The sequence below is a fragment of the Pipistrellus hanaki genome (assembly GCF_964339955.1).
Source record: "Pipistrellus hanaki genome assembly, chromosome: 21".
NCBI classification, from domain to species: Eukaryota; Metazoa; Chordata; class Mammalia; order Chiroptera; family Vespertilionidae; genus Pipistrellus; species Pipistrellus hanaki.
Window position 1 is genome coordinate 4,145,221 of NC_140523.1, and position 72,089 is coordinate 4,217,309.

The following is a 72,089-nucleotide window of genomic DNA, read 5'->3' on the forward strand; positions in this document are numbered from 1 at the left end:
TGGCGCCCACCTACCTTGGCCCAACAAGCCACGTGTCCGTCCATCCCAGGCAGAGGGTTGATCTTCCCTTGCAAGAGCCGGTCCGCCCCGGTTGCATCCGGCGAGATTGAGACGTCCCGGTCTGCCCGTGACATGTGGGGAGCCTAGCAGGCGGGAAAGAAGTCATTTCGTTCCCAGCTCACCTGCAAAGGGGATGTCAGCGCAAGAGGCAGCGGGATGATACCCTGTCACGTGGGGAGGGCCCCGCGGGGCGACCCCGCCGTCGGAGATGGAGCCGGGGAGCGGGCCGCGGTCCCGTCAGCGCTGACGTGCGGCCGCCGCCCGTGTCAGAGGTGCGCTCCGCAGGAAGAGTTCAGGTGTTGCTAAATTCATTAACGTGTCACTTGGAGGAGACGCGGCGTCACTCGCGCTGTCTGCGGGGATGCAAACTGGCTGCTGTCAACGCGCTATCATCTTAATTCCGTTTGCTCTGCACCTGCCTCCGCCATCTGCGGGGGTTAGGGGCCGTGGCCGCGGCTTCTTAAGAGGTTACTAATATCTGACATATATCATTTTAATCGGCCCTTCTCAGCACTGCTCCCTACCACCAAAAATAGAATAGAATAGAATAGAATAGAATAGAATAGAATAGAATAGAATAAATAAAATAAAATAAAATAAAATAAAATAAAATAAAATAAAACAAAACAGGATAGGATAGGATAGGATAGGATAGAATAAAATAAAATAAAATAAGATAAGATAAAATAAAATAAAACAGAATAGAATAGAATAGGATAGAATAGGATAGATAGAATAAAATAAAATAAAATAAAATAAGATAAAATAATAAAATAAAACAGAATAGAATAGAATAGGATAGAATAGGATAGAATAAAATAAAATAAAATAAGATAAAACAGAATAGAATAGGATAGAATAGGATAGATAGAATAAAATAAAATAAGATAAAATAAAATAAAATAAGATAAAAATAAATAAAAATGAAATGAAATGAAATGAAATACAATGAAATAAAAGTAAGTCAACACTCCTCGTGTTTCTTTGCTTGCCTGATTTCTGCAAAGGAGAGGAGTCCAGAGGAGCGGGGATCTATTTTGCTCTTGTTTTTGTTTTTATTATTAAAGATAAAGGTACTTACTTTTCTTTATCAGATGCCGTGCCTCTGTGGGTCCAGGATACTTTCAGACAGGAATCTGAGTTTTAAAATGACAGACATTGGGCAGCTCTCTCCTTCTTTGTTTAAGAATATTTTCTTCCAATTTTATTTCCATCATTTTTTTCTTTTTTAAATGCCAGGGACTTTGTAAGCGGTGTCTTGATAAACGGGATGCAAATGATTGCCCTGTATTTGACATGACAAATAATATTTATTTAGCCATTTGTACCCGGAAGGATGAAGGTGGTTATAATAGAGAAAGCAAAAATATAAAATGAAATACATTATTTTTTGCATAAAACAAATCACATTTTATAGTAACACATCATCAGAAGTCAAACATTATTTTCCTAAAGATATGGGTAAGAGATGATGGTTTTAAAGACAGATCACATTGTCATAATTCATTCTTTTATTCAGTTTCAGGTAGCAAACCGGTCTAAGCAAATGTCAATCCAATATGGATTATTTTACAAAAGTGGAATCGGCAGTTTTCACACCCTGGTCCAAGGCAATAATTATTTGCTTAATTTGGTTTTTAAAGGGCCAGGTGGCTTTTTTTTTTTGCAATATTTTCCCTAGAACAACACATTTATAGTCACGCGAGAGGCTGGGTGAACGAAATTCCTTCCCCCAGCTGCTGGCACCTGCTTCCCTCTGGCACCCGGGACCTGGGACCCCAGCTCCGCTCCCAGCCCCGGCTTCACCAGGAAGGTCGTCCAGAAGGGCGTCCAGAAGGATGTCCGGTCTCTTTGCATATTACGCCTTTATTATTATAGATGATGATGAGAAAATGACAAACACCCTTTCTAGCTAAGACCACGGTGTAATTTTTGTGAGAGAATATGTGTGCCTTTCCCGTTGGGGTTCTTCCAATCATCACTGCTTGTTTTGTTTGTACAGAGAGAGCGCTGAGGAGTCAACCCATGGTTCCACTCCTACTGACGATGCTCAAACAACATGCCATTAGTTCACGCATGCAAATAGAATGTGCTCGCTCCTCACGTGAGTTCATGTGTCCACATTACTGGTACGTGTGGAATCTGACTGTTTTCTTCTTCTTCTTCTTCTTCTTCTTCTTTTTTTTTTTTTAAGGAAACAAGTTGTTTTTTAAAACATATATTTTATTGATTTTTACACAGGAAGAGAGAGGGATAGAGAGTTAGAAACATCGATGAGAGAGAATCATCGATCAGTTGCCTCTTGCACACCCCCTACTGGGGATGTGCCCGAAACCAAGGTACATGCCCTTGACCAGAATCGAACCTGGACCCTTCAGTCCACAGGCCGACGCTCTATCCACTGAGCCGAACCGGTTTCGGCTAGCTGTTCTTCTTCATGTGTGTTCAGAGTCTACATTTTGCATAAAAACAGAAAACCACTTCCTTAAAGCACAGGAAAGAATCCACCTGCGAACAGATGTTCACTGCAGGCTGCCTTGCCTGTTCCCAACAGAGAGTCCAAACATTGTCCCAAGACTGCTGAGCCTGTCTCTCTCTCTCTCTCTCTCTCTCTCTCTCTCTCTCTCTCTCTCTCTCTCTCCCTCTCTCTCTCTCTCACTCTCACACACACACACACACACACACACACACCCACTGATGGGTTCTATCCCCCGTGTGGTGTACAGGAGGCAGCCATTCAATGATTCTCTCTCATCATTGATGTTTCTATCTCTTTTTCCCTCTCCTTTCCTTTCTGCAATCAATAAAAATATATTTAACACCCCCCCCCGAAAAAAAAAATCCCTTTTCCTTACCCAATGGCTTTGCATTAGGAAGGGCAGCAATAAAAGAACTCACAACTAACAAACAAACAAAAAACAACAACAAAATAAACCAACAGGAACCAAACCAAACAAAAAATCCCACCACTGAGCAAAACCAGCTAGGGCCTAGGTAATATTGACTATTGTCAGGGTATTCTCTGATTACCCTCGACCCCCTTTCTCTCTCCTAAGTCTCCTCTCAGACTTAGTCCAGGAAGGGAGCAATTCTCTGGAAAGCTATGGCGGGTAACCAGGGACCCTCACCCCATTTTCTAAAATAGGGGTGTCGAACTCAATCAGAGAAGGGGCCAAAATCTAAAATCCAGCCTAAATCGCGGGCCGAATGGTTTACTGAACAGTCATAAACTGACAATGTCATAAACTGACAGCGGAGTGCAGTGATGACAGCGCGGTGCGGGCCACATTGCAAGGCCTGGCGGGCTGGATTTGGCCCGCGGGCCTTGTGTTTGACACGTGTTCTAAAAGAACGCTCACATGGGATCGAATGCAAGTCCTATGTACCCCACACTCTATAATAGTGAGTTTCCATTCTTTTAAAAAAAATACATATATTTTTATTGATTTCCGAGAGGAAGGGAGAAGAGATAGAAACATCCACGATGAGAGAGAATCATGTATCAGCTGCCTCCTGCACGCCCCACGCTAGAGATCAAGCCAGCAACCTGGGCATGTGCCCTGACCGGGAATCAAACCCTGACCTCCTGGTTCATAGGTTGATGCTCAACCACTGAGCCACACCAGCCGGCCCCTTTCCATTCTTAGTTAATGGGCGAAGGCGACCAGTTTCTGTGGACATGTTTCTATAACATGCCGCCACATGGCAGGATGTAGTTGGGTCGGTCAAGGGGTGTTTTGGGGGAGCAGTGGCAGGACCCCACAGAGTACCCGCTGTCCTGATGGCGAAGGGAGCTGTGCTGCTGACCCAGGCTTTGAGGAGGAACCTGACATTTAAGAGAATCTCCCCGGCTCCATGAAACACACGTGGAAGTCTATAAATATTGATCCAACACGAGGGCCATGAATAATTTATCGTGAAATATACTTTCTTTGTCTTTCTGTCTTTTAAGCAGCTTGGAATTTTTTCCCCCCACCCCACTCTAAAAATGTATGTTTAGACAAGCATCTTTTCCCCCTCTCATTTAGAGTCTCTTCTTACTTTTAGAGAAAAAGTGATATTTCCAAAAGATGTTTGAAGTGGGAGATGGAGGGGGAGGACCAAGAACAAGAACAGACACATTACCAAAATGGAAATACACTGCAGGTGATCTAATTTGGGGGAAACATATATCTTTGTAAAAAATATATATTTTATTGATTTTTTTTCAGAGAGGAAGGGAGAGGGATAGAGAGTTAGACACATTTTACATTAAGTGCCTCTGTTACTTGGATGCACTCGTGACAGAATGAAAACACGACCATCGGGCCCAGCCAGTGTGGCTCAGTGGTTGAGCATCCACCTACAAACAAGAAAGTCAGGGTTCGATTCCCGGTCAGGGCACATGCCCAGGTTGGGGGCTCCATCCCCAGTGTGGGGCGTGCAGGAGGCAGCCGATCCATGGTTCTCTCTCATCACTGATGCTTCTATCTCTCTCTCCCTCTTCCTTCCTCTCTGAAGTCAATAAAATATGTTATAAAAATATGGCCATCGGGCAATATTACTTGCATCCTGTTTATGCCATGTGTGTTTATAGGGAAAGTCTGGACAGCAAACACCAGCCCCATTTTCCTCTGAGCTGTCCGCTCCAACAGAGGGACAGGACAGCCAGTGTTCACAAAGGGCTCGTCTCCCTTTAAGAGGGTTAAAGGTCAGGCTGGCGGACTTTATTGCCGCCCTCCTTCAGTCCTCACGGGCGGGATCACTAATGGGTGACCTTGGGGTTCCACCTCCCAGGCCCCGAAGGAGATCAAGTCTCACGCCCTCCTGCTGGGGCAATGACCCTCCATTCACCCTCTCCCGGCCTCACCTCTCACTCACGGATCTTTGACCGAAACAGGAAGCCAGCACCTGCTGGGGGCTGTGGGCAGAGGCTGTGGGCGTGGGATCTACCACGATTTCATGTGAGCAAACTGTGGGATCATAATGACACACAGCGCAAGTCTGTGAGCGTGTGTGCAGGAAGTTATGGTATCGTTACAGACCGCACGGAGCACAGATTCTGTAACAGCCTGTGAACGCGGTGAATCAATCGTAATCGGGTTGACCATATATTAGGCCCTTCAGGGGTCTTCAAACTACGGCCCTTGGGCCACATGCGGCCCGCAGAGGAGTCTGATCCGGCCCGCCAGGTTTTTTGGGCAGTGAGCGCAGCCGAGGTGTTACAGTAGGAATTAGTAGTTCATATAGTCCGGCCCTCCAGCTCTCTGAGGGACCGTGATCTGGCCCCCACTTTAAAAAGTTTGAGGACCCCTGTTTAGGGAATTGTTTGTGGGGCCATAACGGCTCCTGCTATTGGCATTAACCCTGACAATAGCGCCATGGTGTTGATTCCCTCACAAGACTTTAGCGCAGTGGTCGGCAAACTCATGAGTCCACAGAGCCAAATATCAACAGCACAACGATTGACATTTCTCTGGAGAACCACATTTTTCCAACTTAAACTTCTTCTAATGCCACTTCTTCAGAATAGACTCGCCCAGGCCATGGTGTTTTGTGGAAGAGCCACACTCAAGGGGCCCAAGAGCCGCATGTGGCTCGCGAGCCGCAGTTTGCCAACCGCTGGGCTAGGACAAGATGGCTACTCTTTGTTTTGCAGGAGGAGTGAGGGGGAAAGAGCAGGGCGAGCTATAATCTATATTTCCTCCAACTACAAAGAGTCAGTGTCACTCCCCTTTCTCTTCACAGCCCGCTCCGCTGCCCCTTTTTCCTCTTCTGCTTTTTAAGGAAAACACACTGACACGGTGAGAGAAATGACCGCCCCAGAGTCAAGGGCAGAAAAATAAAAACCAAAACAGGAGACAGCCCGAGGGTCCAGCTGACTCGGGAAAGCGGATCCCTGCGCCCTCCCAGCCCGGACTCGGCTGACACTGACCTTCGGGGCCTCGGGCTTCGTCTCGCCATCTGCTCAGACGTGAGCTCTGCCTCCCCAACTCGGCTTCCCCGTGACCGGTTCCCGGCCAGCACATGTGTGCTCGGACCCAGGGCTTTGCCTGGACACGTGTGTTTTGACCGCAGATCCTGGGCGGCAGGTGAGGGCGGGCGGAATGTAATCGGAACAGGTGACCCCGATTAGGCGCTGATTGGAGCGCCGTGCGTCCTCCCATCCGAGACCTTGGCGCCGGCAGAGCTGGCCGGCACGTGCAGGATTGGACTCCCCCACGTGACAGACGTAGATCACGTGATGCCATGCTTCGGTGCAAATAAATGCATAGTTCAGAGTGACCCTTCTTTGAATGTGTCCTTACGGGTCCCCGACCCGGCACGTGGCCCCCCCCGCCCCCCCCCCCCCCCCCGAGGTGTTGGTCAAGGTGTGGCGTCTGCCTTAGCTGGTGTGGCTCAGTGGATAGAGAGTTGGTCTGCGGACTGAAGGATCCCGGGTTCGATTCCTGGTCAGGGGCATATGTCCGGGTGGCGGGCTCCATCCCTAGTAGGGGGGCGTGCAGGTCTTGGGCTACACAAAGGCAGTGTTTCAGCGGAGAGTGTGGAGCCTAAGATAGGTTGATTGGCCAGTGAAATTGTTAGCCAGAGATCTGGACATCCGGTGGGACTCAGTAGGTAAGAAACCTGGGCAAGCGGGCTCTGTGGGTGAGTGAGGTCAGGAGGGAAGCCATGTATAGGCAGCCCCGATGGGAGGTGGCCAGCTAGTTACTGACCAGGGCCGTGGCTGGAGATAAGTGACTCCTGGAAAGTTATTCAGCTTGAATTCAAGCCCGCCTGCCTCCCAAACAGATCACCAGGGATATACATAATAATAAACCCAAACTAAGATCTGGAGCAGGCAAGAAATAGATAGATATATAGATAGATAAATGGATGAGTGACGGTGGATGGATGAGTGGATAGACAGATGATAGATGTATGGATAAACAGATAATAGATGAATGGATGGATGGATGGATGAATGGGTTAATGGATAGATGATAGACAGATGAATGGATGGCCTGATGGATAGATGATCAATAGATGAATGGATGGATGCATAGATAGCAGGTGTATCATCTCGTGCTTTTCCATTATGCCCTGCCTTCCTGGCTGGCGTGTGCACCCCCGCTCTCTCCGCACACGGAGTGTGGCTTTGCCTCCATGTGCCATTCAGCATTCTGTGTACTCGGCTGGGTGAGCCACGCACGCACACGGAGTTTCACTGCACAATGGCCGCTAATGATCCCTAATCAAGACACAATCTCCAAGGTAAACACACCACCAGCTCCTTTGTTTCTGTGGAGGGAGAGCTAAGGGTTATTGATTCTTCCTCTGACCCAGGACAGATCTGTATGGATCTGGAGAAGATTGATGGCTCTTTTGATCCGAGGCTCAGCCAAGCCTGACAACGCAAGGCCACGTGAGAACTGGACTGTCACGGAGGCACCTGGTGCCACTCCGCCAGCTGCCGCCTCCTCCTCCGCCTCTTCTGCCTTCTCCTCCTCCTCCTCCTTCTCCTCCTCCTCCTCCCTATCCTCTTCCTCCTCTTCCCCCTCCCCCTCCTCCTTCTCTTCTTCCTCCTCCTTCTCTTCTTCCTCCTCTATCTTCTCCTCCTCCTCCCCCCCTCTTCCTCTTCATCACCTTCCTCCTCCTCCTCTTCCTCCTCCTCCTCCTCTTCTTCCTCCTCCTTCTCTTCTTCCTCCTCTATCTTCTCCTCCTCCTCCTCCTTCCTTCCTTTCTCCTCCTCCTCCCCCTCCTCCCCCTCCCCCTCCTCTTCCTCCTCCTCCTCCTCCTTCTCCTCCTCCTCCTCCTTTTCCTCCTCCTCCATCCCTTTGAAAAACACAGTCAGTTCTGCTCACCTGGTCACAGGCACATCCCAATGGAGAACTCCGCCTTGGTTCCTGGCTCTCAGTGGGCGTGTCTGACCCTAAGGGATTAGAAAAAAAACAAAACACACAACACTTTTCAAAAAGACTTTTTTCAATTGCATCACTCATATTTCCAAAGCCTCAGAGAAGCCGCACATGTATTCACACGCATGTGGTCCAGGCTATTGCTTCATGGCGGTCGTTCTGTCTGTAAACCATGGGAACAGCGAGAACAGACAGGCTGATGCGGGAGACTCTGTGTTTCCTCCCCTCAGCTGCTGGGAGCGTTCCTGCGGGGTGACAAGGCTGGTGGCTGTCATCGGGGGTAACGATGACCCGCCGGGTCTCAGGGGCGCTGAGGGTCTGCAGGAGGCCTGCTGATCGCCGCGGAGGATCTGGGGTTCACTGACCACTCTGAGGTGTGAAACAGCCCGTCTGCAGCCAAACAAGGGAGTCTTTTCGACCCCAAACTTCTGCACGGATCTGTCTGGTCTGAGAAGCAGTGCTTTGAGAAGGGAAAGAGACCATTACAAAAGTGCAGTGTCAGGGCCCAGCCGGTGTGGCTCAGCGGTTGAGCGCCGACCTATGAACCAGGAGGTCACCATTCGATTCCTGGTCAAGGGCACATGGCCAGGTTTTGGGCTCCATCCCCAGTGGGGTGCCTGCAGGAGGCAGCCGATCGATGATTCTCTCTCATCATTGATGTTTCTATCTCTCTCCCCCTCTCCCTTCTACTCTGAAATAAAAATATATTTTAAAAAAGTTCCGGGTCACATTTTAAACATTTACCTAGAGTAATTGGAGATATTAGAAGTTAAACCCAGTAGCCATCTATGTGTTTGTATAAGAAATTAGACATAATACATAGATTGATGTGCCGGTATTAGTAAATACATATATTTACTGCTGTTATTTCTATCCAACAATGTGGTTGTACGTATTTAAAGGGAAACATTAGCCCTAGCCAGTTTGGCTCAGTGGATAGAGCGCCGGCCTGTGGACTGAAGGGTCCTGGGTTTGATTCTGGTCAAGGGCACATGTTTCTAAGAAACACTCTTAGAAATACATTATGCTAAGTGAAATAAGCCAGTTGGAGAAAGATAAATATCATATGATCTCACTCATATGTGGGATATAATGATCAACATAATTTGATGAACAAGAATAGATCCAGAGACAAATGGTGGAGGGAGGAGGCGGTTAGAGAGCAGCCAAAGGACTTGTACGCATGCACATTAGCATAACCAATGGACACAGACAGTGGGGCGGTGGGGGCTTGCCTGGGGTGGGAATGGCTGGGGGAGGGTGGTCAATAGGGGGAAAAGGAGACATATGCAAAACTTTAGACAATAAAAAAACAAACAAACGAGTATTATATTTCTCCAAAATGTTTTATTAATGAAGACAATTGGGAAATATGGTAAGTCAAAATACAGATTATTCTTTTGTGTGTTCAATTTTTAAACGGAAGATGACGCCCGGCCAGCGTGGCTCAGTGGTTGAGCGGTGACCTATGAACCTCCACTCTCTCGTAAGAAGGTTGAGAGATATTGTTTGGAAGGGGTAGCATGGATTATGCTTGTGAGCAACAGGAAATTGATGAGCTGAACTGGGAAAGTATCTCTATATATAAAAGCCTAATCGACTGTTATGACCAGATGAACGGCTGGTAGCTATGATGTGCACTAACCACCAGGGGGCAGATGCTCAATGCAGGAACTGTCCCCTTGTGGTCAGTGGGCTCCCACAGAAAACCTCCCACTGCCTGCCAACCTCCTGCCACCCCTCCCCCCTACCGGCCGGGCACCACTGGCCCTGATCACCAGCCAGTCCAAGGGGTCCCACCTGTGCATGAATTCGTGCACTGGGCCTCTAGTGAATTATAAGATGCCATGCATGGAATGAATGGAGAGCAGAGCCCCCAGCTGAGTGTAGTCTCCTTCCCTGCCTCCCCCCTGCTAACTGACAGGGTTCCTTTGCTTCTTCTGTACACCTTGGAGGTCTAAAGACACAGAAGTCACTCATGCATAGCAACCGTCACTAGGGAAGAAAGAACTAGAAGAGCAACTTAGAAAGAAGTCCACACGTTACTTGTAACATTTATGATTCCATTTCTAGAAGTGCGTGTCTTTAAAAAATGCAGAAACTCACTTTTCTTTGTTTCAGAGCTACAGAAACCAAAAACTCCATGGCTAGGAGTATTTTTCTCAGCAGAAGACAACAAACTCCCAAATGTGTCAACGTGAAGGACTTTTATTTTATGAAAAGGAAAAAAAAAAAAAAGCACAAAACTAGGCTGCAAAATAGTCGTATCAATTGGGCGCAGTACAAGCTGCCTATTATATCACAAATATTCCACCACTCTTCCCATTTTCAAAATAAAAAGATCCACTACCCACAATTCCCTAACTCCCAGAACGAGGTCTTATCCTCATTAAGCCCTTGTTACTGTCTAAAGCAATAGCTTCTCTCTGTAAGGTTCTCTCTCTAAGGCTTTCCCGTCTTAAATAAAGAGTCCTGTGAATGCTTCCAAACAAGAAAACTTCCAATGAATGTGTCACAAATGTCTGGCCGTTTTGGAAATTTGCTGACAAAAGAGGCTGTCACTTAAAATGTATCTGCAGCCCTAACCGGTTTGGCTCAGTGGATAGAGCGTAATTTGAAGACTGAAGGGTCCCAGGTTTGATTCCGGTAAGGGGCACTTACCTTGGTTGGGGGCACATCCCCAGTAGAGGGTGTGCAGGAGACAGCCTATCAATGTTTCTAAATCTCTATCCCTTTCCCTTCCTCTCTGTAAAAAATAAAATAAAATAAAATAAAAAATCAGCCGAAACTGGTTTGGCTAAGTGGATAGAGATTTAGAAACATTGATCGGCTCCAGTTCCAGTCAGGGGCACTTACCTTGGTTGGGGGCACATCCCCAGTAGGGGGGTGCAGGAGGCAGCTGATCAATGTCTCTCTCTCATTGATGTTTCTAACTATCCTCCCTTCCTCTCTGTAAAAAATAAAATAAAATAAAATAAATTTTAAAAAATGTAGCTCCATTTGGGTATGCAAAGAGTGATGCCCAGCATGGTGTCCGTGACCGTGGGAAGAAGTCAGAAGCAGGGAGAAGGTGCGTATCAGCCGCCCGCCCCCTTCCCATTCCCCGCGCACGACTCATTTCATGCATTCTGCAAGGCGGGCCCCGAAGTTGGGCTTCAAAAGCAATTTCAGCAGCAAAATAAGGTGCTTTTCTCCAATTTTCCAGCCATTTGTACGGGGTGAGCGTTGTTTACCCACCGCGCATGATGGTATTTACATACCCCTCGGAAGAAAATTGCTGGCTATGATTTATGGACTACTGTAAGCGCACAATTTTCCGTGGAGTGAACCTCATCCGAAGGCTCACTCGCAAAGGTCGCTCTGGCCACACAAATACCAAGTCCCCTCTTTGGAATAAGTTAGGATATTCATTTTTCTTGGGAAAATGTCAGCGGCGCCCCGGTCCGGGGGTTAGTGTATGCAGATAAATGCGTAAAGCTTTAATCTGAGCGCAAAAACACTCCGCGCGACGCGAGCGGCAGTCCATCGATCACTGTTAAGACCTGTAATTTGTTTTTATTGAAATCTCCAGCCAGGCGGAGTGGGCACCGGGGCCCTTCACACGGCACCTCCCGCCCGAGCCGGGATCAAGGCGCAGAAACACGCGGGGACTCCCGGCCCGGGGCTCGCCCCGCCAGGGATGCTGGCATTTTGTTCCTTTTGCAGCCAGAAACTTCCTGTCCAGCTCAGTTCTGGGGAAATCACCGGGTAAGGTTCCTCTCTCAGCCCTAACTTGGGTTCTAACATTAAGAGTTACAGATACCCTGTTTCCCCGAAAGTAAGACAGTGTCTTCTATTAATGTTTGCTCCCAAAAATGCGCTAGGTCTTATTTTCAGGGGACGTCTTATGTTTCCATGAAGAAGAATACGGTACACATTTATTGTTAAATGAAAATAAAGGAAATTTATTACCTGGATACGGTACGGTCATTGTCAACACAAACCAGACAAACTGTGAATCCTACAGTATCAAGAATTTACTCATTTATTCAATGACAAACATGTCATCATCTTCTGGAACATCATCCTAACAATCCAATTCCTGAATTTCCTGGTGAATTTCTTGTGACTCCATTTCTTTCAGAATCAGTGGACCAAATCTCTCATGTTTAGCCTGGGGGGGCCTTATTTTCGGGGGATGCCTTATATTTCACTCAGAAGGAAACCTGTATGTAGGTCTTATTTTCGGAGGATGCCTTATTTTGGGGGAAACACGGCAGGTTCTGTGGGGTGCCGATAAAGTTATAGTTGTCACCTTCTATTCACGAGGTTTCCCCCAGAACGCAAGGGCCTCGGGCCCACACAGTCGCCTGTACACATGCATGTTTCTTCAACGAAACACGTGACATGCATGAACGATGAGAGACCGGAAGCAGCCTCCTCCCATGAGGCCAGGCTGAGTCGGGTCTCGATCATGGCTGAATCCAGGTCTTGGCCTTGAGTGTGGAAAGGGGTGAGGCCCTCACACAGAGCGAACGGAAGAGTTCGGGTTCGAATCCCGGCCGGCCATGTTACACACCATCTGAGGATTCTATGTAAATAAAAGGACCAGGAGAGTCATATTTTGTGACACATAAAAACGTCACCATGTCAGTGTCGGTTAAGAAAGCATTGCTAGACGCACCAGTGCATTGTCTCTGCTACTTCTGTAAAGCGAAGACAGGAATGCGTGGCCCGCAGAATGGAAACTTATATATTTTTAAACATATTTTATTGATTTTTCACAGAGAGGAAGGAAGAGGGATAGAGTTAGAAACATCAGTGAGAGTGAATCATCTTGCACACCCCCCACTGGGGATGTGCCCGCAACCAAGGTACATGCCGGAATCGAACCTGGGACCCCACAGTCCGCAGGCCGACGCTCTATCCACTGAGCCACACCGGTCTGGGCCGGGAAACGTCTGCTGAGCCCGGTCTCACGGAGATGCCTCCATAAAGCAGCCCGCTGGTGCTCCTGTCGCTTTAAGTGGGAGAGTCCCAGGACAGCCTTTCTGGGGAGCACTGTCGAGCAGGCCCAGGCTACACGCGACTCCCACAAACGCGGCTCATGTCATTTCTCTCTCGGATGCCTTCACCCGCTTATCTCAGGACCTACACGTAGAACCCCTTTTCTGCTTTGGCTTAGAAGGCCCAAAGCGGGCCGAACCCTGTACTCGTTAACGCTGCCTTCCAGGGTATTGCGAAAATCTGGCTTCCAATCTCATTTGCCATAAGAATTATTTGAGTCGGGTTTCCTGGCTTTGGCATTTTGCCTTCTGTCCTCCTAGGAGTCAAGTTTACTGCGTTCTCGGGGAAGCAGGTTGCCTGATCTTGAAAACTTTTAAAATGCTTTCTAATGCCAAGTCCGCACGTCTCTGCTCCTCTGGCCTCAAAGCGCATGTGTGGGTAAGTCACTAGAATAGAAGGCACAAGGTTTTTGTGTGTGCCAAGGGTGCGGGTGGGGGACAGTTCATTTTGGGGTGAGGGCTCGGGAACCTAGAGCCCCGACTGCACAGAGTTCATTCCCTTCCCTGCTGGCGGGCCATCCCCAGGGTCATGGCCACCAGCTACAGGCCCAGGCCCAGCCCCGCTCCCGGCTGCCGGGCCCTTGATGGGGAGCCACTGCAGAGTCCGAGCCCCTGGAGCTCGCTGCCCCCGTTCTGAGCTGCGTGACAGCCAGGAAAAGCCCGCCTCCTCTCCCGGCTTCCCCTGCGAAGGGCCCTTGCAGCCCGAGGGCTGACATTTCCCCGCGTTTCTGCTTTAATTAACGTCGTGGAGACGAACTCCGCTTCCACCCGCAGCCGCATTAATTAGACGGATTTGCAGCCGGGACTTCTTTCCAGTTCTGTTTGCACCAGAGTTTCATCCAAGATACAGTGCAACCCTTCCAGGCACCAGCCCGCCAAGAAACTGCCAGCCACACGCGTCTGGTGGTGAATCCAGTGCCCAGAAACCCTCGCCACAACATCCTGGCTGCAGGCCTTGGCGATGCTGGGATGGCCATCGCGGCCGGGGTGGGGCCTGTAGCCAAGGGAAGGCGGCGGCTCCAGGTCTGGGAGGCAGGGTTCTCCCGTGCTCCCGGCTGGGCTGTTCAAGTTCACGGAGCCCTGATATGCCCCCGGATGTGGCCTCACACTCACAGTGGGGGTCACCTTCTTGAGTCACCCCAATATCCCTCTTTTCCTCTGCTGACACTGGGGAAGATAGGATGTCCCCACTGTTAATGGTGCCCAACGCTGCCCTCCCCTGGGGCTGGATTCTTCACCGAGTTCAGGAAGAAAACATAATTGTAGCCAAAGGAAAAGCATTAGTTGAGGGTTACAGACCGGTTCTGAGCGTCTACGTAGGAGGCCGTGGCCCGCACGGGTAAATGAGAGCAAGTCAGTCAGACCCACCGTTCCGTGGCTCTGTGGCTTTAGGCAAGTTACTTAACCCCTCTGAATCTCACTTGCCTCATGTAGGAAAAGGGGATAATAACTGCCCTTACTCCACAGGTTGGTGATGAAGACTAAGTGGGAGAACTCATACATATAGCCTCAGATACACATCAATATCAGCTATTAAGTGCTTAATAATGATTCCATTTTGCGTTTGCCAGCATTTTGCTCTGCCCAGGATAAAGAAAAGTTCCTCACTTTGCCTCCCAGGACTTAAAATTATAGACTCTTTAGCTGCATCAACAACAAAAAAAGAGAGAGTAGAATATAAAAATAGTGAATCACACTGATTTTAGCCAAAGAAGCAAGACCGAGAAATAAGCTTACGCATCAACAGGAGCACTCATGCTCCTACATGTGCTAGGGGTTCTCGGACTGTTGTCCTCGGAACTGTAGCATACGGCATCCCAGAAGCTGGTATAGGGTCCAGTCGTGGAAGCAGTTCTGGGAGTTTCCAGATGGCTATGGACCAGCCAGAGAGAGGCCAGGGAAAGGTGGAGAGGAGAGTCCGAGCTGTCCAGAAATCACAGGGGAAATGAAGATTGGTGCTTTTCTGGGGGCCAAGAAGTCTAAGGGGCACAGTGGCTACTGTCAGGAAATAGCCCAGCACCAAGCCAAAGAGGGTTCGAAGAGAAGGTTTTGAGCCACACTTAGGACTTTTGAATCGACAGGTTGGCAGCTTAGCCACTGAAATGCCCCTTCCTGGGGAGGAGTGGGAGTCTCTGCCTGGGGAGGACTCCCTTAAGCTGGAGCGGTCAAACCAGCCAGCTTCTTGGATCCCTTCCAATCCAAGTTCTGAGAGAGAGAGAGAGAGACGTGCTCGTGTGTTCGTTTCAGGGAGAGACTTGGGCTTTGCGCACTAGAGTTTTCTCTCTTTTCTGCAGTCTCCAGATCTACTCCATGGATCTGAAATACACATGGATGTGTCAAGACTATCAAGTGAACAGATTAATTAGTAAGGGATGACCTTCAGAGAATTAAAAACATTAAAAATGCAAGTTTGCTGCCGGGCTGGCATGGCTCAAAGGTTGAGCATTGACCTCTGAACCAAGAAAGAGGTCATAATTCAATTCCTGGTCGGGACACGTGTCCCGGATGGTGGGCTAGATTCCCGGTAAGGGGCGTTCAGGAGGCAGCTGATCCATGATTCTCTCTCATCATTGATGTTTCTCTCTCTCTCCCTCTCCATCTCTCCCTGAAATCAGTAAAAATATATTTTTTAAAAATGCTTATCTTCCTATCCCAGAACACTAAAAGCTCTCCTTATGACCCTCAAAGGCAAAATAGGGGAAATAATATGGGAACCCCAATCTTAGAAAGTGAGGTGTCATAGCCATTTCACCTCGCAACCACACAGGCACCATGTAGTGCAGGCTGGAGTGCTTCCAAATAGATGGTTAGTTTGCCACCAAAGCATGACCAACGCATGAGCTCCAACAAGCAAACACCCGGCTGAGCATGTTAACATCATTTCCTGTCATTCCTATTCGAGGTGGATCGAGTGCAGAGTCTGGGATGCAAGCCACGAGGTCGATTTTTCAGAATCGATTAGCATTTCCTGGCAGCCACTTCTATGGCATTTCAACGTCAACTCACATGGATTGGAGCCTTTGGAAGAATATGTACCGAATCGCTGTGCAAATTGAGGCAGTGCCCGATGATAAAAACCCGTGGTAGGACATGCGCTCCACGTACCGAGGCCACTCCAGCGAGATGAGATGTCAGAGGGAAGGGTGTGAATGGCTCTGTCCAGTTTGATGGGAGCTGTTGGTACGCGTCGGACACCTAGATCCTGCCTGTGACAATGTGTAAAATGGGTTGTATGCTTTCGGGACAAAGGTTGTTGAGTTCTTTGTCATAACATGAATCACAAAGAAACTCATTTTCGTTGTTAAAGTGGAGGCTCTGTGCAATTTTGTAGAAATTTCATTGTAAACCTGTCCACTCTCTTTAAAGTTTCTGTGGTTTTAAGAAGTTTCATGGCAGCCTTAGCTGGTGTGGCTCAGTGGATAGAGCGTCGGCCTGCAGCCTGAAGGGTCCCCGGTTTGATTCTGGTCAAGGGCATGTACATTGGCCTGGGCCCTGCTTGGGGCAAGTGCAGGAGGCAATCAATTGATGTGTTTCTCTCACATCAATATTTCTCTCGGTCTTGCTCTCTCTCTTCCACTCTCTCTAAAAATAAACAGGAAAATATCCTCGGGTGAGGATTAGAAAACAAATAAAAAAGAATTGTCATGGCAGACAGTCAACCAAGCCCAGATGGTTGCAGGGAGGAGGGATAAATTGGTAGAAGTTTGGCAAGTTCTTGATTCCCATCCAGTTTGCCACATACAACCACAGTTCTTAAAGCCACTGTGTCCCTAGTCTGTTATCAAACACAGACAGGAAGTTGGGAAAGGAATCCAGGCAGGCCCATCTCAGAACAATGGGGACCCTCAAGGTCAGCTCCTCTTGCTTGTCAATAGCTGACATTTAAGCATTTCTTTCAGATGCTGCTGATCATGTTTTTTGAGATAGTCAAGAAGAACTGCTGTGTTGGTATGCAATTAGGGTCCTAATGAGATGCAAAAATGCAAATAGGGTGGCACGTGCCAGTTCTCCCGAGTGCCTTTTGACAGAACTGCAGGCACTGAGGGACGTTGATAGATACCATGTCACTGTGCCGAGTTGGAGGGCTGATGGCTTTTCAAGAAGCATCTCTGACGTGTTATCTCGAGATGCAAATGAGCAGGCACCTTTGGTGATGATAAACGTAGAGGTCATTGGTTTATTTCTGGGTAAATTTTGACAACTTCATTGGACCGATGGTATCAGTAGGATTTGTCGGTAGATGCAGTCAACATCTTCATCCTTTTTTCATGCAATGTGCCCTATAAAGCGCATTGTATATTCATCAGGGTATCCACGGGAAGGCGACCTTGCGTGATGGATTTTTTTGAAGTTCATTTAAAATGCAAATTAGTGGGTAATCCATTCAGCGACTCCATCAGGTGCTTAAAAACTACACGCTAGCCTTTCAATCTATTATTCCCATCTTGGCGTTTTGTGCTTTTGTAAAGAAGGAAAATCAAAGAAGTTTTGTCGATGATGACTTTGAGGATGATCACATATTCTGAGCTCTTCCAGTTGTTGAGCTAAGACAGTTTTTGAGAATCACAAAGGAATTACAGCGATGGAAGTGGCATAAAGAAGACAGAAAGCCAACCCTTGTTTCCAGAGCTTCCTCCTCCAAGGTCAAGTACTTATCCTTAATTCTCACAATGGCCATAGGAAGGGACAACTTGGACAATGAATGATATTAGCCAACAAATCACATAGAATGAGGTGAGAGCTAAGGTATGTGTTCCACAAATATTTTACAATTGTCCACCGGGTGCCCTACTCTTGTCTAGACATGGATGAAAGCCACACACCACCCTAGCCTGTTTGGCTCAGTGGATAGAGCGTCAGCCTGCAGACTGGAGGGTCCCAGGTTCGATTCCGGTCAAGGGCACATGCCTGGGTTGCGGGCTTGATTCCCAATGAGGGGCATGCAAGAGGCAGCCAATCAATGATTCTCTTTCATCACTGATGTTCTGATCTCTTTCTCCCTCGCTCTTCCTTTCTGAAATCAATAAAAATATATAAAAATAAAGCCACACCCCATCCCCCTCAAGATTCTTATGGGGAGTCAGATATGAAAACAATTACTTGACAAAATGATCATGCCAGAGGTATGAAGTTCTGGCCCCGTTCCCTCCCATTGCACTATCCATTCAAGATGACGGAGCTGCTGAGGAACAACTAGGGTGCTTGAAATGAGTCCCAAGTGTCTTGCCTGCTGGCCCTGAGCTCTGGGGTTGAAACCCCATTGGGTGTCACGCACCCTTCAGAGGTCAGCTAGAGGTCCATTCGTGTCTGGCTGTCTACTCTGATAATCCACCGGCATGGAGGAGGATATTCAGTATGCAAAATGTGGAATGGAGGGTAAAGGTGCATCTCACTTTCATTAAATTTCATAAAACTATTTATTCTAACACTTTATGATTAGGACCGAGGGGGTAGTAAGGGCAAAACCTGGCACCAATGATAGGACAGATAGTTATGATGATGAGCAGGAAAGAGTAATCTTGTGAGAAAACAAAGGAGTGTTTTCATTGTAAAATAATCCAAGTTGCACTGTTAATTTGAATTAGTTCTCACATTCCGGGCACACATATACCTGACTGGTTGTCAAGGATGCTACAGCGGCAAATTGTATGCCAAGGTTGCTACTGGGATGGAAAGATTTCCATTTCAGGGACAAAAACGATACCTCAGACATCGCATTTCGGGGTGATAATTGCACTTCTCAGGTGCTTACGGGAGAGACGCTCTACAAATAATAATTAAAAAGCTGTGCCCCGAGGGAACGGGCATGTCAGATACGGGACTCACACACAGGAAACGCGAGACTTCTGGTCTGACCCTGTTCTGTCGGATTCGGTATTACGAATTCTAAGCACATATCTGCGTCCATGTTTGAGGTGACAATTTGAGAGTGCAGGAGGTGGGGGCACGGTAATGTTTAGACTGGTGTATTAAACCACCCCTTTGGCACCATAGCTTCTTCTCAACCCTTGAAAAGCGTCAGGCTATTAACATGCATAATTAATCAGCTCCAAGTTCTCCTATGCCCTTTGGAGGCCCGCGGTTGGGGGAGGGGAAGACAGGGAACTGTGTGACATCAGTTCCCTGCCCCACACTGATGTCACACAGACACCTGATACTCTCTGGACACGTTATTTTAGAAGTGTTCAGATCTGTTTCTCTCACTTAAAAATCTGACAAATATGAGCACAGCATTTGGATCTCTGGAGTCTCTCGGTTTGGACAGTGAGGGTTGGCGTGGGAATGAAAAGATCTAGCGAGACTGATCACGGGGCCCTGCGTAGCCATGATGAGCGTCCTCAGAGCGAGTCATGTGTACCTCTTGGAGACTCACGTGTGGATGCTTCTCCCTGCATTTTAGCTGCTCCCCTGGCTCCCGCTGAGGTGAGTTTGTGTTGCATTTTGGTTCTGAAGGAAACCCTGGCCCTGCCTATGTCTCAGAGATCAAAATAAAACCAAAGTCTGCCATATGGCAGTAGAGCGTGCCCCGTGTCCCGTACCCTCCACGAGGGACCAGAGCAGAGATGAGAAAGATGTGACCCTTCTCTCCAGGAAGCTGGGCCAGCATGAGGCCCGGATGCACAGATCGGGGAGGGTGGGCCAGCAGAAGCTGGTTGCCACAGCAGCAGGTACAAAGGAGCCGTAACACTCTGCACTACCAAGAGCAGGCGGCATCTAAGCTGGGCTCCAAGGCCCAATGGACGTTTTCTATGGAAAAGGAGGAAGAGGAACAGCCCACAGAGGAAGCATCCTATGTAGAAGCAAAGAGGGGCACAGGCCAGCAGCATGCTGGAGGACTGACAGCAGCTCCTCAAAGAAGGAGATTGGGAGGATGACGGGAGGTGACTCATGAGCCAGGACCGACCATGACGTTTGGTCCTTTGCATTTACGAAATGTCAGGGAGGAGCGGGAGTCCTCAGAGACCCTAAACAGAGGAGGAACCGGTCAAGTTTGGCTTCAGAAGGCAGCCTTTGCACAGTGGTTGGGATGAGGCTTTTTGGGAAGGCGAGTTGTGCTGAGTCCATGAGGGAGGTCTTGCTTGGAAGGGAGGAGTCAGGCATTGGCACAGGGCAGCCCCTATGGCTTCGGAGAATTTGGTTCCACCAATAGGTGTGCACCATCCGATGACTCCTATGGCATTTCCCATCCATCTACAGCCATCAGAGTGTCTCACGTGACTGAGAAGTATGGCCATTCACAGTACCAGTGCCTAAGTGCCCTCTGCCACCGCCGTCTGCTGCCACTTGAGCAATAGGGATGAACAGATGAGGTGGCCTTCTACGTGGATGCCAAGACCACCAGTTGGGTGCCTAGGAGGGCCTGGGACTCTCCTTACTGCTTCCGGGGCACTCGGACACGCAGCCAGAGGGGGTCATTTCAAATAAAAAGTCCCACGAGTGGAGATGAACAGAGGCCAGCAGACCTTGTTCAGAAGGACAGTTGCTGGAGGAACAACATGGCGGGATGGAGTGAAGGCAGAGTGGTGGCCAGCCCCCGGGGGAAGGGAGAACCAGATTCGACCGGGCGAGGCAAAGGTGAGTGCAGAGGCCACATTGTCTGACTCCGTGCCAGTCCAGGGCATGGACAGCCACTTTCTGGGTGGAGGCAGATGGCACATGGTACCTGCAGGTGCTCCCGAGAAGACTGCCATATGCACACCTTTCTCTGCTCACATAGAACACTGTCACTGTGGATCACAGAGCTTCTGGTGTGCTTCCAGCTTCCCGGGAAGGTTCTCAGGTAGGTCGCTGGATTCTCGGATTGGGGGTTAATAATCACCCAGGAAAAGAAGACCCTGGCCTGGTTTCCAGCCCACAGACTCTCTGCATGCTGCTAACTTTTACAAAATGGCTTGATCCTCAGAGAGAGAGGGAGGGAGGGAGAGAACATTCATGTGAGAGTGCAACACTGATCAGCTACCTCCCAGACGGCCCCCACTGGGGATCCAGCCTGTGTGCCCCGACGGGGAATTGAACCGGCAACCCTTCGGTGCATGGGGCGACACTCAACCAACTAAGCCACACCAGCGAGGGACACGCTGCTAACTCTGATCACGCTCACTTGTCATCTCTACTACACTGTCGGGTGCCAGAGAGTGAAAATCACTTTTCAGCTCTTTTCCTAAACCATGTTTCTCAAATTGGGATGGGATGGGTCTGGCGGTGTGTCCATTTTGGGTCCAACTGAATGGCATCATGGGAGTGCCATCTTATGGGAAGGAGACCGGGGGGGGGGGGGGGGGGGCGGAGGGGGAGAAACACTGGCCACACCCAGTGTCTTTCAAGTTCATTACAACATCACATACAGAACCAAATAACCAAACAATGGAGGAAAGACAGACAAAAACCCACATTCAGTCATCACAGCACAGACAGTAACAAAAATAACAAAAATTCCTTTCCTGCTACTTGCCCTCTTAGAAGCATTTGTAATGACTGGAGATTCATTTGTGATTATGTCCTGTATTGTACGTCAAGACTTTATTCTGTGCCATTGACCTGTGTACCTCGGTCTTTATACCAATACCGAGCTGTCTTGCTCACTGCAGCTTTGTAGTAAGTTTGGAGATCTGATAATTTGATTGTTCCTCTTTTACAAAGTTATTCTGGCATTGTAGGCATTATAATCATTTTAATTCCCCAAACTTGCAGTCCTTATACTTTTAGAGAATTGGAAGAGCAATGGGTTAGTAGACTTGCTTAACTATGAAAAGCATGACCCTGGAAAAGCCTTTAAATCCATGGGTTTCTTGACAAATGTGGCCACTGCTGTTTGTTACTGCTTGCAAGCTATATATCACACAGTTACACATACACTGAGTGGCCAGATTATTATGACCACCCCATCAGTACTTCGTTGGGCCATCGTTTGCCTTCAGTACTGAGGCAATTCTTCTTGGCATTGACTCCATGAGATGGGAGGAATCTGACATCTATGCCTGGTGAATAGCACTGTCCAGTTCTGTGAGATTGGATAGTTGTGGAACCAGCTGCCTGACGGTTCTTTTAACTCCCACAAATGCTGAGTTGGATTGAGATCTGGGGATTGTGGGGGCCACCTAAGCAAGGTGAAGTCTCCCTCATGTTCTTGAAACCACTCCTGCACAATATGAGCACCGTGGCATGGCGCACTGTCTTGTTGGAAGAAGCCATCTCCACTGGGATATGCCATCACCATGATAGGATGAACTTATCAGCAATGATACTTAGGTGTGTTGTGCTATTCAGATGTTGTTTCACAGGCATTAAAGGACCCAAGTCATGCCAGGAAAACATGCCCCAAACCATAACACTGCCCCCACCAGCTTGAAGGGTTGTACTCATGCATGTGGGGTGCATGCTTTCATGAAATTCTCACTCTGCCATCTGCATGATGCAACCAGAAACATGATTCATGGAACCACATGACTTTTTTCCAATGCTCGACTGTCCAATCCTTGTGTTTCTGTGTGAATTGGAGATGTTTTGTCTTGGTGAGTGCAGACAGCAAAGGTGTTTGAACAGGCCTTTGGCTTCCATGTCCCATAAAAAGCAGGTTACAGCTAATTTGCCTACAAACATCAGGTGCTCATAATAATCTGGCCACTCAGTGTATATATTTTTTGTAATATGTATTTATTATGTCCATGAATATATATGCATATATATATTGCATGTATAAATGCAAAAATTGCATGCAGAAATGCCAGTTGCATTTGTGAATGTATATACATATTATATGTATGCACACATGGTAAGCATGTACATATGGTAACCATGTATATATTGTATGCATGCACCTATTATTTGCAACATATTTTAAGCATGTACATATTGTATGCATGTACATATTGTCAGTATATACACATTGTAAGCATGTACATATTGAAAACATGCACACATAACACAACAAGCATGTACAAATTTATGTGTGTACATATGGTAACCATGTATATATTGTATGCATGCATATACTTTATGCATGTACACATTGTAAGCATATACATATTGTATGCATGTACACATTGTATACATGTACACATTGTATGCATGTCCATATTGTATGCATGTACACATTGCATGTATGCACATGTTGTATGCATGTCCATATTGTAAGCATGCATGTATATTGCATGTATGCATGTATATGCTTTGTAATAAAGGCACTCTCCACCCCCTGTGCACCGGAGGTCACCGCGCCGGGGACCGTGCAGGACCGTGCAGGCCCGTCCGGGCCGCCCCGTCGCCGCTGGTAGGTAACTGTGTGATATATAGCTTGCAAGCAGCCCTGCTGTTTGTTACTGGCAATTAATCTCCCCGCTGCCTTTCTTCCATTCAGCCCCGGCCTTTATGTTCTAAATCCCGCTATTCGAACGCGTCCCACTTGTGCTGTGCAGAAAAGGCCCAGGCTGGCAGATTATCGCGGGGCAGTTAAGCATGTAATTGCTCAAATGAGTTAAAATCCCTTCAAATATCTGTCTTTGTACCTCATCACACCACTTCAGCGACTCAAATATTTGACAATTGATGAAGATAAACTAAAGGGGCGTTTATTAGCTACCAACCACCGTGACATGCTTCTTTTCAGGGGAGCCTGCTGAAGTTGGGGACTTATTATCTACTTGGAAACTGCAGGAAAGCAGACAAATACTTCAGTGAACTTCAGAACAGACGAGGCTGGGAGCTTTGCATGGAAGCGAAACCCGCGGCTCCCTAATCTCAGGCTGCACTTGTTAGAAAATGTGGGGTGAGGCGTGCAAGTGCACCGATCCAATAAGGGCGGGAAGTCCGCCCACACTCCCATGGCACCGTCAGCGCGGCCCTGTGTTACCTGGGGAGGTAATTAGAGGGATGGAGAGGGGGTGGCGGAAAGGGGCTGATCTTGGGGGGGCTGCCCGGCTGTAGGGGGTAGACTTAGGTGCTGAGCTGAGTGAGTGTCTTGGGAAAGGCATGGAGATTTGCTCTGGCACAGACCCCAGCGAATTCTGACTTTCAGAGACCTCCCTGCGTTGAATTAAGCTGTTCAGACCGGAGGCCAAGGGAAGCAGGTGCTAACAGGAGCAGCGGGCGGTAGGGGGGAGTGGGGAGCAGATTTTCATGTGAGGGCTTTACATCTCACATTGTGAGCTACAGGGCAAATTATAGCCTCCTTTTGTTGTTTTTTTTTTTTTATTGTTGCTGTTAATCCTCACCCAAGGATCTTTTCCCATTAAATTTTAAAGAGAGTGGAAGAGAGAGGGAAAGACAGAGAGAAACATCGATGTGAAAGAATGTACCCTTGACTGGAATCGAACCTGGGACCCTTTGGTCCACAGGCCAACACTCTAAGCACTGAGCCAAACCGGCTAGGGCCATTCCTATGTATTGAGCGGACCTTCTAATTCACGTTGCGTATGATTTCTCTCTGAGGAGTGAGAGGAGCACGTGGGACAAAGCCTGGTCTTTTTAACAAGTGGCAGCTGGAATTCTGCACCATCTATTTCACAGTCAGTGTGAACAGCCCATCTCTATTCCATAAACATAAAAGAAGCACGGGGAAATTTATGAAGAATTAGATATTCTTGGAGATTAGAGTGGCTCGGTTGTCCTAAGGGTTGTAACACGAGAAGGACTTTGGTAATCTAGTCTAGATCTTGACTTTTGGGAATTCTAGTGTTTTCTATTTGAATATGATATTGACGCTTGTTTAGATAGGATAGCTCCAATTAAACATTTAAACAAGACGTGCAAAGAAGAAAATTACATTGAACCACTATTAGCTTTTTGTAGACAAATTGTCTCTTTAGTGTGGACGGATCACGAGAATTCTCGTGTCTCCTGTTTTAAGGCTTGTGGCCAATCACGAGAATTCTTTTAAAAGATATTAGCTTGTAAGAACATGTAATAAATAACTTCAAAATGAAATGGGTAGCGTTGGTGGTATAGTGGTGAGCATAGCTGCCTTCCAAAATGAAATGGGTATTTAATTTTAAAGCATGCTTTTAACATTTATGTAAAAACGTTTTCAGTACTCATTCAATAGAAACTTAGCTGGATACTGGGTGAAACTAGCAATAAAGCCACAATGTGTTAACGTAACTATCATCTGTCTATTGCTGTATACATACATACACACATATGTACCCAGTAGGGCTGCACAAAAGTCATCCAGGGTTTTGATATTCACGGGCTCAAATATTTGACAATTGATGAAGATAAAGCAAAGGGGTCTATTCAGTTTTCTTTGACCTTGGCCTTCGGAAGGCTGAGTCCTTCAAAATGGCCATTTCGCGGCCTTAGTTGTATGGTCAATGATCAAATAATCATATTGATCACTATCATGTCTGACAAATGTGACACCATGAATATATGAAAGTAATAAAAACAAGACCTATCATTTGAACATTCTGTGATATTTTAATATTCACTTTTTGGAAAGATAAGTATTCTGCATATAGCTCTAAGCAAAACCCTGTTTTTAACTCTACATTTTTTTATATTTAATATGTAGATGTGTATAAAAATAGTAAGATTAAAATGATAAACTGAATATTGTGGAAGGTATTACTTTTATGTGCAAGTTCAATTATTAAGAGTTTCCCAATCCTATCTAATAAAAAAAGTAATATGCAAATTGACCATACCTCCTTTACACCCACAAGCCATGCCCACCAGTCAATCAGGATCAAGTATGCAAATTAACTCAACCAGATGGCTACAGCCACAGAGAGAGCAGGAGGTTTGGGTTTCCCCAGCAATGGAGGAAGCCAAGCTTTCTGCACACCCTGGTTGGCCTTGGCCTTCGCTTAAGGTTACAAAGTTTCAATTATAGAAGATAAATAAATCCCAACAAAAATGGCTGTGGCCATGGAGTGAGCAGGAGGCTTGGCTCCACTGAAAGCTACAAAGTTTCAATTACAGAAGACAGATAAATCTTCCACTTGGGTCTCTGGGGGACATGGCCAGCCTGCAAACCATCACAGGGCCCTTGCCCATGCCACCCCACACCCCATGGAACCCCCATCCCGATCCTGAACACCAAGCTTCCCCCCAACTGTGCACCAGGCCTCTATCCTATCCAATAAAAGGATAATATGCAAATTGACAATTACTCCAACACACAAGATGTCTGACCCCATGTGGTAAAAGATGACTGCCCCCATGTGGACACAAGATAGCCACCACAAGATGGCCAGCAGGGGAGGGCAGTTGGGAGGGACCAGGCCTACAAGGGAGGGCAGTTGGGGGCAATCAAGCCTGGAGGGGAGGGCAATAAAGGGGTTTCTATCAAATGAAATTGGTCTAATTCTAGTGAGTTAACTAAAACCAGCTTTAATAATATTACATATAATTATATATAATCATCATAATATATATAATATACATATATATTATCAGAAACCATGGGCCCCAGAAGAAAATGGGACAATATTTTCCACTTGTTAAAAGACAACAATTGTCAACCTAAAATCCTATAATCCAGCAAAAAATATTCTTTGCGAATGAAGAGAAAATCAAGACACTCTCAGATGAAGGGAAGTCCACAGACCTTGTTCCCAGCACACCTGCCCTGAAAGAATAGCTCAAGTAGATTCTATACATCGGAAGGAAGCAATAAAAGCAAGACTTTAGCAACACCAGGTAGAAAAGCACACGGGAAGCAAAAATATGGGTGCACACAATGAGATTCCGTTACACATCCATTAGAACTACTAAAAGCAAAGCATCAGAAATGCCGCCAAAGCCACATGCTGGCAAAGAAGCCATAGTTTTGGTGCAACTTGACAGGAGCCTGCCTTCGCCACCATCACGGCTTCTTACGAAAAGATGAACCAGGATCAGCAACCCCCTAGGATCCACTGGAGAGCACATGTAACCGCAGGTCCCTAAATTACCCATATTTGAATGGTTGTGGAGAATTTTATGCACAGTCACCAACTCTAGATGCAAGATCCAGGTCCATTAATCAGTGAACAGATCAATCATGGCACACATACACTGACTGGCCAGATTATGATGATCTCTGGACGAATAATAATCTGGCCACTCTGGGTATATCTTATATAATAAAAGGCTAAGATGCAAATTGCCCCCTCGACCAGGAGTTCAACCAGCAAGCAGGCCGGCCAACCGCCCATGTCCTCCCTCTCCCCCTGGCCAGGCTGGCCGGACTCCACCCACACAGGAATTCATGCACGGGGCCTCTAATATATATATACGGTATATATACATTGAGTGGCCAGATTATTGTGTGTTCAGAGATCATAATGGACTGCTATTCAGCAATCAAAAAGGAGGACATGACTGGTACATGTGACGACATAGATCAATGTCAAAAGCACCACGGGAAGTGCACATCGGGGCAAAAAGCATCGTGGCAGCCAGGAGAGGATGCCATTTTCACCTCTGTCAGGAGACGCTGCCGTGGGAATCCTAACTGACAAGCCCCCCAAGGGCGCCTCCAATTCACACTCGCATCCAGGCCTGAGAAAAACACTTAAAATCCACGTTGAAGTAAATTAATCAGAGGGGTGCAGATTTATCACCCTGCGTTGAGAACTACGAGAAAATACTCTGTACAAAAGAACCTGTGACTTTTCCCTCTCCACAGTGCAACTTGAACTTGTGGCCTCTTCCTGAAGTTAATCACACTTGATCTCTTGAGGAAAAATGTTTTTACCACAAAACAATATTCCGCCGAGATTTAACAAACTCTATTTTAATTGTAATTGATTTCTACCAAAAGGTACAACTGAGTTAATTAGGGCATGCTATTTGAATTATTGGCCAGGGATTACATCTGATACAACTAGCAAGGGGACAGAAGATTTTAGAATTGGAAGCAAAATGAATTTTCAATCCTAAGATATTCACTTAAAAACCACCTCGGTCTATACGGATTAAAATTTTATTTTACAAAATATTTTTTCTATCCAGAATATACAAACTAATTTTCTTCAAAAAAAAAAAAAATAGTGCCGTGTGTTATGGGTAAAAACTCCTAGTTCATTTATTCTTACTGAGTAGGGATGCTGTCCCCTTGGACCACAGCAATGTTGCCTAGAAACACTGTACTTCCTCTCTTTATCAGGTATCCCGGTAACACACAGGAAGTTAAGCCAATGCTAAGCCAGCAAAGGAAGAGGGTTTTGGTCACGTCACCCCTTGGCCACAGACGTGAACTAATATCTATTGAACTAGTGGCCTGGTGCACCAAATTCGTGCACATTAAAAGGGGATTAATTAGAGGAAATAATTTAATATTGCTATTTGCCCTCTCTCTATAACAGAAGTAGCAAAGATGAAAGAAAATTAGTTAAATGTATATGGAAACCTTCCTCCTGTCAGAGAGTCAAGTCCCCGTCCACCTACATGCGCCTCAAAATCATATGAGACCCAGACCTGGCTGGCCCCTGCCCACATTGTGCTAGATCCAGACCTGGCCAGTCCCACCCTTGTCGAGCCCCTCTGGGCAGGGGACGTGGCCTCAAGACCCCTGGCCCAGCGCCATGACTGGGGGCATGACGTGAGGTCCCCCAGTCCAGACCGGGGAAGGGGGTACACCTTGAGGTCCCCCATCAAGCCCCACCAGGCGGGGGGCGTGGCCTCAGGTCCCTGCCTATTGCTCCTTAAGGCTCCTTATGGGAATTTGGCTTCAGCCATCTTTTCGACAGAGTGATGGTCAATCTGCATATTCCCTCTTTATTAGATAGGATGCCCATTATTGTGGTATTTTTTATAGACTGCCTCATTCTATCTTTACAATAACTCTACAAATATGTTTCATATATATATATTTTAGAGACGAGCATATTGTGGTCCAGCCAGGTTCAAAAACACCCAAGGGAACAGTGTAGACCTAGTGAGTTAACAAAAACCAGCTTTAAATTTTCCTCTGTCTGGGTTCAAAGCTTGCGTTCTTGTTTTTATCCTTCGCTGATGCGTCCAACAGAAGGCATGATGTATAGGCATGTATTTATTAGCGTTAGCTATTTTTGTCTTTGAGTAGCTAATGCCAGCAGCTGCATTATTTTGAAAAAGATTTCCCACTCCCTCCATCCCACCCTCCAAGATTATGGTTTGATTGGAAGCCCAGAGTCATTGAAATAGGATGCGACGTCTATTCTGAAACTAGCTTCCTAGCAAGTAAACAGAACGCAAACTTGCAGTTTCTGTCCGTCAGGTCGATGTCCCCCGGCCTCAGTTTCTTTGCAAAATCAAGGGGTGCAACTTGATCATTCCCAAGGCCTCCCCCATCTTTCAGATCCTGCAGGAAGAACGCCTATCTCGCTTCTCCTGTCCCTGACCCCCAAGGCAGCCAATGAGGAAGCAAAGATGAAAGCAGCTAAGACGGCAGCTTTCTCATCACTCTTTACAACGAGGTGTTCTGGCTGGGAACCCCTGGTTTCTGGGGCAAGGCTCTGGTTTGAGATGCTTTTCGAAGGCAGTCTCACCACCAGCATTTCCAGGGCGCTGTTCAAACTTTGGAGTGTATGTTATGGGTGAGAAAGAAGGTTTTCCTGGGTGCTGGACACAGGATGCAATATACAGAGGCCGTATCATAGCTCTGTACATTGGAAACCTATATAATCCTATTAGCCATGTCACCCCAAGTACATTTTGAAAACAGCTAAAAATTTATTCTCGGAGGGAGGCACAGAGGCATGCCAGAATAGAAATGACCTCCTCAAATTTCCCCAAGCAGATCCCTAAGGGGATTCCTTGTCATATAAGGTTACTTCTTCGTGACTTAAGGAAGTCATCTAGCTATTTTAAGTGGGTTGCGAAATATAAATATTAACTAAAAAAAATAAAACAAAGAAGAAGCAGCAGCAGCAGCTTAGCAGGCTCTCTTCAATGCACTAGAATGTCCTGTACTAGTTTAATTGAACATTAAACTAAAAGATTATTATTTCACTCTCTTAAACCTCACCGAGACCCACCATTAGGGGACAAGCAATAAAGATCACTCTATATGCTCTTTCCAAAATTGTTCCCCGGCTGTAAATTTCTCTTTAAAATTCAGCCTTTATCAACTGAAGATTTTATGCCCTTAGAAATCCATCAAGGAAAAGTTTCTTTTAAAAAAATCACATTTGTTCCACTCCCCTCAATAGAACAGTGCTGGGAGCTGAGATTTAATTTGGGGGCTAATTACTAAATTTAAATTTAGTTTTTATAAATACAAACAGTTTGGTGGCACCAAATCTACCAAGGTATTTCCTTTATGATACCTTCAATTGTCTTGTGCATGGAAAAAATTCTAGTTATATTTTCTTCATATTCTATTTTTTTTTTTAAAAAAGAACACTCCTCAAATATTCCATCCAACTTAAAAGTCTGGATTTTATTATTATTACTTTTCCTGCCTCAGATTTATTTTGTACAAATAGCACCATGCAGATAGCAGTTCGGGATCACCCTAGCCCTCCCATCCGCTCTACTGTGGGGCCTCTATGTGGACTGGGGCTTGGTGTGAGCCTTGGCCTTGGCCGTGGACTTGGGCCGGAAGAGCCTGAGACCCTTGGCGATGCGGGCACCAGTATGTTTCCCACACTTGGGGTGAGCTGTGCAGGCAAGTTGCCTGAGCTTGTGGCTGCCACCCTTTGGGGAGTTGGTCTTGATGGCTCAAATTTGCTTATTAGGGCCCCGAGAGCCACAGGATGTGTGCTCATGGCCATGACCTTGGCCTTGCTGAACTGCTTTCTCGTCAGGCCGGTCCTGTTGGGTTGAGCTTCTTGACTAAGAGCATGTGCCTCGGGCACTTGGGTCAACCCCTTAGGAGATCGGCATCTGGGAAGGGTGCTTCTGAATGACATGTCTGTGCCATTTTCGGGACGGGTTGTGGGGGTGAGGGTTCTTGGCCGTGGCCCCCTGAGACCCCGGAGCCCCGGGGACTGCTGTCTATATTCTGCCTCTCAATCTGCCACAATAGGAATCCAAACTTTATTAGCAGCAACTTCTGCTTTTTCAGGCATTTACGCAGACATCTGCGGTTGACCCAGGTCCTAATCGATCTCCCTGAGCAATTGACATACTCCTGTCAATGAGGAGGGTGGCTAAACCTATCGGATATGCAAATATCGAGTCAATATCTGACAGGGTGGCGGGCTCGGTCTGCCTCTATGCTAACCCAATACAAATTTACTTACGTTTCTGCTCTCGGCTACACTCAAAATTGAGCTTGCGTGGTCAGATGCAGAAGTGACAATGACAAGCAAGGTCTTCCCTGAGATAGTCCCTGGCTAGCAAGGAAGCCAGGCATGAAATAAATAATTATGACTTTAAAAAAAACTTCTAACAAAATTCTGCTACCCAGAGTTTTATGAGAACCCAAAAGTTGGGAAGAAGAGTCATTGAAAAGTCTTCATTCCTTCTCTTCCATGCCATTGAAAGGGCGACCACAAACCACAATCAAAATCCAGGGGCGGGAGGTGGGTGTGGGGGGCACTGAGATTGCGAACCGTCTCCCTATATTTTTCTTTTCAAGCTGGACTACCAGTGAAACATCTGGCCTGGTTGCCTAGGGCAACCCCCCAGAAGCCATTGCCGACTCTGTCCCTGTGGTCCGTTATATTGGGGCCAGGGGTCTAAGTCTTTGACCCGGCCCAAACTTGGTTCCAAAAACCAGAGGTGCAGGAGATAAAAGGCCCCATTTTTTATTATTATGATGCATTTTGAAGAGTTGGAGGGATGAGAAGCTACCATCAGCCCGCCACGCTCAGACCCTGTGGGCTTGACAAGTTCTGGCTGCTCACTGCGCTCCAGACCTATGCTAGGAGCGGGTGAGTGGTACCCAGCAGACACGCAGCCTGCACTTGAGGACTTTTCTTGCAACATAAGGGACAAAGGTTTGAGCATCTTTGGGGTGAAAAAAGTTCTCTCGGTGCCCCCTGATGACACTGACACACCTGGTAGACTATTTGGAACCAGGAAGTCGTCCTATGAGCTTTGATCACCTTGAATCACCGTCAATAACGGGAGGATGAAGGGAGAATCGCTTCTCCTAGAAGCTGGACCAGCTCCATGTTTCAGAGATCGGGACGAAATTTTGCGCGCGGTTCCAGAGAACTGAAAAAATGATGCGACAAATCCCCAATTCCGTCATTCTCTTAGGATTTTAGACGCAGTCCTTGCAATGTTTAACTTTTCCAGAAACGGGGGGGGGGGGGGGATTCGCTTGCCCTGCCCATTTTAACCACTTAGAGAAGCTATAATTCGCTTCAGCACGTTTACTGCTGCGTTTTGAAACAGATTTGTGTTTGAGGTTTTGGGATCCACTAAAAATTTACTTCCAAATGCCTCACACTTCAGAGAATGGATGGCCTCGAACAGTTTTAAGGACCACAAGGATACGGTGAAATGCACCCAGGATGGGTTTTAATAAGGTAGCCTTATTTTGCATGCCAGCAAGCAACCTATTGTAATAGGCCTTTGTGCCTTTAAATCCAAGGTAACTCCCCACCGGCTGTGGCCATCAGTCAAATGCTATTGGATGGGCCCCCTCCCCGGAGCCCCTCCTTCAAGTGCATCTCCAAGTTCAACTGTCACCACTTGATTTGCAATATGCTCTGGGATCCAATCGCGCCCCTCCCCCTGGAAATGGTGAAGAAATGGAAAAGCGCTCCCAAGAACAGAGTCCTAAGTGAGATAGGGCACCCAGCTTTGAGAAGTCATCCAAAGCAGATGCAGGAAACACCCTTGACCCTGGTGAGCAGGCCCATTCCCCCTCATGGCGCCCCTCCCCCCAGGGTGCCAGGTACACGGAGGGCTACACTCAGCGCCTGGCAGCCTATTGGGACCCCTAGGCCTTCTCTGGGCATTGCCCCGCGTGGGCGTTGGCTGTGCTAAGATCAGCCAGAGTCTTCGTTACTGGGGAGTCCCACAGGGACCCCAAAAACCAGTGTGGCCTCCCCACGGGGCCCCCGAGCCGCGCTGTGCATCCTGGGAACTTCCCAAACAATGGCTTCAGGGAGCTGCTGATTCGTAGCTGCTCTGGTGTCCAGACAGCGCGCCTATAGGGCCATGTCAATGGTAGCAGGTCCCTAGCCACTTTGTCGCAGCCCGGATAGCTCTGTCTCTGACTGTAACGGGTCACAGGGGATCTTCGCGATCTGGACTGACTGAGCTTGATTCATCCTGAATCTGCCCAGGCATCTGCCATCCATTCCTAACTGCCCCCAGAGCAGAAATTCATGAAAGATGCCCCAGGGAGGGTGGGTTGGGCAGTTATAATTCATTGATTTATTTTTTGACTTCATCAGCTGTTTAGGTTCACGCAATGGGGCCTCACTGACTTCCTGGTTCCCCTTTTTCTTTTCTGTCAATCAAATGGACCCAGAGTTGCCACGTCTTAGGCTAAAACGGCCACCGGTTTGCTCTGGGAGCCACTGCTTGCCAGGGGCCATCATACCAGCTCTGCCCTGGGTCATGGCATCAACAGAAACATTCCAACGGTGGCTGCAGGCAGGGTCCCTCGGTCCCCCCTCATGGCCGCACGGGGCTGGCACTGAGCCTGGCCAGTCCCCGGGGGCATGTAAGTGACAGCCCTCAACACTGACGTTTTCTATGAATCCAAAGTCCGGGAGGCTCACCCGTGCTTTCTTCTGCTCTGGCCTCCCCTCCCCCCCTCCCTCCGACAGAGACTCCAGCTAAACTCAATGGACACCTTATATTGGCCCCTCCTGCAGGAATGGGCCACCCGGGTTGGGTTCTTCGTTGCTTAAACCTTGGGAAACAGCCCTACCCCAAGCAACTTCATGGCATAGCGTGCCCGCTGCCCGCGGAGGGGCAGCCTCTCGTCTTGTAAGGCCCCCAAGCCCCTCGCCGTGACTTCTAATCTCCCTCTGCTACCAAGGCCCCAGAGGCCCGTCTCCCCTCCCCCCTACACTGGCATCCTGATCTAGTTCAATACAGGGGTGCCACCCTCGGGTGTGGGGCACATGTCTAGACTCAAGGCAGGCCAAACCAGCGGCCTGCGGCCGGGGCCAATCTCCTTCTTTTCCATAGTCCTGTCTCCATTTTAATTTCCTGTATCTTGTGCCCTTAACGTAAGTGACCTTCAAGTTCACGTCCAGTGAGAGGAGAGTCTGCTATAGCTTAGGAAGGAGTAGAGGTGGATGCGCCTCCATTGGCCACGCCAAAGAACCCCCCCCCACCCCGGGGGCTGGTGGCTGGGGCACACGGGTGTGAAGAAGATGGGGTCCCTGCTCTGAAGGAATTTACAGCGTTTTGGGGGAGACCCAGGGGAACGAGGGCCCTGGCCTCTGAGCCCCAGAGCTAAGCAGGGGGTACCAGGGGGCCTCTCTCCTGGTCTGGGGAAAACTCCAGAGACTTCCAGAAAGAAGTCATTCGATGATGCATCCCAGAGGGTCAAGGCGTGAGAAGACTAGGGGGAGGGGGTGCGTCGCAGCCACGTCTGGCGCACATGGCAGGATAGAGAGCAGAAAGATGGGTGATCTCCCCCCCTCCCACAAGGGGGACTCCCGGCAGGAACCTGGCCCGCAAGGCGCAGGCACAAGGAGGCCAGCCTTTGGGAACCAGCGGCGGGGGAGGAAGCAAGCGATGTTTCTCTAACCCCTTCAGGACTCCCCCTCCCCATTTCAAAAGCACCGCTGGGTGGAAATTGACAAGACTATTTTCTTTTTTCTATTCTTAGCCCTCATTTTCCCAAGTGCAACCTCATGCAGGATCCATAATTTTTCCAGAAACTCTCGGTTAACAACCAGCCCCTGGCCGGCCAGGTTTGAGCCAGACAACCAACAGCCAGGTGGGTCACCAACCACCCCCCCGCACCTCCCCCACAACACACACACAGGCCCGCACAAGAGTTGAGACCCTGGGCTTCCTAATGCATGGGCCTGACCAGTGGCGGGTGTAGTAGCTTCCAATTCCCACCGTCCTGGCCTTGGACTGTGCCCTGGTGCCTTGATTTACAGGGGAACAGGGGGTGGCACGCTCTGGGCTTGGGGTGCTCTGGGCTTGGGGCGCTGCTGAGTCTCCAGGGGTCCCCCGTGTGCTCCCCTAACTGGGCTTCCCACGCAGAGGCAAGACGGCCCAAGGAACTCTCCCCTTTGCCTGCTCCCAGCCCCGCTGAGAAACTCCACTAGAAATGAGCCGAGAAGGTGCCCAGCCTGAAGGGAACACGCCCCCTCCCCCCCCCCCCCCCCCCCCCCCGCCCCTGCTCCAGTCCCTGCCCGGGGTCCCCCTGGTTACCTCCCCAGGAAGCCGGGTCCCTGCTCTGCTGTCCTAATCTCTTCCCTTCCCAAGCCCGAGAACCTCAGGGCCAGCTCCCACATTTTTATATGAAACCTTGGCGCGCGCGAGCGGGGGTTTAATGAAGGCTTGGGCTTGGGTTTGGGCTACTTTGTCATTCTTAGCTTCTTACTTTAAAAAACAAAATAGCACAAATTGCCCCCATTTTTTTCCCTGGGGGGGTGGGGGGGGGGACTTCAATGAAGACACACAGCTCCTGTTTGCAAAACCCTGTGACACGTTTTGTTTGAGGTTAGATACAAACTTGGCGCTTTGTCTGGGTGAGGGATGGGTGCTTACATTTGTTTGCTAGCCCTGAACTTGGCAATGAGGGTGTGAGTCCTGCAATCTACCAGGCACGCCCTTGGTTCCTTGGCCCCGCCCACTCCACAGGCTGCTTAGCAACCGCCCTTTTCTAAAATCAAGGATGGCTGGTGTCTGGCGGCCCGCTCCCCCAAATAAGGGAGATTGTTATTTAAATCAAACGAGAGGGCGATCAGGAAGGCAAGTGGCAGCTGCCAGAAATGCCCACAGCCCGAATCCTACAACCACTCGATTATCCTTCTCTTTTCTGCCTTCAGCTACAAGGGATCAGACTCCTGCCCCATCGCTGCTGTGCGTATGTGTAAACAGAGTGGGGACATTAGGGAGGGAGGGGCCTTCTATGGACCCCCCCCCCAACCCCAGAAACTTCCATGTTCTTGACACAGTTTCCCCAGCTGCTCCCGCCTCTTTCCAAAACCCACCTCTCTTCACCCTTCCAGGCTCCAAGGAATAAGGCTTCCCAGCATGCCTTTCGGCCTCTCCCTCCTGCACCACGGGGCTCTCCCTTCTTAGGAAGGATTCATATTTTGCTTCACTTCCCCCCCCCCCCCTTCTCCATGGTTAGTTTCCTTCCTCCAAGTCTCTCTCTTGGGAGATATATCCCTCTGTCTCTCTTTCTAGGAAGAAGATCAATCTATTTTCCCCAAGGACTTGTCGCTCCACTTCTTTCATTCATTTTGAGGGGCGGGATGGAAGAGCCTGTCTCTAGATCTGGCTCAGCGAACGGGTCATAGGGATACCAAAGGGGACAGATGGGTGCCATGTTACCATCCAAGAAACCAACCTGCCACGTAGAACTTTCTGGATAGCCCATTCCCATACTCTTTCTTAGTGGTCCCAGTCCTGTCCACCAAACAGCATCAACTCAGCACCCATCACCCTCCCCAGCTGGTTCTTTCCTTTGCAACGGGGAACAGCAAGAAATCACCCCATTGTCTTGTTCTCCAATCCCAGTGTTATTTATAAATTCCCATAGGGTAGCCCCAGCCCAGCCTCCCTTTCTGCAGCCCATGGAAACTTCTGGAACAGAGACATTCTCGACGGGGGAAGGCGGAGACCTGGAATGCCACCACGACTAGAAGACTTGACATAAAAGAAAGCTCAGAAGATGTCAACTAAAGGGCTTTGTATCAGTGATATGAGGCGAAGAATTCGAAGGTGTTTTTATGGGTCTGGGAAGTCAGTTTGAGGGGAAAACCAACTAAAGCATGAAGGCAGGAAGAGAGGAACTGAAGGGAGAGGAGAGAAAAAAGTGAATGAATACCGGGCTGTTGTGTGTGTGTGTGTGTGTGTGTGTGTGTGTGTGTGTTGGTTCTCTGATCACTGTGGGAGGTTCCTAATGATGTCATGACGTCATATCCATGAGACAAGGAACCTACAAAGGTGTGTCTCTTATTACAAAGGGATCCAGACCAACCCAGATCCCAGCTCAAAGTCCGGGCCCAGGTTTTAGGCTTTGCCCTGAAGTGTGATGGGGCCATTTCTTGAGCAATGCAAGGCCTTCAGTGCCTCCCCTCCCCTCCCCCCAGGAGATCTGGGGCAGGAGGCAGTGGAAGGTCTCCAGAATAGGGTGTAGCGTCAACCAACCTATGAGTGACCTCTCTGAGATAGACGGGACCTTGGTTTGAAATATCTTTCTTAAGCAAAAGATGTCTCTTGAAATGGCAGATTATACGTTAGGCCTTGCTGTGGGTGAGGGCAGAAGAGACACAACGAGCCTCTGCTTTGAGGCATCCTGAGGCCGCTGTGCCAACGCTCAAAAGGCAAGGGGACATGGCCTCCTCACACCGGGGCTCTTGATTCGAGGACTTGACCCAAACTCCTATCATCAAAGACTCCCCATCAGAGGCTGATCATACAAAAAATTCCCCAAAATTGGGTAGCACTGGGGCTCCCCTCGAGGCCAAAGACCAGAGATTGCAAATGGTGGCAGGCCAACCTCCCCCCCCCCCCCACATGCCAGGGGTGGGGGAGGGGCAACTTCCAGGAGTACCCACAAGAACACCGTTCGCGGCCACGGAACACACACCTCCCCTCGCCCTCGCGTGACTGACGGAGGCCGCCGTGGGCCTGGATCCTGCTTAGCATCCAAACACATCTGAGAGGAGTGCTGAGCGCCCACCTTGTAAATGGGGGACCCATCTGTAATATTCTCAATAATAAAAGACGTTTTTAAAAAAATAGAAGGGAATGGGCTGGGGCCTTCTCAGTGGCCCCAAGCGATTTGACCTCATCCAATCACGTCCTTCCCTGATCCCTTTGCTTCCGGGTTTACCAGGGACTCATCTGGGCCTGGAGGGAAGTGATGAACCCCCAGAATCCTTGCCATACTTGGCGCCCCACATGCATGGCCAGAATCCTGGCTCCCTCCTCTGCTTCTTCATATATTTCCAATTCTTCATATATTTCCCCGGTATGTCCTCTGCACCCCCCTTTCCTGTTTCCCAGGGATCCTTTCTATGCTTTGCCCGTGCAGGGTCTTGGGTGTGAGGGGCCCTGGCCTCATTGGGGAGAGTACTGTAAGCGAGGGCTCAATTCCTGCTTTTTGCCCTAATTTGTGTCTGGTCTCTGGGAGAGATGCATTGGTTTCTGTCTTCTGCTGACATTCCCTTATCAATCCCTTTTCTACTCATGACTCTGTATCCCCGCCTTCCAATACAGTTGCTATTTTCCTTCTCTTTCGCTATAGTGTATATGTATCTTGCCCTATATTGATGACACAGAGGAAGATCAATCGGTTACCTCCCGCAGGCCCCCCACTGGGGATCAGGGCAGCAACCTGGGTGTGTGCCCTGACAGAGAAATTGAACCAGGGACCTCTTGGTGCATGAGACGATGCTCAAGCCACTGAGCCACACCAGCAGGGCTGTCTCTTCTTTCGCTTAAGTGTCTTTGTGTGTCTCTGGATAGCCATCTGTCTCTGGGCCTGCCAGCTTCTCCTTCTCTGGCATGGCTACTCCAGTTCATTTATTGATATGGCTGCAGCGGGGCTGGAAAACGAGGAAGGAATTGATGGCTACCCCATAGCTCCCCACGTGAGCGCCTACAAAATAGCTCAGGGCCTCAGGGGCCTCGGGGAAGGAGGAAACAGTTTTTTGCTTTTGCCCTCTCTCCTTTCTCTTTCCCAAGAGGCACCTCCTCCTCCCCACCTGGCTGGCTTGCTGCCTTCCAGACAAAAACTCAACAAAACGGCTTCCCATGCCAATTCGGGGTCCCTCGCAGCCACTTATATGGTGCTGCAAGTCTTAAGACACATGGGTGTGTCTGCTTGTCTAACCACATATGCTGCTGCAATTCTTAAGACACACGGGCCTGTCTGCTTGGCCAGCACGCTGCTCCTGGGGTCCCGACGCGCACCCCCAGCCATGCATGGAGTAGCACCTCCAAAGCTTCCTCCCATTTGCCGCCCGGGAGACGGGCTCCTATGTTAATGTACAAACCCCAGGGCACTGCACCAGAGGCTCTAGTACAAGATGACGAGCTTTTAGAGGAAAAGACACTGTTTCTCAATCATTTGCTGTATCCCCCCGGAACCAGAGCACCCAGCTCCCACTGGGTGTGACCTTGAACAGTTAACGTCCCGTTCCCAAGGTGTTTCATGCCTTCAAGGAAGTCTGAGACAGTTTGGAAGAAATGGCAGAGCAGCCAGGGAGGAGGAGGTCGGAGCCTGAGCCCATTGAGTTCTCGAAAGGACTGGAATGTCAGCTCGCCGGGGCAGGCCCAGCTGCGGGGAGTCACAGCTCTTGCACCTGGAGAATCCAGGGGACCCCTGGGCAGCGTGGCGTCACTCCGTGACGTGGGAAGGAGTTCCCAGAAGGTCACGACTTCCCAAGCAGGTGCAGCCACAACTACAGATCAGGGCAGACACTCCCTGGATTGGGGTCACAGAGCGTGGTATTGGGGTAACTTCCGGGGGAGGGCAGGGGGGGGACTGAAGGGTGGGAGAAGAACAGAGTCCACAAATGCTCCCTTCAAAATGGGCATTCTCATTCTCTCTCTCTCTGCAGAGCAGATGAGCCCACAGAGCAGCAGCCCCACGGTCAAGTTCAAGGCCACATGCACCAGGTCCAGGGGGGAAGGCCCAGGAGGGGAAGCAGCACGAGCGAAGAGAAGAATGAGATACAGGGAGCCAACCCCTTGCAGCGAATGGCTCTTGTCCACAGGCCCGGCCGGCCCCGTCTTTCTTAAAGGGGCCTTACACCAATGACCATTTGATAGCCCCCTGCGGCCTGGCAGAGGGTCAAGCCCACACTATGCTCGGGCGGCCATTCTGGGTGACGAGTATTTTTTCAAAAAGGCATCGGCTTCCTGAACATTGGTTAATAAAATTATATAGGTTTCAACTGTGCAATTCCTGGGGGCCTGCTGGTGCGGGCAGCGCTCCCTCTCCCTCCCTGGTTGGGCGTAGAAAAGGAGAAATCAAGGCTGAGCCTCATTGCCCGGCTCCCCCTGGGGGTGACGGCACCCCCAGGCCCCAGGCCCGTAGCTTTGGGAATGCCTATTTTGAAGGGAGAATCTGTGGGTCTTGGTGCATTTCTCTTTGATGCCCACCCTGGGCTGGGGCCTGGCTAAGGACCAAGTAAGAGGGGTTGAGGGGCTCACGGGAACAGCACAGAGCCGAGCCCCTGAGTCATGAGAACCCCAAGTCCTCAATTAACTGCTCCCCAGCCCCAGCGCTCCCCCTCTCTCACTGCCAGGCCCGGCCCTGGCTGCCTCTCGGTTCCATCCGAGGTCTCGCTTGGAAGCACAATTAGGAAGCGCTCTGAGGCCTCGGCTCCTAGTGGCCACGGTGCCCGGGCCCTGCCCCGTCCATGCCCACACTGCCCCCTGCCCGCCTGCCTGCCTGCCCTCCCTCTGCCTTTCTTCGGCTTTTTGCTATTTCTTTTTGTACCTGGCCTCCACCCGGGACACACAGCCTGCCTCCGTGGGGCTACTTTTAAGAATCCTCTACAGCAGCAAAAACAGCATCATAAAGCGAGGAAGGGCCACAGTCCTGTTCCCGCTCCCGGGCCCCCTCTGGGGTGTCCCCACGCCCCCCCCCCCTTTTCCTTCTTCTAGGCTGCCTGAGGCTCCGGCCCCACCCTGCCCCATTCCGCCCTGTTCCTTGCTTCTCGGGTCTTCAGCTGGAAACAGCAAAGGGTTTTCAGTATAAAAACGGTACTTCAGTCCCCCAAGACTGGGATGCAGGACAAGGCAGTCCCCCCACCCCCACCCCCGCCCAGGAGGTGGGAGCCGGGCGCGCGGTCCCCCCGGCTGGTATCGGCACCGGCCCCTGACCTCTTAAAAGCATTGCCTGGCTGAGCCCATGGGCCCAGCTTCCCCGGGTGTCCGGGCGTGAGCAGTGGGCGTGAGCAGTGGGCTTATAGCAGACAGTTATCCCAGCCTGGCTGTCTGGTCCCCGGGCCTGGGAGGTGCAAGGACTTCCATCCTTTTTCTAACTGGGAGCAGACTCAGAGAGGGGCTGCCTCAGAGAACGCGCCCCCGGGTGGGGACACCTTGCTCATGGAGTGAAGCTGCCATTGGGCATTCCCTGCATGGCCGGCCTGAGCTGGGACCCCCAGGCTGCCTAGCTTTGAGAAGAAGGAAGTCACTATTGAAAGCCAGGAGAGCATCCGGCTCGTGGGCCACACCAGCACCCACTTTCCAAAGCCCCCCCTCACCCCCAGTGTCTGAACGCGAACGCTATGTTCCCCCACTTCATGTCAAGACATGCTTGCTACTGAGAGGAAACTTCTGCAGAGAAAAGCCCAGGATCCTCTGCTTCTGAGAATCATGTTGAAACACGAAGGACACGCATCTGACAGTCATGCCTTCTCACTGTGTAGGCGAGAGGCAGAGGGAGTCTGGGGGGTCTGGCGGGGAGCGGGCGCTCAGACACAGCCCCCTCGGGATTCTCGGGAAAGAACGGGAAGAAGAGAAACAACTGAAGATTTCCCAAACGACCGAGGAGGGGGCGGGGACAGGGCGGCCCTGGGGCGGGGCCTGGAGGGACACCAGACAAAGCTATGCGGGAACCGGCCTTCACGGAGGGCAGTCCTGGTGCAGGGCCGGCGATCCATCTCCATCGTCATCCTTGCTCGCCAAATGGCACCCGAGGGTGACCAAAGACTTGCCTGCCAGCTCGATTCAGAGAGGGGGAGGGGGAATCCTTCAGGCCAGCCACCCCTCCCGCCCTCATCATCGCTTTCCCCGCTTCGTCCAGAACACTTAGTGAGGAGCAGGAGTCATTCCGAAGAAGGGGAGACCTTGACCTTCTTCTAAGTAGCAGACCGTCTGCCCGGCCCCCTCGCCACGCTCCCCCCTGCAGGCTTCCCCTCTCTCGGGGGCCAGCTCGCAGAGCTGTGACCTTCAGAGGACTCTATGGTCCCGGAGACGTGGCCAGCTGCTTCCGGTCCTGGGCTGGGGTGCTCTGGTCCCATCTCCCACCTCTGTCCTATTCTCGGCGCTCTCAGCATCACTTCCGCTCCCTCCCTGTCCTGGTTTGCAGTTGTGATCACAGGATTCCTGTCCCCTCCCCCTCCATCCCGTCATCCTGGGGTCCCCCAGGCCTGGCTTTGGCATCCCCCTCGGTCACGGCAAGAGACCTTCGAAAAGGGTGACAGGGAAGTTGTAGGCCGGTCTCGCCCCCGTCCTCCTCGACGGCGGCCTCTCATCTCAGCGCCCTTCGGCTTTGATAGATTCTTTGAAATCTTGTTGGGATCCACACAACCCCAAGTCGGCCCCTAAGCAATTCCCCAGGCCCTGCTCTGCAAAGAAGCACCCTCATCCCCCTCATCACTTGGTCCCCATCCCCGCCTCCAGGAGCGACCAAGGCTCCCCATTGGCCAACATCTGGGCTGCCACCATTGTCTTGGAAACAGCCCCTGCTGGCCTCTGCCCTGTCCCTGGGCAGACACCACGGGGGGCCGCTTTCAGACACAACCCCTGCCCCACCCCCCGGGTACCCACATCTCTGAAGTCTGCATCTATGGGGTTTCTGACAATCCCCCCCTTCACCAGCCTTCCGCCGGTCTCGGTTGGCATGTGCCCCTTGCTCCTGGGCAGGCCCCTGTGGCAGCCCCTTGTCAACCTGGCACCCCCAAGGCTTTTGGGGGGCACTCTCCACGTCGGACGGGGGGGCCCCAGCGCTTTCTCCTGGCCCCTCAAGTATATGTACCCAGAAAGGGCGATGGCCAGATCGTTCATGTTTCTCTTCCAAGGAGCAGTGCTGTCAAGCAGTGCTGTGAACAGAGGGCAAGCCTGCCGCCCCCCCTCCCGGGCTTCCTAGTGACGTCATCGGCATTGACACAGTGACATTGGGGCCACCGGGGCCACCTCCCGAGCTTCTCCCCCGGCTGAGGTGCGATGCAGGAGAAAGGCTATGGAATAGTGGCCTCGGGGGTCCAACCAAGGCCGGGCCGAGCGTGCGCGCTCAGCATCTCCCCGGGATCGGGACCAAGCCCGGCCGCCATCCGGGACGCTGTGAGCAACTTGAGAGCTGGGCTGCGCCCCATTCAGTGTTGTATCCCTGGGACCAAGTTCAAGGCCCCGGCCGCTTGCGGGAAAGGATCTGAGAGAATTATAGAAGGAGCAAAAAAAAGAGCAAGTGAGGGATGGGGGTGCGGAGGGCCCCGTCTTGGAGCTAATGGACACATGGCTTCTATGCCGAGTTGAATAGGGCAGGCAGGCACCCTAAAAATGGCGCGTCTCCTACCGCTCAAATAGTCAAAGCAGCTGATCCAGAGAGAGGCACCTCGGGGGCCTGGGTGGAAGGAGGTGCTAAGGCCGACCCCCCCCCCCATCCAGGCTGAACTCAACTGTCATCTGACCTTTTCCCAAGAGTCCAAATGGGGTTCCCGGACTCCTTCCCATCCCCCCGCCACTCAGTGGGGTTCAGGGCCTCCCACCCTTGGATTCTTAAGTAGAGCCCAGTAATCAACAGAACTCTGTAGCAGAAGGACCTGGGGTACCTGATCCTCTTGAGGGGCCCGGCCCCCCGCTTTCCCCCCAAGCCCGGAAATGACTCTCCTGGGGTTGGGGGTGCCTGGGGAATGGCCTGGAAGGCAGACAGGGTCTCATGGGGCCTGGCCTCAGAGGCACACATCACAACTACTTGTTCCATGTACTTTCTGGGCACAGCAGGCAATGCCCCCCAAAAAGAAGCCCCGCCCACCTGAGCCCCCTCGGGCCTCAGACTCCGTGGGGGCCCATATTGATGGGCAGGAAATTTCTGGGCATCGGGGTGGCGTGGGGGAGGGGGACCCAGAACTCTGCTTCTGTGGAAACCATCCATCTCCATCAGGGTGCCCGGGCTGGGCTGGGGGGGCTCCGGGAGACACCCCCCCTAATTTCCCACGGGGGGGAGGAGGCCCGGGGTTTGAGGGCCACGCAGACCGCAGCAGCTGAGCTCTCCCCTAATGGGAGGGTCTCCCAGCCTCTCGCCTTGATTCCTTTCCCTCCCGATTCAACAAGGGCCAGTCCAGAATGAGGAGCAGAGGGGACGACAAAGGCTGACCGCATGTCTTCACACCCAGTAGGGGAGGGCCCCCCGAGGTCCCCGTCCCCAGTGGGTAAGCTTCCCGTCCCACCCCGCCTCCTCCCTGCACTGCCCAGTCAGCTCCAGCCTCCAGGCCAGGTCGACCAGCTGGCTCTTTTTCTGCTTCTCGGCCTAACTTCCCTCTTGACTCTGTCCCCGCCCTCATGCCCCCTCCCCCTGGCCTTGGGGGGCCCTCCCTGCTCCCCCTCCTCCTCTGTCTCCTCTTTTGTGCATGGTTTGTCATTGTGAGTCCTTCCCATCTTGGCCGACGGGCTGTGCATGCTCTCTCGTCGTTTCTATCTGCAGGTGAGACCTCAGTATCTCTTGCTTCATGCCCTGCCCTGTGGGGCTTTTCAGAAGCCTGAGTTCAATGGGTCTTTGATTTTTTTTTGGGGGGGGAAGTAGGGGGGGTGGACAGAGCCCCAGCCCCAGAAACGATGGGCGGAGGCCTGAAGAGCGAGGGGAGCGCTCACCCTGCAGGCGGAGGGACAGCATCCTTCCTTTAAAAGGTTCTCGAAACCACCACCATCTCGGTGATACCCCAGCGTCACCCACCCCACCCTGGTCCCCTCCACGAGTGACCAAGGCTCCCCGAGGGCCATCGCTTGGCACCCGTCTGCATGGTTTGGGGACCAGCCAGCCCCTGGCCTCTGCCCTGGACCTGCCATACAAAGCCTGCGTGTCTGCTAGCCCCGCTCTGCCCCGCCCCCACCTCGCCAGTCCCCTGCTGGCCTCCGGCACCCTCTGGTTCTTTTTCCAGTGGCAAACTCAGAACCCCTCTACCCGGTGGGTCCCCGGCACCTGGGGCCATGACCGAGGGCCTTTCTCCTCCCCTTAGCCTTTCCCGCCCGATTCGACACGGGCCAGTCTAGAGTAGTCCAAAGCGCTCCCCTTTGCCGGGGCATTCGAGATGCTCAAGATGAGGACCCTGATAATAGGGCAGGCTGTGTGTTTTTTCTCTTAGACTCGAGTGGCCAGAGAACATTCCAGGTTTCCCATGAAAAGGACAGTGTTTCCTGGTTGATCCGCCAACCCCCGCCCCCCCCCCCTGCCCCCTACTCCCATTCATTTCCAAATGTCGCTTTTCTCTCAGTGGATGTATGGACCGGGACTGCAGGGAGATAGCCCCATTGCCATGCTTAGCATGTCATCCTGCCCTTGGCGCTATTGGGGGGAGGGGGCGGGAAGAGAGAGGGTAATTTTGTCTCCATCTTTGTCCCCCCACCACCACCACCACTGCCTAGCCAAGCTCACAATGTATTTCTTACAGCAGTGAGCTCATGACCAGCTAACGGCAGGAACGGACGCGGGCTGTGAGGGACATCCCAATCAGGAGGCCACGGTGGGAGGTTGGGGGGGGGAGGGGAGAGGCCGTGACCCCTGGCAGTTGGGCCGCTGGCAGTTGGGCCGTTGGGGGGTGGTTTAAGGGGATCATCTTCTGCTGAGACTTTCCCAAAAGTTTCTTTTCTCCCAATGGGGACCCGGCCTTCCCAGAATGAGCGCATGCTCCGACAGTCGCACAGTTAGCGGGCCGCGGCCTTCTTGTGGCGAGAGCACGCTTCCGGCCTGGCTGGCCATCGCTGGGCAAGGGGAGGGCCAGGGACTGTCTCGCGAGACCGCAGCCCTTCCCCGAGCACCTGCCTGTGGCGCCCCCTCCTCTCTGTGAGTGTCCCCGCCCCGTGTCCTGTCTGTAGGACCCTCTAGGCCTCTGAGCTAGCAGAGCTGGCGGCCCCAGGGACAAGGACCGGTCCAGGGCCCCCCACGGCTGCCAGAAGGAAAGGGGAGGCAAAGGGGCCGGTGCTCCTGCTGGGGTCTCCCGAGCAGCATGCCAGGGGCTCCCGTGCCCATCCCCTGGCAGGCCCACATTCCCCCATTTTCCAAAGGAGACCATTTTGCTGACAATCACAGACACGCTGCTTTCCCCTGGGGGCCCCCTCTAGGGAGGGACCTACGCTGGGGATTGAGGGGTTCAGGCGGACCCCAAGACCGACCCCCGCCACTGGAGGCTTCACTCTTCGCCATTGGATGTAGTTGTCACTGCCTTTGAACCATTTGGGGGGGCTAAACCTTCTCTCTGGAAAGGACCGCCCCCCCAGCTCCCAGCCGTCCATCCCTCCTTACCCGGGACCCTCCCCTTGGGCTGGGCTTCTGGGTGGCTGGGACGAGGGGACAGCGCAGAGGCAAGGACGCTTTGGGGTTTTCTGTCATCCTGGGTCATGGCCCCCCCGAGACCCCCCCCCCTTTGCTCCCTGCCTCCAAGGCCATCACTGCCTCCCTGCTTTAGTCCTCGCTGCCACCCCCTCTGACTCCACCCCTCCTTCCCCTCCTCCCCGCCCCCTTCCCCTCCATCTCAGCATCGCAGCCCCCCTGGCCAAGCTCTGTCACTTTCCCCGTCTCTCACCCACCCACCCCTGGACGCTGGGCCCGTGGGGTGACCCTCCCCTCCTGTTGGCCCTCTTTGCTTTATAAGAATTGGGGCTCCGGCGGGCGTGGGGTGGTGGGCTCAGCAGGAGAGTCCTGGCTGCCCAGTCCCACCACCTCTGGCTCTATGGTCGGTGCACATAGACCCCTGTCGGGGTGCGGGCGCCCCCCTCCCCGGGGGCTGGAGGCCCCAGCTCTTTGCTGGCAAACCTCCACAATCCCATATATCTTTGTATATATACACAGATATACAGGATTTTCAGTGCCTCGGCTGCCTGGGCAGAGATTTTGGGGGCTGAGATTTTGGGGGCTGAGATTTTGGGGGTCTATGGGAAGGAGGCGTGTCTGAGCAGCCCTCCAGCTATCCTGGGCTCTCTAGGCCCCTGCTCCCCTCCAGGAGAGGCCGGGGTGCTGAGGCCACTGCCTCCCCAGGAGCTGGGACAGGGACAGGGCCAGCGAGTGGCCTGGTGCAGGCACCGGTGGGCTCTAGTGGCAGTTGCTTCCGTTGGCTTCCGGGCCACTGGCAGGGATCCGGTGGCAGTTGGTCCATAGAATGCTCACACCCTGCCCCCTCCTTGCCTCCTCCCCCCTCCCCTCCCGCCCGCCCTGCAGAACCTGTGCGGGACCCCAGTGGCCAGGCAGGGCCTCCGGGGAGGAGCAGGCCGCTCCGGCCTAAGGAGTCGGGGTCGCCTCTGTGCCTTCCTGCCCGCAGCAGCCGGGCGCCGGGGCGGGGAGCATGAGCAGCTGCTGCGGCTGAATGTTCAGTGTGGGGGGCGGCCGGGGTTTGGGGGGCGTAGGAAAGCCCCGCCCTTACTCAGAGGATGCCCGCACCCAGATACTGCCATAGCCCGTTAGTCTCCTGCCCCGATGGAGGCGGCCTGGCCCCTGGGGAAACCCCGTGGCCTCTGCAGGCCTCTGGCGTCCTTTTGTTCTCTAATGTGAGTGGTGGTTGTGTTGGGGGGGCCCTTCTGGCCCGAGGGGGTGGAAGGGATGGGAAAGCACCCCAAAATGCTCGCAGATGCCCCAGGTGGCCTTGGGGAGTGGGGGGAAATCCCAGCCCTGGAGGGGAGCCTGCCCAGGCCACAGAAAGGCCGTGCCCAGCAAGCGGAGTCCCGGGCTTGAGGTTGGGCCTCCGGGTGCAGGCTCCAGCCGGTTCCTGATGCCAAGGGGCCATCCTGACGACCCCCTGCCCCTTTTCCCTCGCAGACCCGCCCAGCGAGCGCCAGTTCCCAGAAGCCATAACATGTCCCTGCGTGGGCCCAGCGTGGCTGAAGACAGAGGAAGGTAAGGTGGCCCGACGGCCAGCTCGGGGGGGGGGGGGGGGGTGCCCTCCCTGCTCTGTTTTCTGAACCCGGATGGCGGGAGGGACTCTCTGGGACGCCGGGGGGTGGGTGTCTGTCCCCTCTCTCACTGTCCAATGCTGCTCCGGCCTCGCGTCCCTCCCTTTATCCAAAATGCCATGTGGACTCGGAGCTGACCTGTGGGGTGGCTCACAGTGTCACGTGACCCTCTTCCCTCCTGCTCACTCAGAAGCTGGCTTTGGGCCTCCCTGCTTGAGGTGGCCTCTGACCTCTCTGTCTGTTTCTGCCTCTGGCCTCTGCTCCCCCATCTCCAATCCACTTGTGTCTCTCGGTGGAGACCAGCTCTCCACAGCTCCCCATCACGGAGGGCCACGGGTGTGCCAAGATCACGGTCACGTGGAGGTCCCCATGGCGGCCGGTGGCCTTGGCCAGACCTCCCTGTGCCCGGCTGCGCTCTGAACCTGCCTCGCCTAAGTGTGCGTGTGCGTGTGCGTGTGCGTGTGTGTGTGTGTGTGTGTGTGCGTGCTCACAGTGAGAGGGTTCAGGTTGCTCTCCTCCTTACTCTCTCCCTCCTGCATCGGAGGGTTTGCTTTGTGTGCCTGTCTGTCCCTTAGCGTCCCCTTCTTGTTTTGTTCGCAGAGCAAGCTGGACCCCCAAATCAAGGAAGGAGCCCGAAGACTCAAAGGAAGGACTGCGTCTGGCCCCCCTCTCCCCCCCAATAGGCTCATAACACACCTGCTCAGGCGGGGGTGAGGGAGGATCCTTGCTTCTCTCGCCTGTATCACCATTCCCGAGGGCCCAGAATCTCACTGCTCGGATGCCCGCACCCCCCAAGTTCTTCCATTGGCCGCCAGGAACCCTGGGAGGGCCCTGGTCTCCCATATTTTCCCCCATCGCCCGGCCCTCAACTGGGCAAGAAGGCGCCATGTTGGGCGCCACCTCCTGGTCCACGGCGGGAGGCTGCGGTCCCGTCAATGCCACAGCCCCCGCGTCCCCAAGAAAGACCCATCCTGTGAGCCTCGGCGTGCCATTCTAGATCTGGAATAGTCTACCCACGATGTGTGCTCAGGGCCAGCTCCACCCCAAATTCATGTCCTTCCGATCCCAGGCGCAGCCCAGCCCCTCTTCCTCGGCACCCCCTCTTTCTCATTGGCCTGTGCTCCTGGAGGACAAGACACTGTTTCTCATGCATTTCTGGATCCTGGGTGCCTCGCGCAGGGGTGGGCATGCCTGCTTAGCTCAGGCTTTGTCAAATAAAATGATCTCAACATGGCATATGCAAATGTTGAATTATTTTCCCCCCTGAAATTAGAGAGAAGGGCGGCGGAAGAAAGCTTGAGGCAGGCCTCACACGCTCAGGAGAAAAGACAGATGAGACCAAAACAGACTGAGACAGGCAGGGGTGTGCCATGTTGGGGCTTAGGAACCAAGTTTGGCGGCTGGGGCTGAGATATTGAGACTCGGTGCCTTCCTTCCTTCCTTCCTTCCTTCCTTCCTTCCTTCCTTCCTTCCTTTCTTCCTTCCTTTCTCTTTCTCTATTTCTCTCTCTCTCTCTCTCTCTCTCTCTCTCTCTCTCTCTCTCTCTCTCCTTCCCCCCCCCCCCATTCTTTCCTTCCTTCCTTTAAAAAAAATATATATATTCTATTTTTTACAGAGAGGAAGGGAGAGGGATAGTTAGAAACATTGATGACAGACTGATTCATTTGCCTCTCAGCATAACCATTATGCCTTGTCTCAGTTTAGGTTCTTACAGGGGTATTTCTTGGATCATATGATCTCACACATCTAGAGGAAATAATGAACAACATACACTGATGAACAAAAACAGACCCAGAGAAAGAGAAGCAGTGAACAGACTTCAAACTTCAGAGGGAAAGTAGGGGAGGGTGGGGATAAGGGGGAGAGATCAACCAAAGGACTTGTGTGCATGCCTATGGGCCTAGCCAGTGGCCATGGACAACAGGGGTGTGAGGGCATATGTAGGGAGGGGTTTGGGATGGGAATGGGGGGATGAGGACAATTATGTGATACCGTAATCAATAAAAATAAAATGAAGGAAAAAAAAAAACATCAATGAGACAAACATCGATCAGCTGCCTCCTGCACACCTCCTACTGGGGATGTGCCTGCAACCAAGGTACATGCCCTTGACCGGAATCGAACCTGGGACCTTTCAGTCCACAGACCGACGCTCTATCCACTGAGCCAAATCGGTTTTGGCCAGCCCACATCTTTTCATCGGCCGCAGTGCCTTCCAGAAAGTGGCCAGAGGCAGGGTTACCCGGCATCACCATGAACTGAACAAATAGCGTTTCATGTACTTCCTGCCAGGCCGCTCACGTTAATGACACAGGAAGCTCTGGCTCAGATCACACCTTCCCTGCAATCCGATAATGCCCAGGACATACATGTTTCTGTACTCACTTTTGTCTCAGTTCATTGCATTGTCCGGAATGACGAGCTCCAGAACACGGGCGGTCCCCAGAGAGGAGATGATAAAGCTAAAATTAAGAGACAGGAGAAAGCTCTTAAATACTCTCAACATCGATCCTTTAAGACTGCCAAGCCTAGTCAATACGGAAAACATGAGAAAGGCAAATCAGCGAAATATTGGAACTTGGGGCCAAATCTCCATCCAATGAACTATGTGGTATGGTAGCATTTTAATCTCCAATAATTCAACAGGATTAACTTTGTAAGACCATGAGGCTTTTACCCCTGCACTAATCAACATATTAGAAGTACAGGAGCAATGTTTATTTCTCTATATTAATGGGATGCATCAAATTTCCCGATTTCTTTAAATTTGCATGAACTTCACTACTCTTGTAACTACATGAGGTAGAATGTCAAAATTAGCCCTAACCAGTTTGGCTCAGTGCCGTGGTCGGCAAACTGCGGCTCACGAGCCACATGCGGCTCTCTGGCCCCTTGAGTGTGGCTCTTCCACAAAATACCACGACCTGGGCAAGTCTATTTTGGGGAAGTGGCGTTAGAAGAAGTTTAGGTTTAAAAAATGTGGCTCTCCAAAGAAATTTTGACCGATGTACTGTTGATATTTGTCTCTGTTGGCTAATGAGTTTGCTGACCACTGCCCTAACCCATCCTGACTGATACAGATATTTTGGAGGATTTATTTTACCCCTAATGAATATTCAATGACACCTATGAACCTTATAGAAAATAAAAATCATCACTGGTTATAGGCAGAATTAAATCTCTAATTAAGAGACATCCCATATAATAAAAACCTAACATGCAAATTGAGTGATGGAATGACTGGTTGCTATGCTGTGCACTGTCCACCAGGAGGCAGATGCTCAGTGTAGTAGCCGCCCCCCAGCCCGCAGGCCCCAGGCCAGCTTAGGTACCAGTGGGGGCCCCCCAATCACCCCACGAATTAGCCCTGATCTCTGGCCAGGCCTAGGAACCCTACATGTGTACAAATCTTATGCACCGGGCCTCTAGTTCATTTATAATTAAGAAACAAAATATGTTTTCTGCTATTGCCCTCATTTTTTTTTTTTCTCCTCTTTCCTTTGGTTATTATGTTTTCCTTTTCCCTATTGGTTTTAATTAATTTTGCCCTAGATTCACGGGCTTGGTGAACCCGGACAATTTTTAAATTTAAATAAATAAGAAGGGCCTGCAGGTTTTGCCCTGGCAACCAGGCTTTAAGATGAAATTATTAGTTTCTGGCAGGATCACCTGCAAAACTCTGATTTTGTTTCTCCCTCTGTCCCCGTCGTCCATTGCGGCTGAACTCCCTTTTCTTAATACGCTGCTGTCTTTCCCCACCTGGCAAAGGGTTCGGGGCAGATACAGATCATAAATACCCCGTAGACACAGAGAAACCGCTGTAATTGCTTTCGTAATGACTCCGAGACATCAAAGGAAGGCAAATAATGGTATTTAACACCGGTCCCCATTCTTCAGCTGCGATGTAATTTTATGGAGTCCTTGTCAGGCGCCACGGCGCGCGTTACAAGTGCGACTGTCATATTCCGCTCACGCTAATGAGCTGCCCGGGAGAGGCCCGGGCGCGGGGGTGGCAGAGTTCCCCGCGTCTCCGACGGCCCGATGCTCGCGCAGAGGCGGGAGCACCCTGGCTTGATTAGCATAGTTGCTTAGATCAGGGTTTTCCCAGGGAGGATGTCAATTGGCATTTTGAAGAATCAATTAATTAGCACTCCAAATAATCTATTCCTGGGTTCAGGGAAGTGTTTTGTGCAGTTGCAAAAAAAAAAGAAGAAGAAAAAAAAAATGACAGGAAGGAAAACCAAACCTTCCCAGCGTGGCAATGAAACGCATTTATCTTGGGGAAACTAATGTCCATTTCAAAATGCCCCCCCCCCGCCCTTTGAAAGGCAGGAAATGGACATGCGCAGTTTTGAACCACAATGGGGGCCCGTCTCGGCCTAGAATAAGGCAAGCAGTGGGTGCTATGGATCCACCAGAATCTTCTTCTTCTTCCCAGTTTTGTCCCTTGATGGGGTCACCCTAATTGGGCTAAGTCACGGGCAGCGTTTTGCGTGCCATCAGCCGCTATTTCCAACAACTGCTCTTTGCCAGCAGTCTGCTTAGCAACAGTCCAGAAATGCCAGCATCACCCAGATAGATGCCCCTGCTTTTCAAAGCAGGAGATAGATGAGAATGACAAACCGAAGAGGCCGATGTATTTGCTATGTATTATTTTCATTGAATTCATCGGGGTGACATCCTATATAATAAAAGGCTAATATGCAAATCGACCAAAGGGCGGAATGACTGGTCTCTGGGATGTGCACTGACCACCAGGGGGCAGACGCCCAATGCAGGATGCTCAGTGCCCCCTGGCGGTCAGCACACTCCCATGGTGGGGGTACCATTCAGAAGGCGGGTATATAGCTGGCGAGTGCAATGGTGGTGGCAGGAGCCTCTTCTACCTCCGCAGCAGTGCTAATGTCCTAAGCCGGCAGTCAGACATCCCCCGAGGGGGTCCTGGACAGCAAGATGGTGCAGGCCAGGCTGAGGGACTTACCCCTCCCCCCACCCCCAGTGCACGAATGAATGTCAGGCTCTGGGCCTCTCATTTCTTAATAAAATTATTTAGGTTTCAGGTGCACAAATCTGAAATACGTCTTCTGAATGTTGTATAGTGTGTTCACCTGTTCTCCGTCCCAAGTCAAGTTTCCTCCCATCACCATTTATCTCCTCCCCTTTACCCTCTTCGACCTCCCACACCCCCTTTCCCTCTGGGAATGACCATATTATATGGTTGTCCGTGTCTATGAGGTGGTTTTTTTCAGTGAGTGTGTTTTTCTTAATCCCTTTCATCTTTATTTTTTTTAAATATAATTTTATTGATTTCAGAGAGGAAGACAGAGGGAGAGAGAGAGAGAAACATCAATGATGAGAATCATTGATCGGCTGCCTCCTGCACGCCCCACACTGGGAATTGAGCCCTCCAACTGGGCACGTGCCCTTGACCGGAATCAAACCGGGGAACCTTCAGTCTGCAGACCAACGCTCTATCCACTGAGCCAACCTGGCTAGGGCCACCTCTTTTATTTTGAACCAAAGCTGTTTAACTCAGAGATAGAACATTTCATATCATACAGCTGAAATGATTAGAGAAGCGAACTCTGAAAATCTGGCCCCTTGGCCATCACCGAAACCTTACCCTTGGCATACCTTGGCAGTTCTGCCCGCTACTTAAATATATATTTTTTATTGATTTTTCACAGAGAGGAAGAGAGAGGGGTAGAGAGTTAGAAACATCGGTGAGAGAGAATCATCGATCAGCTGCCTCTTGCACACCCCCCACCGGGGGATGTGCCCGCAACCACTGTACATGCCCTTGACTGGAATCTAACCCGGGACCCTTCAGTCCGCAGGCCCACGCTCTATCCACTGAGCCAAACCGGTCCCGGCCTGCCCACTACTTAAACAAAACGCAAGTTCTGTCTTCTCTAAGCTCAGATCCAAACTTTTTTTTTTTACTCTTTCTCTTTCTGAGATTATCTTAATCAAGCCTATACGTGCACAAAACAATTTATCTGGTATTTCCAAAGCGTGCTCAGCTAACACACGGTCTCTAGATAACAATTCCTTCTTCAGGAAATTCCACCTTTTATCAGCATCCCCGCTGGAAATGGCTTTTAAATCATGTTCCAGGCCCTTGAGAGAGGAGAGGTGACAGATAAATATTTGCCAAATAAAAGCGAGCTATAATATCAACTAGAAATTATTTGGAGGGAAACTATGAATGTAATCATGTGCATGAGTATTGTTTTGTGCAGTGCGTGAGCAAATGTGATTTCTCATTAACTACGTAATTAGTAACTTTACAATTTCATTCAGGAGACATGAAGGGTCCCCAGTTCCATTCCGGTCAAGGGCACATGAATGTTTAGATTTAGATTAAAAACACACCCATATTTAAAACAGACACAAACAAGTGTTTCGCTAATATCAGGCATGGCTTGCTTTCATTCCCTTATATTGTTTTACTTAACACTTGATACAGTATTGGGACTTAGGGAATGTTGAAGTACAATTTTATTTTTTATAACTTTTTATTGATCCCAGAAAGGAAGCAAGAGGGAGAGAGAGATAGAAGCATCAATGATGAGAGAGAGAGCATCATGGATCGGCTGGCTGCCTCATGCACGCCCCCTACTGGGGATGGAGCCAGCAACCCGGGCATGTGCCCTGACCGGGAATCGAACCGTGATCTCCTGGTTCACAGGTTGATGCTCAATCACTGAGCCATGCTGGCCGGGTTATTTTTCTACTTATGACTTGGATGAGAGGTAAGAGGTAGTTACACGGTAACAGTAGGCTGAGATAACTAGCATGCTTCAAATTCAAGAATACACAGGGGGAAAAAAGATATGCACTCCACCCCCGCCACACACACACACACACACACACACACACACACACACACCACAACTCAGTAGAAATGAGCCACTCATGTTTTCCTATTCGGATAAATCATTTCCCCAAACATAACTGTTTGTTTTCAAGGTTTAATGAGGCCAGTGATGTGAGCATTTCTGAGATGCTGAGATGCAGTGGCCACACCCTGTCTCTCAAGATGATGGGAAGATGGGCCAGGGACTGGTTGCCAACACCTCTAAGTGGCTCCGGTGCGATCTGGCACCGCCTGCTCACCGATCGCCTATTCTTTATTTGTCCAGCAGCGCCCGGCAAACGCGGAATAGACCGAGTTCCCCGGTCCCTGCCCGCCAGCCAGGCGATCCACCGCTCCCTTTGTTCGCCAGCTTCCATATCTGCATGCTCATTTTCTGATAGCTGATGGGGAGGGAGACAAGGTCATTGGACGTACAAGTACTTATTTAAAAACAGACATGAGAGCGAGATGGAGGTTAGTCGGGTCCATCAGAGCTGTCAATCAATTAATGAAAATTATTGAGCAAGGACGCGGCGGGGGGCGGGGGGTTGGGGGGGGGAGGCGAACAGAAGGAGGGAAAATGACCATGGAGACACGGCCTAGGGGAGCCGACAGGACTGACTGGCAGCGGTCACGTGGGCGCTCACGGCAGACAAGCCCAGCTCCCCGGCGGCGAGGGGTGCGGGCAGACACCGCGCCCGCCCCGACGCCCGCTGTCTCCTCCGCTCAAGGGCTGACAGCCCGTCGCTTTGCCCGAAGGTGTACCCCGAACAATGCCTCTGCGTGCACATGGGGGAGACAGGCGGAATGCCTGATGCATATGCTCTGAACGTGCCGCAGACCCAAGGCCAAGATCGCCAGCCGGTGAAAGACGCTGTCACCCAGACCCAAATTTGGGGTGAACAGAGGCCAACAGAATACACACAGCATCTTGTCCAAGGAGAGAAAAGAGATTTCCACCTAAGAAACCGAGGGATTGCAGAAAAGGCTTATTTCCTCTTTTTTCTATATATTTTTTAAATCCTCACCCAGGGATATTTTTATATTTTTTTCTATTGCTTTGGAGAGAGAGAGAGAGAGGATGAGAGAGGGAGAGACGGAAACAGATCGATTGGTTGCCTCCTGCACCAGCCCCGACCAGAGCGACCGAGGTACGTGCCCTTGAGCGGGGAATCGAACCAGGGACTGAAGCAGGCGGGTGCTCTATCCACTGAGCCACACCGGCCAGAGCTAGAAAGGGCTTTTAAAAGGACCACTGCCCCCCCGCCCCCATATGTTGGCACTGGACAAGCCCACCCCATGGATCAGCACCAAAGAGAAAGAATTCATAACTTCATCCTTGGCGGAGTTGAGAATAAACGAGTAGAAAAAATATATATATAAATGAGAGGAAAGAGAGAGAGAGAGAGAGAGAGAGAGAGAGAGAGAGAGAGAGAGAGAGAGAGACCGAGGGCCCATGGGCTTGTGCGAGGGACAGATAGCGGGGGAGACGAATGAAAGAGGCAGCAGAGTCACCCACAGGATACTGACACGCAATCTCCGCAAAGCGTTCAAAATCCTCCAGCTGCCACGCTTTTAATTTGCTGCCGTTCTAATTAAAATGCAAATTAAATTTATAATTAGCATCCGCGCTTTGTAAAGGAACCTTCTCGCGCGGCCGCAAACATATGGGTGGATGCTGGGGTGCAAAGTTTGTAAAACAGAAGTCCTGGTTACAGAATGGGGGGGGGCGGGCAGGGGGGCTGTTCTCTCTCTCCCTGGGACATACTGTGTGTGTCTGCGCAGAGGTGGGCTGGCGGAGGGGGGCCGGCGAGGCATTCTTTCTTAGAAGTGGGGGTGACAGGCCCCGTCGCAACAAAAGAACTGCTGAATATGGGGGATCCGCGGCCCAGGGCGTGACCGCTCTCGAATCAGGTGTCAGGGGGGGTGACCCTGGGTGTCACCGGGATTGTGTAGCAGCAGCCACGGGGCCAGCGGGGTCAGGCCTTCTCATCAGAAAGTCTATGGCCAACATTAACCGCCGCTTGCTTCCAGATAATTAATTTAAAAATTGATGGGGAACAAAGTACCCAAATTACCTCATGATCCGCGCATGGATCATGTTGGCTGAGTGAACGTAAACTCTCGCTCCGAGCAGGGGTGGGGGGAGATCTGGGAGACAGTTTGGGGGCGAGGGGGTGGGGGGCGGGAGACGGGGGGTTGCACGGGGTTTCGTTGGCTGGGCAGGTGGCTAAATGAGCAGGTTTGAGCTCAGTATGTTTAAGCACCAGCCTGCCACTCTGAGGTTTCTGCTCTTTTTCTTCAGAAATAGGGTTGTGTTCACTGTGGCTTCTGGAGCAGAAACAGCCAGTCTGCAGATGCAAAAGGAAAGAAAAACAAAAATCTACGGCAAAATCGCTCTTAGAGCCCTGACCGGTGTGGCTCAGTGGATAGAGCGTCAGCCTGCGGACTGAAGGGTCCCGAGTTCGATTCCAGTCAAGGGCATGGACCTTGGTTGCGGGCACATCCCCAGTGGGGGGTGTGCAGGAGGCAGCTGATGGATGTTTCTCTCCCATCGATGTTTCTGACTCTCTCTCCCTCTCCCTGCCTCTCTGTAAAAAAAAAAAATCAATAAAATATATATATATTTTAAAATCGCCCTTAGAGTCCCATTGCTTTGGTCCCGAGAATCTTCTTGAATTAACAAAAGGACCAAACACCTGCCACGGTCACGGTCACGGTCACGGCGTTGGCTTCCCTCCCCAGCCGAGTCCTGCCTCCTCCGCGAAGTGCCATTAATATTCCAGAAAGCCCTCTTTATCTCCCAGCCGGGCCCTCCATCAGATATTCGAGAATCTGAATGTAACAGGAATGAATATTTCATCGCTGTGTGTTAAGCTGTTATTAAACTATAATGTAAAGCAGGATTGCAGGCATGCTTTTATATGTCACCAAGTCAATTAAAATGATAAGCCTGTCATATCAGCAGCGTGGTCCCGTGCGAACGGCATTTCCTACGCACGGCCGGCCCGGGTCCTCCTCTCCCCGCCCCCCCCCCCCCCCCGCCCCCAGTGCTGGGAGGCAGGGCTACTGCACATTCACAGGCCCGAGTCCTTCGCTTCATTAGCAACACTCTGGCCCGTTTTCGGCAGAGAGTGAGTGGAGGGCTCAGCTCACCTGGCTTGATTTTTATTTCGTGTCACAAAAATGGCATTAGGCTTTCTTTAAAAAAAAAAATATATATATATATATATATATATATATATATATATATATATATATATATATATATATTTCTTATTGATTTCAGAGAGGAAGGGATAAGAGAGAGAAATAGAAACATCAATGATGAGAGAGCATCATTGATCGGCTGCCTCTTGCACGCCCCCTACTGGGGATGGAGCCTGCAACCCAGGCATGTGTCCTTGGCTGGAATCGAACCTGGGACCTTTCAGTACGCAGGCTGACACTCCATCCATTGAGCCAAACCAGCTAAGGAGGGCATTTTTTAAAAAATATATATTTCTTATTTCAGAGAGTAAGAGAGAGGGAGAGACAGAAACATCAACAATGAGAGAGAATCATGGATCGGCTGCCTCCTGCACGCCCTCAACCCGGGCATATGCTCTTGACTAGAATTGAACCCGGGCCCCGTCAGGCGGATGCTCTATCCACTGAGCTACACCGGCTAGGAAGGCATTTGGCATTGTTAATGGTAGGTGCTTACCAAATGACACTGCAGGTTTATTTTCGGGGGGGAAATAGTGCTTAGGACATGAGGGTGTGCAAATAAAAATCTCTGGTGAGCATGCCACCCTCAACTTGAATAAAAGTGATTTGGCATCGGCCTGAGAAAAATGTCACAGACAAGGAAATTAAAATAAATATGGAACAGCCCTAGCCAGTGCGGCTCAGTGGATAGAGCATTGGCCTGCGGACTAACTGGTCCTGGGTTCCCTTCCTATCAAGGACACATGTGGGGGTTGTGGGCTCCATCCCCAGTAGGGGGCATGCAGGAGGCAGCCGATCAATGCTCTTAGCTTTGATGTTTCTATCTCTATCCTGCCCTCCCATCCTCTCTGAAATCATAATATATATATATATTTTTAAAAAAAGGGGGGGGCCCATAATAATATTGCACTTAAAAACCCATTGATGGCCCTAACCGGTTTGGCTCAGTGGATAGAGCGTCGGCCTGCGGACTGAAGGGTCCCGGGTTCGATTCCGGTCAAGGGCATGTACCGTGGTTGCGGGCACATCCCCAGTAGGGGATGTGCAAGAGGCAGCTGATGGATGATTCTCTTTCACCGATGTTTCTGAATCTCTATCCCTCTCTCTTCTGCTCTGTAAAAAAATCAATAAAATATATTTTTAAAAAGATGCCTAACTGCAGGCTTTAAAAGAAAAAGCTTTGTGCAGGAGGCTCTTTTTGCCATTTTGCTTGCAGCGTCAGGAAGGAATCTCTCTCAGCTAGCTGGCCGGCGAGCTTAGCATGCCTTCCTCAAAGTTCAACGCGTTCCCAAACTTCCTTTGCCCGGCCATTCTCCCCGGGCAATGGCCATTGTCACATAACGGGACGCGAAACGCGAAAAGATGACGCGGCTGACAGCTCTGACATAACTCAATTAATCAAGGCCTGGCCGAAGAAAGGAGAAGAATCCTGCCCATGCGGCGGTGAAAGGGGGCCTCAGACACCCCCAGAAGGCGAGCCCCCTTCCCCGGTCCCCTCGCGTCAGGAATGCGGGCCTCCTGAGTCCGCCTTCTGTACGGGCACAAAGGGCCCAGAGCCGAGCCACAGAGGCCTGCCTTTGCCGGGTGTCTCACGGCTGCCCTCTGCTCATTCAGAAAATGAAGTCACCTTTGTCGCGGTCTCGCGAACCGCTGGGTAATCAAAATTATTATGCCGCCACCTGTTGTCCGTTAATTATTCGGAGGAGATACTCATAAATCATAACCACTGGACAATAAATCAAACTGTCAGCGGCCGGGTCAGAGGGCGCCCGCCGGGAGTGACAGGTCAGCCGCAGGGTGCGAGGGAGCAGGGGTTCTGAGCATCACTCATTGTCAAGCCCTGTGGGGACCAGGGGCCGGGGGAACAAAAGACGGGGGGGGGGGGGGGGGACTGGAATTCCATGGGGAGTGGCCGTGGGGCGCAAGGGGGAACCGAACCCACGGCCCAAGGGTCCCGCCTGGTCCAGGCTGAGAACGGCTGCAAACCTGCAAGTTTACGGCAAAGGGTGCTGCTTGGGGACACGTGTGCTGAGCTACAGGATCGGGGCATTTTCTTCCCTGTTTCCTCCTCAGTGCGGAACGCACTGGACACATTCGCCTCCTGGTGCGTTTTGTTTGTTTGTTAATCCTCACCCGAGGATGTATTTCCATTGGTTTTTAGGGAGAGAGAGGGAGAGACAGAGAGAAACATGGATGTGAGGGAAACACATCCATTGGTTGCCTCCTGTACACACCCAGACCAGGGCCTGAGCCTGCAACAGAGGTATGTGCCCTTGACCGGAATCGAACCTGGGTCCTTTTGGTCCAGCGTTGAGCATCTGCCCCCTGGTGGTCAGTGAGCATTACAGCGACCAGTCGTTCTATTAGGGTCAATTTGCATATTACCCTTTTATTAGATAGGATGGTATAATGGTAATGGTGAAGTCTGCCATTGACCAAGATTGTATTATTGCCTCCATTTTGCAGATGGGAAAACTGAGGCTCAGAGACATCCATTTCCCCAAGATCCTAGGTTAGAAAGTGACAAAGGCCCACATAAAATCCAGGCCAATCTGATACCCTACTACATGGCATACCTCTCCTAATTTATTTATTTTATCATATCAAATATATATAATTTTAAAATGTGTTTTTATTGATTTTTAGATAGAGAGGGAGATTGAGAGGGAGAAACATCAACGATGAGAGAGACTCATGGATCAACTGCCTCCTGTATGCCCCCTAGTGGGGACTGAGCCACAACCCAGGGAAATTGCCCTGAGTTGGGAATCATATTGGGACCTCCTGGTTCATTGGTCGACGCTAACCACTGAGCCACTGTCCAGGCTCATGTCCAATATTTTAGCATCCGATTATTGCCCTTTGAAGATCCCTTGGAGCCTTCAAAGCCAAATGTGTTTCTGCGGGACCATAACGGCTCCCCCCATTTTTAAAAACACACGAAACCGTTCTGCTTAAAAGACATTTTCAGCAACGGACTCATTAGAAGCCTTGATCTGAGAAAAGTGGTTCCTTGTGTGCGCACGGGAACACGATGTCTTTCTGGCGTCGTGAGGGACGGGGTTGCCTTGCGCCTTAGCGCTTCCAACAAAGAGTGTCGGAAGCACCAAGCAGGGTGAAGCTGGCGAGATTCATGATGGGAGACACCTGGCCAAGATGGGGTGGGAGAAAGGGATGGGGGGGGGGGTGCTGGGGGAGGTGGCTAGACCTGGGAGAAGCCAGGCTTCGGGGACAGAAGGATGGCAGCGAACATGGGGATTACCAGCTGATTTCAGACGCCTGCAGACAAAGAGGTTCCCCCCCCCCCCACACACACACCCAGACTGTCATCCAGGAAGAATCCCAACAGGAGACACTAATTGCAGGGGCTTGTTTTGACAGCTCAGATCTGCCCTCTGTGCCTGTTGCCGTGTTTGTTTGAAAAAACAGTGGTTGCTGCCGGGGAGTTGTCTCTGTCCAATTGGCGGCTGCACAGCCAAGAGCCCGAAGCACTGGATACGGCTCTGCCTTTTGGAAATGCAGGTTTTCAGAAAAGAACACCACATCCCAGCAGCACAAAGGTAACGGCAACGTTATGTTTGTTCGCTTTCTTTTTAAAAAGTATTATTTCATGGGTGGTTTTAAAAATATATATATATTTTTATTGATTTCAGGAAGAAGGGAGAGGGAGAGAGATAGAAACATCAATGATGAGAGAGAATCGCTGATTGGCTGCCTCCTACTGAGGATTGAACCCGGAACCAAGTCATGTGACCTTGATTAGATTCGAACCTGGGACCCCTAGTGGATAGATGCTCTATCCACTGAGCCAAAGCATCTGGGGCTATTTCATTGGTTTTGAAAAGCACCTCAAGCTCATTTTAATAATTTAAACTCATATTTCAAAGTACCAAAAAAAGGCTTTCTAATAAAAGAGTCATATGCAAATTGACCATCACTCCACTACATCCACCAGCCATGCCAATCAGCCAATCAGGAGTGAATATGCAAATAAACCCAACCAAGATGGCTACAGAGAGCAGCAGGGAGGCTTGGGTTTCTCCGGCAATGGAGGAAGCCAAGTTTTCCGCCTGCCCTTGCTGGCCTAGGCCTCCACTCAAGGCTACAAGTTTCAGTGATAGAAGATACATAAATCCCAACAGAAATGGCAGCAGCCATGGAGCTGGAAAGAGCAGGAGGCTAGGGTTGCCCCTGGCAATGGAGGAAGCCAAGCTTTGCCCACATCCTGGCCAGCCCAGGCCCTCGTTTAAGGCTACAAAGTTTCAATTATAGAAGATACATAAGTCCCAATGGAAATGGCTGCCACCACAGAGCCAGTAGGAGTTTGGCTCCACTCCAGACTACAAAGTTTCAATTGTAGAAGATAAACAAACCCCAGATACCAGGGCCTCTGCTAGGGTTGCCAGGGGGCATGGCTGGCCTGCAAACCACCACAGGCCCCTCGCCCAGGCCACCACATGCCCCAGGGGAACCCCCACCCTGATCTTGGACATCCTTCAGGGCAAACCAGCTGGCCCCACCCATGCACCAGGCCTCTATCCTATCTAATAAAAGAGTAATATGCAGATTGACCATCACTCCAACACACAAGATGGCTGCCCCCATGCGGTCAAAGATGGCTGTCCCCATATGGACACAAGATGGCCAGCAGAGTCTGGGTTTGATTCTGGTCAAGGGCATGTGCCTGGGTTGCAGGCTCCATCCCCAGGATTGGGTGTGCAAGAGGCAGCAAATCCATGATTCTCTCATCACAGGTGTTTCTAGCTTTCTCTCCCTCTCCCTTCATCTCTGAATATATATATATATATATATATATATATATATATATATATATATATATATATCTCGATATATATCGATATATATATCATGGGAGCAGTAATCTACATATCTCCACCAACATTTCGACTTCAGGCCATCATCCTTCCAACCACACTGCACAGTTTGCCCCGTCTGTGCTGTGGTCTTTTTTTTTTTTTTTTAAATATATTTTATTGATTTTTTTTTTTTACAGAGAGGAAGGGAGAGGGATAGAGAGCAAGAAACATCGATGAGAGAGAAACATCGTCCAGCTGCCTCCTGCACACCCCCTATTGGGGATTTGCCCGTAACCAAGGTACATGCCCTTGATCGAATTCAAACGTGGGACCTTTCAGTCCGCAGACCGACGCTCTATCCACTGAGCCACACCGGTTTCGGCTGTGCTGTGGTCTTGAATGCCTCTCCGATGGAGTCTGAGGCTGGGTGGCCTCTCTGAGCGCATGTGCAAGGTCTGCTGGCTAAGTGTCTTCTCACACCCTGTGGATTCTGCTAGGCAATTTGCATTCCGTAATGAGAGAAATCAGCTGGCGAGGGCTCATTGTTCTGTAGGACGAAGGGGTATGTGAAAATGCCCAGCCCCGCAGATGGCTCCTGAGCGCGGACAGGCCCAAGGAGCGTTTCATCTGAACCGACGCAGCCACCAAAAAGGGGCCACTTTTAGAGGTGAGTTCAGTTTGCTTGGATCGCGGTAATTAGTAGGGTTTCTTTCAAGATGGAGGCAGGCGCTATTTGAACTCCTGGCTGGAAAGTGACTTCCTGAGACCGGGAGAGAATTCCCCCCCGCCTCCCCCGCTGCACCTCTCTCTTTGAAACGGTGAACTGTGATCCCTCTACAATGCCACCAAGCTGACTTTTAAATAACTCAGAGGACAAATCAAGGCACGCAGAGCCATCGCCGCTGTGCGCGAGCGTCTCCTTCGTGGCAGTCATCGAGAGATGAAAGCTGAGCTGGAAAAGCCGGGAATTAAGACAAAAGCCTTTGAAAGGAAACCGCGTGTTCTTCAAAACGCATATCAACCAACAGTAAAATCTGGGCAAAGCTTCCAGATCACGACAATTCACAAACTTTGCTTGAGTCTTATGCCATCCCTTCTTCAAGGTGAATATTTAGTTCTGCATGTGACAGGTAAGGTAGACGCCCTTAACCTGAATTGAATCGGGATGCTTTGGTCCGCAGGCCGACGCTCTAGCCACTGAGCCATACCAGCTGGGGCAAGTCCTTTATTTTTTTTTTTTAATTTTGTTTCTTGGGTGTAGGGCTCCTTCCTTGATGTCAGACTATTCCCACTGTGCTCCTCCCTTTACACTTTCCCTGTGTGCCAATGCCTAGACTTCACTGGGCCCTGATGGTGTGACTCAGTTGGGTGGACATCATACAGTGTTTCCCAAATGTTTGACATATGCGTACCCCTTCTATAATTTTTGTAACATTGAGTACCCCTCGTCCTCATGAGAAGGTAGAATTAGGCGCAGCTAAGCACGGTGCAGTGCATATCCCTACCAAACTCCAGTGCAATGCGTACCCCCACCAGACTCTTCCCGCACCCCTGGGGGTCCGCGGACCACACTTTGGGAAATACTGAACAACATACACTTTGGTGTTTTGCCCATTTAGTCATAAACATTGCAACCAAAATCTATCGCTATGGGGGTGGTAATCATTTTATGGCATTATATGTGTTTGTTTTTTAAATGTTTTTAATCCTGACTGGAGGATATTTTTTTCCATTGATTTTTAGAGACAGTGGAAGGGAGGGGGAGAGGCAGAGAGAGAAACATTGATGTGAGAGAGACGCATTGATTGGTTGCCTTCTGCATGAGCCCCGACCAGGGTCCGGGCCAGGGAGGAGCTTGCAACCAAGGTACATACCCTTGACCGGAATTGAACCCGGGACCCTTCAGTCCACAGGCCAACACTCTATCCACTGAGCCAACCGGCTAGGGCTGGCATTGTATATTTTATTTATTTATTTATTTATTTATTTATTTAATATATTTTATTGATTTTTTAGAGAGGAAGGGAGAGGGATAGAGAGCTAGAAACATCAATGAGAGAGAAACATCGACCAGCTGCGTCTTGCACACCCCCTACTGGGGATGTGCCCACAACCAATGTACATGCCCTTGACGGGAATCGAACCTGGGACCTTTCAGTCCGTTGACCAACGCTCTATCCACTGAGCCAAACCAGTTTCAGCGCATTGTATGTTTTTAAATGTGTTTTTATGGTTTTCTAATCACAGACATGCATTCATTGTTCTTAGGTAAGCATTCGGGTTAGTTTTTTATTAAATTCAATGTGTTTTAGTCCTAACATTTCTCTGACTGTGTGCAGGTCCCATTTGCATTTACAGGGCATAGAACTGAAATAGAGTTCAGCAAAAATAAAGATTTCTATTTTTCTTACTTTCAGGTGTTCTTAGTTGAAAGCATGCATGGTTTTCTAAACTATTTTTGTCCCTGCCTTACCTCGTTTCTCTTCTGACCAAACAGACCACATTACTTGGCCAGTCGTGGAAATTGCGTGACCTTTTCCTTTGGAAATGCTGAGAAAACACATACACATATGCTTTGGGCCAGTTATTAAGCCTGACACTACAAAAAACCATATTATTTCTAAACAAATTCCTTAGTCTGCTGCCATCTGTATGTCACTCCGAGGCACACCTACCTGTAAGGGTTTCTATTTTCTATGCTTCAAATTACCCTGAAATTACAGTGTACACAACGGATTATCAGATGGAAGCAATGAAACGGAGATGAAATATCTTTCATATTTTTCCAAACCTGATGACCCAAGAGTTTGTTCTCTGCTCTTAAATATGTCATTTCTCTCAGATTAAACAGGTGAATTGAGACATCTGGGAAGAAAATGATGCGATGCGATTTATTTCCGGTAAAGGTGGTTCCTGATCTGACAACCTGGGCCAAAGAGCAGACACCACCATCTCAGGCGCTCTTTGGCTAAACAATTATCTCCCCCTCCCCAACCCCTGCCTGCCAATATACTTTTATTGATTTCAGAGAGGAAGGGAGAGGGAGAGAGAGAGAGAGAGAAACATCAACGATGAGAGAGAGAATCACTGACTGGCTGCCTCCTGCATGGCCCCAACTGGAGATCGAGCCCTCAACCTGGGCATGTGCCCTTGACTGGAATTGAACCCAGGACCCTTCAGTCCACAGGCAGATGCTCTATCCACTGGGCCACACCAGCTGGGACTAAGCAATTCTAAAGGATCCTTTCTTTACAGAACCGCTCTTCCCCTCTGAACTTTGGGGGGTCATCGGGGAACCTTAAAGGCCCATTTGTTTGTAATCTGGCCACTCAGTGTATATCCTATAAAATTAAAGGATAATATGCAAATTGTCCCCTCGACCAGGAGTTCGACCAGCAGGCAGGCTGGCCAACCACCCATGCATGAATTCATGCAATGGGTCTCTAATATATATTATATTACTGAGTGGCCAGATAATTATGTGTTCAGAGATGATAATAATCTGGCAACTCAGTGTAGATCACAGTATTTAAGGAAATAATGCAGAACATTCCTCAAAGTTACACATAGGGACATCCTCAGTTCAATATTGGAAACAATTCAAAGCTCCGATAATAGGAGGGTTTTTAATAAACTATATTACAAGGGAACTTACACAGCGATGAAAAGGATGTTCGCAGAGAGCTGCACCAAGGCGAGGCAAGAAATACTGTTATTTCATTAATAGAGAAACAAACCAACATATACATCAACACAACTGTCCCAGTCCGGCCAATACGCACAGAAAACAAATAGATGCATTTCACTGTTATTTGGGGTGATGTCTAGGTCAGTGGGCCCCAATCTTTCTTTGGCCACGCCCCACCGAAGCATCTCTATCATCCTGATGACCTTTGCCCTGTGACCTATCATTTTCATTATTCAAAAAGTGAGCCCTATTCACCTGGAGGAAGCCTCAAAGGCCGTGAACTTGGTCTAAACAAGCTTCCAAAGAACATGGCCTCCATGAGAGAGAAAAATAAAAGAACCGAAGGACAGTGGAAGGACTGAGGAAGAATCAGTAAGAAACGGTTAAAAAAAATAACAATAATATGAAGCAACATGAAAAATAGCAGATAAAGTTTCAAAAATGTAACAGAGAACTGAAATGCATGAATATGTCACAATACATATTTATAGACTGTACATGAGGCCCCTAGGACCATAAGAAATGCAAAAAAAAAATCACTGTTAATAACTCATTCTCGATTTGCCCCCCTTAAACATCACATCCCCGCCCCCCCAGTAGGGCATGTGCCCCATTATTAGGAACCACTGGTCTAGGCCATTTCTAATGTGCCTAGGGTTTTTTTCTGTTTTGTAAAATTTCCCCATCTCATTTATCTTATCTAATAAAAGTGTAGTATGCACACTGGCCCCTTGACTGGGAGGTTGTCTGGGGGTTGGGAGTCGGACCAGGGGGCGTGGCCAGCTGAGGAAGGGAGGGAGGCCCTGTCTGTGGGCCAGCAGCCACTGTGGACCCAACCAGTGCACGGATTTCATGCACCGGGTCTCTAGTTTTTAAAATAAAATCAGTACAAACAGAATTTCTGTCACCTTTTCCACAAAGAACTGCTGTTTCCCAAGATTCTATCCGATTCAGACCCCTGGTGCCAGGGGGGAGGGAGCGGCCGGGGCCGGGGCTGTGGGTCAGGCCCAGATCCCAGTGGCAACACCGGCCAATTCGGTGATGCTCTCGGCGCGTCAGCAGCACATTGATTTTAGAGTTTTATTGACTCTCCTTCTGAGACTCTGTCAGGCAGGCCCAAGCCCTTTCCCCGAGCCCCTGGTCCCTCTGCCCTTCACGCCCGCCTCTGATCGAGCTATGGAGATTTTCTCATGTGACGCCTGGTCCCGGGGGTGGGGGGGTGGGGGGAGGGAATGAAAGACCTTAGGTTCAGCTGTTTGCCGTTTTTCCAACTTTTGCAAAGCCTCATGGCTTCTGTGAACGTGTAAATTCTGTCGGCGGGACCCTTTCGGACACGGAGTCTTTCTCATGATTACACTTTTATGGGGTCTCTGAAGTAGTCAGATTCTAGAGAGAGAAAGCAAGGTGGTGGAGGTCACGGACTGGGAGGAGGGCGAATGGGACTTTGTGGTTGAAGGGGATACAGAGTTTCAGTTTTGAGAGCTGGTAAGAATTCTGGCGACAGAATGCACAACCTTGTAAATGTGCTTAATAGTATTTTATTGATTGATTGACTGGAGAGAGAGGGGAAGGGAGATACATGTATTTGTTGTTCCACTTATGTGTGCATTCATTCCTTGATTCTTGTATGTGCCCTGACTGGGAATCAAACCCACCACCTTGATGTATGGAGATATTGAGATGATGCTCTAACCAGTTGAGCTATCTGGCCAGGGCAAGCTCAATCAACTCTTCTTTTTTTAAAAAAAAAATATATATATATATATATTTATGGCTTTCAGATAGAAAGGGAGAGGGAGAGAGAGATAGAAATATCAATGACGAGGGAAAATCATGGATCGGCTGCTTCCTGCAAGCCCCCCACCCCACCCCCACTGGGGATCAAGCTCACAACCCAGGCATGTGCCTGGCCAGGAATCAAACCATGACCTCCTGGTTCATAGGTCAAGGCTCAACCACTGAGCCATGCTGGCCGGGCCAAGCTCAACTCTTTCAGTGTTTTATTTAGCCTTTGGGGACCAGGTTTTAAAAAGGTCCCTTTTGGTGTCACTCTCTGTCAGGAGTCAAATGGCTTATGACATTGGTGAGCAGTGATTACTTTTGTCAAAAATGATGCTGAGAATCACATATATTCGGTGACACATAGCCACTTCTAATGAAAATCAAACTACCGCCCTAACTGGTTTGGCTCAGTGGATAGAGCGTCGGCCTGAGGACTGAAAGGTCCCAGGTTCGATCCCAGTCAAGGGCATGTACCTTGGTTGCGGGCACATCCCCAGTAGGGGGTGTGCTGGAGGCAGCTGATCGATGTTTCTCTCCCATCAATGTTTCTAACTCTATCCCTCTCCCTTCCTCTCTGTAAAACATATTTAAAAAAAAGAAAAATAAATGAAAATCAAACCACCTTCAGGGAGCCCAGCCGGTGTGGCTCAATGGTTGAACACTGACCTATGAACCAGGAGGTCATAGTTCCATTCCCAGTCAGGGCACATGCCTGGGTTGCAGGCCCAATCCCTGGTGTGAGACGTGCAGGAGGCAGCCGATCCATGATTCTCTCTCTTCATCGATGTTTCTCTCTCTCCCCTCCCCCTTCCTCTCTGCTATCAATAAAATATATTTACAAAAAAAGAAGAAAAAGGAAAAAAAAAACTACCTTTAGGGAATAAGAAAGTCTCTTCTCAAGCCATGAGAATTTTGCCAGCCAGAGAACCTATTAGTTGAAGAGGCCCAGTATTCTGGAAAATGCCTTTTGCCTGGCAGAGGGCTGCGATAATTCAGCGTCACGTCTCAGCGGCGAATGCGGCCTGCGATGCTTTATAATCCTTTCTCATTCCAGAACCCCGGCTCTAGGCAGCTCCGACCCGGGGTGTCCACTTGAAAAAGTTACATAAACAGCCGCCAAGCTCCGGCGGGGAGAGCGCTCGCTCCGAACACGCTGGGAGTCTCCGTTATGAAGCCAGTTTAGCACTTTGATTAAAGAGTTTAATCAATCACCATCCTAAGCTGTTTATTAATCACTTTATCAAGGAGTTGATGCATTGCCGGTTTTAATAGAATCCATTTATTTTGATTTCTACCTACTTCATCTTTCCAAAGGGCTTTGCGAATCAGCTGTGATAAAAAAAAAAAAAAGAGGGAAACGGTGAGAGAGAGAGGAGGGGGGGAGGAGGGAGGAAGAGAGAGAGAGACAGAAAGTGGAGAAGTGGTTACATAAAAAAACCAGCAACGAATCTCTTAACTGAACATCACTGTGCTTTATTATCAACGCTCTATAAAAACTTGGCCAATTTATTACAGGTTAAAAAAAAAAAATACAACAACAAACCAAAAAGCTCCGGGAAGTGAGCGTTCGGTTGACCCCGCACGGGTGAGCTCAGATAAACGCAGGCCATTCGTTTGCTTTCACACCTGACACCCTCATGATATACGATCCTAATAAGATTAATCTCCACCGGCCGCCCTCCCCTCCCCCCTCCCTCTTTGTTCCAACCCATTGGAGATCCCCCGCTTTGCCTCCTGGACCATGTCTCCACCTTGGCTTACAATTTGTGGTCTGAGTTAAAGCCCTGGCTCCCCCGCTGCAGGAAAACAGAGATTTGTGGGAAGAAAGCACTTTGTTATGTGGCTTAGATTTAACTCGGAGGCATTAGAGGGAGTGGATCTTGGAAGGCGTCCACGCAGCACATCCACTGGGGCTCAGAGTGGGTTGTGGGACCCGTCCAATGGGGGCGGACCCCGTACCAGGCTCTCACTGCTATTTCTATTCCCAACTAAGTCTTCTAGGCCAATGCCAGGGAAGGAGGGGGTCGGTGGAGGTCTTTTTGATTCAATTCTTTTTTTATTTTTTATTTTATTGATTTTTTTTTTTTTTTTTACAGAGGAAGAGAGAGGGATAGAGTTAGAAACATCAATGAGAGAGAATCATTATTAGCTGCCTCCTGCATGCCCCCCCACCCCCTACTGGGGATCCAGCCCTCACCCCTGCATGTGCTGGGGAATTGAACCTATGACCTTTCAGTGCACAGAGCTATGCTCAACCACTGAGCCTCCCGGCCAGGGCTCAGCTTCATATCACTCTTTACAGCTTATTAATTCACGCATCACATGCTCAGGCCCCTCTCCACGAAGGATAGCACGTTCAGAGCTCACACAGCAGCTCTGAGATCAAGAGAAGATTCCACTCCCTGGAACTATTTTTTTTTTTCCTCTCTCTCTCTCTCTCTCTCTCTTACCAGCTCTGCCCGGTAAGTATTCCGATTATGCATTGAAATGAAAGGAGAGTCACCAAAGGGTTCCCTGACACATTTCAAGGCCTTGAGGGATGAGACTACGCCGCCGTCAGTGTGATATGTAAAGTGCCTGTCTCCGGGTGGCCGTGCACGCGTGTGAGGGTGTGTGCGGCTGGGCGCTGCGGAGCCTTTGTCAGGGGCTTCAAAGTCCTCGGCGGCCCGTGGGAGCCCCAGCATCTTCCTCCTCGCCGCTGAGACCGGAGAGCCGGAGTGCTGTCTTTGATGGCGGAGTTGGGGATTTCAGAACGTTGGTTCTGCTAATGCACTCTCCTGCGTGGAGCTCCCACTCCATCAGTTCACAATGCGGGGCTCTATGTGCGTGAATATTGAGACGGGAAGTTTGCTTTTGCGGCTTCCGGAAGGCCACCGAGGAAATGGTGACATGGTCAGTGTGGCCGAGATGGTGAGGATGTAAATAGCTAAGAGTATTGAGCGTCTCCTATTGTGCAGAGCAGTTGATGTAAATTGCCTTTTGCAGGCCCCATAGGCACCCTATGGAACAGGTACTCTTTTTTCTTTTTTCTTTTTTCTTTTCTTTTTCTTTTCGTTTTTTTTCTTTAACATATTCTATTGATTTTCCACAGAGAGAAAGGGAGAGGGATAGAGGGTTAGAAAGATCGATGAGAGAGAAGCATCAATCAGCTGCCTCCTGCACCCCCCCATCCCCACTGGGGATGGGCCCGCAACCAAGGTACATGCCCTTGACCGGAATCGAACCTGGGACCTTTCAGCCCAAAGACCGACGCTCTATCCACTGAGCCACACCGGTTTCCGCTGGAGCTGGTACTCTTATGGCACCCATTTCATAGATGAGGAAACTGACACTTAGATTAATTAATTGTGGTGCTCTGGCCCAGACGGTGAGGCTCAGCGTTTGAGCGTCAACCTAAGAACCAGGAGGTCATGGTTGAATCCCGGTCATGGCACCTGCTGGGGTTGCAGGCTCAATCCCTAGTGTGGAGCATGCAGGAGGCAGCCCATCGTTGATTGTCTCTCCTCATTGATGTTTCTATCTTTCTCTCTTCCTCTCCCTTCCTCTCTGAAATCAAGAAAATACATATTTTTAAAAAGTGCAGTGCTCTGTGTGCTAAGGCGGCTGTAAATACATAATCTATTTTGATTTGATGAGTAGGTGTTGATAAGAAGCAAAGCCATAGGCCTTCCAAAGATACTAACAAAGAGAAGTGCAGTGTCACAGATGGGATGAGTAAAGGGTAACTTGCCACAGACACCAAGACCAAGAGGCTGGTAGCCTGAGTTGCATTTCTATCTATATATATAAAAGCCTAAGCAATGGGCCAGTAGCTATTACATGCACTGGCCACCAGGGGGCAGATGCTCAGTGCAGGAATGGAAATGACAGGTATGGAAACATGGAACAGACTGAAGAATC